The sequence below is a fragment of the Salvia miltiorrhiza genome, chromosome 3, assembly GCF_028751815.1.
Source record: "Salvia miltiorrhiza cultivar Shanhuang (shh) chromosome 3, IMPLAD_Smil_shh, whole genome shotgun sequence".
In the NCBI taxonomy this organism is placed as follows: domain Eukaryota; kingdom Viridiplantae; phylum Streptophyta; class Magnoliopsida; order Lamiales; family Lamiaceae; genus Salvia; species Salvia miltiorrhiza.
Window position 1 is genome coordinate 23,709,915 of NC_080389.1, and position 72,089 is coordinate 23,782,003.

The following is a 72,089-nucleotide window of genomic DNA, read 5'->3' on the forward strand; positions in this document are numbered from 1 at the left end:
CAAATCAGGTTTTTTCGGAGCAGCATTATTTACCATAGCCGAGTAAGATTTTCGATGGCCCTCATCAGCATTAGTTGCGACAGCAGTCGTGGCAAACTTCAGTCGATCTGTCGAACTTGTAGTTGCATCCTCGGTGGTGGCAGTAGAAACCCTAGAGGGTGAATTACCATGCACATTCTTTCCAAGCAAAGTAATCGCAGGGCCGTGCGCAAAATTGTTGGAGACTTGGGGATAAGGGACTGGAGATCCGTCGATCGGCGGTGTGTTGGCCGGAGCACCAGTCTCCGGCGTCGGCGCCATCAGAAAAGAAGGCGGCAGAATTAGGGCAACACTAGGGTTAGGGTTGCTTTCATCGCTCCTCCCGATCTACTCAAGGGACGGAGGGAGTATCAATTCTCGATTTTTTTTAATTGCTAAGATTTTAGATCCTACAATGAAAATTGCCGGTGTTTATCGCATGTTAGAAATTTATTATGGTACCTTTAGAGATATTTATGAGTCTAGATTAAGAAATAATGAAATGCTAGAATGGTACCTTCCCGCATTAGATGATATTAAACTTAGAATAGATAACACACTTAGAACTTTGTTTAATGACTATGAACAAAAATATATGCTTGCAAATCCCTCATACTCTTCAAGTGGCACTACTAGTTCACAAGGTCAAGCACAAGCATTACTTAAGAATTAAGATGACATGATATTAATTAAAAGAACACAAGTATTACTTAAGAATTAAGATGGCATAACAAAATATTATGTTAAAAATATATTAATTGTCATGTTTATAAAATATAAATTTTCAACACAAGTCATTTAATTTAAAAATATGACATAAAAGATATTACATGTTTATATTTTCGATTTCAACACATGTTTGTATTTTATATTGTAAGTTGAATTAAAATTTTGAAATTTCATCACAAATCATTTAATTTCATAAAATATAAATTTTCAACACAAGACATTTAATTTAAAAATATGACATAGAAAATATTACATATTTATATTTTCGATTTCAACACATGTTTATATTTTATATTGTAAGTTGAATTAAAATTTTGAAATTTCATCACAAATAATTTAATTTCATAAAATATAAATTTTCAACACAAGTCATTTAATTTAAAAATATTACATATTTATATTTTCGATTTCAACACATGTTTATATTTTATATTGTAAGTTGAATTAAAATTTTGAAATTTCATCACAAATCATTTAATTTCATAAAATATAAATTTTCAACACAAGTCATTTAATTTTAAAATATGACATAGAAAATATTACATATTCGATTTCAACACATGTTTATATTTTATATTGTAAGTTGAATTAAAATTTTGAAATTTCATCACAAATCATTTAATTTCATAAAATATAAATTTTCAACACAAGACATTTAATTTAAAAATATGACATAGAAAATATTACATATTTATATTTTCGATTTCAACACATGTTTATATTTTATATTGTAAGTTGAATTAAAATTTTGAAATTTCATCACAAATCATTTAATTTCATAAAATATAAATTTTCAACACAAGTCATTTAATTTAAAAATATTACATATTTATATTTTCGATTTCATTACATGTTTATATTTTATATTGTAAGTTGAATTAAAATTTTGAAATTTCATCACAAATCATTTAATTTCATAAAATATAAATTTTCAACACAAGTCATTTAATTTTAAAATATGACATAGAAAATATTACATATTTATATTTTCGATTTCAACACATGTTTATATTTTATATTGTAAGTTGAATTAAAATTTTGAAATTTCATCACAAATCATTTAATTTCATAAAATATAAATTTTCAACACAAGTCATTTATATTTTATAATTTAAGATTTAAGTTGAATTAAAATTTTGAAATTTCATCACAAATCATTTAATTTCATAAAAAAAGAATACAAAAAAAAATTGAAAAAAGGAAAAAGCCCGGAACCGCCGGTTTTCGACCCTGCCCGAAACCGCCAGTCCAGGGTCAGAAAACCGGGCCCGTTACATTTCATCCGGCCGGTTCAGGTTCACGCCATTTTCGACCCTGAATCGCCGGTTCAGGAACCGGCGGCACTGATAAACACTCATTTTGCATTGTTTTTAGGAGTGTTTAAGTGTTCAAAGTGCTAGAATTATGCTTGGTTGTGATATCATTTGGTTTAAGTTTCATATTCTTTTGTGATATTGCTTTTGGGTATGGTTTTGGTTATTTTGCTTTAGGTTTGAGTGTTTTGAAAGCTACATATGGATGTTGAAGATCCAAATATCAAGTTACAAGTGTTCCGGATGCGAAAATCGACGAAACGAGCTTGAAGAGCTCGAGAAAAGGAAGAAACGGAGTTGTCGGCGATCATCCGGCGACTCAGCCGGCGACCGCCGGCTGATGAAGGACAATTGGGCAGTGCTCGGCGACCGTCGCTCAGCCTGCCGAAAAATCGGTGTGGCTGGCCATCGGGCGGTGCCCGCCGCGTCCAGTGGAAATTTAGTGAAGAAGGCGGCGACCGCCGCCTGCCCGCCGTGGGGTCGCCGCTAGTCCGTGTTTTTGCATTTTTGTGCGTTTTCAAGTTCTTTTCGAGTTAAAACTCTGTAGTTTACCCTGGTACTATATATAGGTCTTCTTTGTACCTATTCAGGGTTCCCAGACTTAATATTTCAGTTTTCTAGCTTTTAGAATATTATTGCTTTCCAGTTTTCAAGGCTTGGATCAAGACTGAAGATTCAAGCCGCTAAAATCATTCTTTTTCGGTTTTTATACAATTTAGTTTTTATAATTGCATTCTTTTTAATTATGTTTATGTTTTATTTCAGTATGTCTGGCTAGTTTCGTTTAGCTGATTCTAGGGTTTATAAATAGTTGATTGAATTTATGTGATTTATTTGTTAATACCTTTGTGTCTTCCAGTTTATAATTCATAATTCCTGGTGCTTGATTTCTTGTGAATTATTTGGCCAATAGTTTGCATGTTTAGCTATTCGGTTTGAGATCTAGCGGAGATAACTGTTTAGCGGATTCAGGAATGTATGATATGATTTTAACCTTGAGACCTAGCGGAGATAGGTGGATCATAGGGAGCTATTCTTAGGAGCTATTGGGAGTTAGTAGATTTTCTTGAGACCTAACGAAGATAGATAATTTACTAATCTACGATCGTTGCTGCTCTAGCGAGAGTGATTGATTAATTAAGTGATCTCTCATCATAACTGGATTAAACTGGTAAATAGGATTAATAGATTTATTGCGTAGATTTAGTTAATGAATTTACTACCCTAGGATCAGTTGTCTGTTAATATTTGATTTTTCCTACGTGTTTAGATTTATCGTTATTTGCGTTTTAGTATAAGTTAATTAAACTTTCTTTGTTCTCATTTGCCTGTCTACTGTTTTAGTCTGTTTAGGAGATATCTAAAGTTATTTCGTTGTGTCAGTCCCTGTGGATACGATCTTCGATTGCTGTTTATACTACAATTACACCGTGTTAGTTGCGGTATTTCTATTGCTAATAAAATAGTGATCAACTTTTTGGCGCCGTTGCCGGGGACTGATTAGAAGTTACTTTAATATTTCCGATAGGACTTTATAGTACTTCAGGTTTTTATTTGTTTTTTTTTCTGTTCTTACTTTTAAAAGGTGTGTTTCTGTAGGTTGCGTATGAACACTAGATCTCACGGAAATCCTCTTTTTGAGTTGGACCCTGAAATGAACCAGACTTTGCGCAATCTTAAGAAGCAAAAGAATCAAGCTGAGCCGGATACGATGGTTACCCCTGAGCAAATTCAAATTCGAGCTTTGCAAGATCAAATGAAAAAGCTACTTGATGAAAAGGCGGCTGCAGAGGCTCAGAAGCCTCCGATTAATGAGGCATTCATACCGCAATATATTTACCAGGAACCTCCACGAGTGATTGTTAACAATTTTGAGCTGAAGACGGGGTTGTTTACAATGGTCCAACAGAGCCAATATGGTGGACATGCGACCGAAGACCCTAATGCGCACCTGGCGCATTTTCTGGAGCTATGCAGCACGGTAAAGATGAATGGAGTTCCCGATGACATTATCCGTCTTCGTCTTTTTCCTTTCTCACTGCGGGATAAGGCGAAGTCGTGGTATCATACGCTGCAGCTGGGAGAGAATACCATGTGGGAGAACTTAGCTCATGCGTTCCTACGCAAGTTTCATCCGTCTGGCCTTACTTTGAAATTGAAGATGGACATCGTGCAGTTTCAACAGTTTGAAGGAGAAAAGCTAGCGGAAACTTGGGAGTGTTACCAGGAAAAGCTCAGAAAGTGCCCGGGCCATGGATTTGATGAAGGCACACTCGTGATAATGTTCTACAATGCCTGCGGGGAGCGTACACGGATGCATATGGATACAGCTGCAGGTGGCTCTCTACTCCAGAAAAGCAACTATGACGCATGGAACATTATTGATAGTATGGCTTCTACGAGTTACCAATGGCCATCTAAAAGAATACAATTTAAGAAGGTTGCTGCTGCGTCCAGTTCTGATCCTATGGCAGCAATGGTTACTCAACAGGCAGCGATGGCTACACATTAGGCAGCGATGGCTACACAGCTGGCAGAGCTGACTACAAAAATTAGTGAATTGAATGTTGGACGTCCTGAGCAAGCTGTGACAGACCCTTCAAGCATGGAAGATATCAGTTATATTAATGGCAGAAACTATGGGAATTTCCAGCGAGGACAACCAGGAATGTATAACAGAGGTCAGCAATATCAGCAGGGCCAGCAGCAGTTCCAGCCAGGAGGACGCCCGCATCCGAATCTTTCTTATGGCAACCCAAATAATGATGTGCAACCTCCACCAGGATTTTCTGTTTCTAGTGGGGGAGTAATCAATGAGCCAAAGAAAGATTCAATGGAGGAGATGATGAAGCAAGTGTTGGTGAAGGTCACCGGGATGGAGGCAAACTCGGCAAACATGGGAACCAAAATGTTCAGCATGGAGCAAAATTTTTCAGCACTTTCTAAGCAGGTGCAGATGTTAGAAAATCAAGTTGGTCAGATTGCTAACCAAGCAGCTGCACAGCACAAGCCGTGCCACTTTCCTAGCAACACTGAAATTAATCCCAAAAATCAGTGTAATGCGATCCATCTTCGAAGCGGGACTGAGTACCAGAATTTTCCAGAGCTACAAAATGACAAGGGAAAAGACAAAGTAGTGGAGGACGACGATGATGACTTGGAAGAGCTTGCAGCGAAACAGCCGCCTCCCCCTAAGAAGGATTCGAGCTCTTCTGCTGTTAAGGAGCCTGTTCCTACCTCTTCGTTCCCTAGACCGGAGTACAAGCCTGTAGCTCCGTTTCCAGGGCGTTTGCTAAAGCCGAAGTTGGATGAGAAGATGAGCAAGTTTATGGAGATATTTTCAAAGTTACAAATCAATATTCCATTACTTGATGCGCTGAGAGATATGCCGGGGTATGCTAAGTTCCTCAAGGATGCAGTTTCCAATAAGAAAAAGTTGGGGAAATATGAGACGATCAATTTATCAGAGAAGTGCAGTGCGGTACTACAGAAAAAGCTGCCGTTGAAGCAGAAAGATCCCGGTAGCTTTACCATCGCTTGTGTGATTGGAGGACATAATTTCTCCCGTGCTCTTTGTGATTTAGGGGCTAGCATCAATTTGATGCCCCTATCTATTTTCAAACGATTGGAGATTGGAGAGATCAGGCCTACATCGATTGCTCTGCAGATGGCAGATCGTTCCCTTACTTATCCAAAGGGAATTGTGGAGGATGTTCTTGTGCAGGTGGAGCAGTTTATTTTCCTACGGACTTTGTGGTCTTGGACATGCCGGAGGACAAGAATACTCCATTGATTTTGGGGCGTCCATTCCTAGCTACCGGTCGTGCTCTTATTGATGTACAGGATGGAGATCTCACATTTAGAGTCAATGATGAAAAATTGACTCTATCTATCTATGACGCTATGAGAAAACCAGCCAAGCCGCAGCTGGATGAGTGCAACATGATTGAATCTATGATAGATTTTCCTGCAGCTGTAGACGATCCCTTGGAGGAGTGCATCACACGGTCCTTATATCCATACTCTGAGCTTGATGAGGCATGTGATGAGATTTTGGAGTACATTGCTGAGCTGGAGGCTGTAGAGAGTCATCCTATTGAGCCTATTCCGTTCCTGGATATTAACAAACTTGTTGATGGAGGAAGCAAGTCGGTGAAAAAAGAAAAAGAATTTCCTGCGCCAGCTGCAGCTGCACCCAAACTTGAGCTGAAACCGCTTCCTGAGCACTTGAAGTACCAATTTTTGGGTGAGAATGAAACTTTTCCTGTTATTGTATCTGCCTATTTATCTCCGTTGGAGTTGGAGAAGTTGATGCGAGTTTTGAGGAAATACAAGTCTGCTATAGGATGGTCTATTTCTGACATCAAAGGAATTAGTCCTTCTATTTGCATGCATCGTATTTTATTGGAGCAGGAATACAAGCCTAAGGTGCAGCCGCAGCGACGTTTAAATCCGGCCATGCAAGAAGTTGTGAGAAAGGAGGTGCTTAAGTGGTTGGATGCCGGCATTATTTATGCCATCTCTGATAGTGAGTGGGTGAGCCCAACTCAAGTTGTCTCTAAGAAGGGAGGCATGACTGTGGTAAAAGATGAAAGAGATGAGCTCATAGCTACAAGGCTAGTCACATGATGGCGCGTGTGCATTGATTATCGAGCTTTGAATGCAGCCACACGTAAGGATCACTTTCCTTTGCCTTTTATTGATCAGATGCTTGACCGATTGGCAGGATATGAGTACTACTGCTTTCTGGATGGGTACTCGGGCTACAATCAAATCATGATAGCCCCGGAGGATCAGCATAAGACCGCGTTTACTTGTCCCTATGGCATCTTTGCTTTTAGGAGGATTTCTTTTGGTCTTTGCAATGCTCCTGCCACTTTCCAGCGCTGCATGATGGCGATTTTCCATGGGTTGATTGAAAATATCATGGAGGTATTTATGGACGATTTCTCTGTCTTTGGATCTTCTTTTGATAATTGCTTGAAAAATTTGTCTCAAGTATTGCAGTGTTGTGAGGAGACGTCTCTAGTGCTTAATTGGGAGAAGTGCCACTTTATGGTTCGTGAGGGCATAGTGTTGGGGCATAAAGTTTCTGCCCAAGGTTTGGAAGTAGATCGTGCCAAGATCGTAGCCATTGAGAAGTTGCCTCCTCCTACATCTGTGAAGTCTGTGCGGAGTTTTCTTGGGCATGCAGGATTTTATAGGCGTTTTATCAAGAATTCTCCAAGCTATCCAAACCACTCTGTACTTTACTTGAGAAGGATGTGAAGTTTATCTTCACCGATGAGTGCCTCGTCTCCTTTGAGAAGTTGAAAGCAGCACTGATTTCTACGCCAGTGTTGATCACGCCGGATTGGAGTGCCCCGTTTGAGTTGATGTGCGATGCTAGTGATTGGGCCGTGGGAGCTGTATTGGGGCAAAAGAGAGATAAGATATTCAAGGTAATTTACTACGCTAGTAAAACTTTGGATTCTGCTCAGATGAACTACACTACTACGGAGAAGGAGCTGCTAGCTGTGGTGTACGCTTTTGATAAGTTCCGGCCTTATTTGATTGGAACTCATTCAATTGTCTACATTGATCATGCCGCCATTCGGTACTTGTTCACAAAGAAGGACTCCAAGCCTCGATTGATTCGTTGGATTTTGTTGCTCCAAGAATTTGATATGGAGATTCGTGATCGAAAGGGATGTGAGAATGTGGTAGCTGATCACTTGTCTCGTTTGGAGAAGCCGGTTGAGGGAGACGATCCAAAGATAGCCATAAATGAGTTGCTTCCTGATGAGCAGATTAGGGCTATGCTATTCAAGGATCCTTGGTTTGCCGATTATACCAATTACTTGGTGATTGGAGTTCTTCCCGAGGGAATGTCACATTATCAAAAGAAGAAGTTTTTCCATGACGTCAAGTTTTATTATTGGGAGGATCCTTACTTATACCGGAGGTGCGCCGATGGCTTTATTTGGCGGTGTGTTAGAGAGCATGAATGGCCAAAGATCATTGAGGAGTGTCATAGCTCACCTAGTGGAGGTCACTTTGCTGCCAACCGCACTGCCATGAAGATAAACCATAGTGGATTTTATTGGCCTTCAATTTTTCAAGATTGCCATGCTTTTGTGAAGTCGTGTGATCGTTGTCAACGCATGGGCAATATCACCAAGAAGGATGAGATGCCGCAGAATATCATTGTTGAGGTGGAGCTGTTTGATGTTTGGGGAATTGACTTCATGGGTCCTTTCCCTGCGTCCTGTGGTTTTTCCTATATTCCGCTTGCTGTGGAGTATGTTTCTAGATGGGTGGAGGCGATTCCCACTGCCACCAACGATTCCAAAGTAGTCATTAAATTCTTGCAAAAGAATATTTTGACTCGGTTCGGAGCACCGAGAGCGTTGCTTAGTGATGGGGGGTCGCACTTCAACAATAAATTGCTAGCAAGCGTTTTGACAAAGTATGGAGTAAAGCACAAGGTGACAACTCCATATCATCCTCAAGCGAATGGGCAGGCGGAGTTGGCTAATCGAGAGATCAAGCAAATTTTGGAGAAAAGTGTGGCCAACAAGAAGGATTGGGCGAAGCACCTAGATGATGCTCTTTGGGCGTATCGCACTGCCTACAAAACTCCGATTGGTATGTCTCCCCATCAACTTGTCTTCGGCAAGTCATGTCATTTACCTGTTGAGATTGAGCACAGGGCATATTGGGCGACGAGGAGAATCAATTTGGAGTTCAAGGAGGCTGGTCATACAAGGCGTGATTTGTTGACGGAGTTAGATGAATGGAGGAATGAGGCCTATGAGAGTTCCCGCATCTACAAAGAGAGAGCCAAGAAATTCGATGATTTGAACATTCGCACCAAGGAAATCAAGCCAGGAGATGAGGTACTTTTATACAATTCTAAATTGCGTTTGTTTCCTGGCAAGCTGCAATCAAGATGGACAGGGCCATATGTGGTGCATAAGAGCAATTGGAATGGGACGTATGAGTTGTTCGCTGCTGATGGCACTACTTTCACTGTCAATGTGTCGCAGCCCGATTCCCGACACTAGTGATAGTGGGGTACGAGTATCGATACGACTATTTTTAAAAGAATAAAAGATAAGAAGAATAGGTCGAACATCAAGCGGAAGCTTGCATCAAAGCATGCTAAGGAAAATCATCATAAATGAACCCAAGGGTAAAATCGTCAACGTCGTTATAACTTTTTAATTATCAGGAATTTCACGAACAAAAACAAAACGGGTATAGCTCATTTTTCATAAGGAATCATAAAATGCAGAGTATCGCAGCAAAAGGCGAATCGATTACATGTATGAAGACACATAACCGTGAGTAAATTGCTTGATTTCAAAAGAAAACAAAGTATCTCAATCCTCAAGACTCTATTAACATGAAGGCAATACGAAAACATAATTACATCGATTGAAACGTTTCCCCCACTAGCACCAGACCAATCTCGCTCCTCGCTTAGCCTGCACATTTAGAAATACATGCAGGGCATGAGTACATAATACTCAGTGAGCAAACGCCGAAAAACAAGAAATGTGCTCTTAGAGCTATAGGTTTGAAACTTGCCCCATCTCAGCAATACACAGGAATAAATTTAGCGTAAATTAACCTGTGTAAGCAGTTTTAATAATCATGATATCATAAAGAAACGACTGCAGTCAAAGATCTCAACATGTATGCACCACATCTACAACTCGTTATTATCAAAGGTACTGAGAAGTAGGCCTCCCTCTCAAGTACCGTGACCGGCCGACCCGAAGACGGCTCACAGTCACCTCTGTGCACAAAATCCCGCTTGTGGCAGGACCGAATTCGTCTCAGTAGAGGGTAACACACAAGTCATTATCAACAAAAATCGGCAAGTCAAATAGTTCTCAAATATCATTTATCTCAAAGCATTTGATAAATTCATAACATCATCAAAACAGTTTCGAAAGCTCGTATGATATATGTATACTCAAAATATTGCCCACCTGAAGTCCTTCGCTTATTCTGGAAAGAAATCAGGCAACTTACTTCTTCCTCTCGCTCGGGCCTTCATATGTCATCATCACATCGTCATCATCATCGAAGGTTCATGTGATAAAACAAACCTTAGTCAGAACTCAATTTCCAAATCCAATCTCTTCTTTACTTTAACTTCTCACTCAACGTCTATTTACCCGTTATAACTCAATCCCTAGGTATACTCGGCTTCTAAGGATTCACACGTCCAATTTTCGACTTAACTCTCAACTCGACTCAAACTCATAGCAAACAAGCACATAAACAAGTATAAACACTTAAGCATATTAAAAACACACATAGACAAGTCGAAAACAAGCTTTACTCTGCACTAACTCAACTTTAAAACCTCACCACACTCTGTACAGAACTCTCCTGGGGTCGTAACTTATACCAAAAGAAACCTCTTTGAGTCTAGTTTCATTTAAAAAAAGTAGGAACAAAAAATCCAAGTATTTTAGGAGATACGACTGTTTTACTACAGTCTACCATATTCGGCAGTTTTTAGCAATCGAAAAGTTTGATTTTTTAAAAATAGTAAACGTTGTCAAAACGATCTGAAATTTTGTGGTAACTTAGCTAAGACACTCAGGTATCAACCATAAAAATTTGGGTTCCAGAATGCTAAGGAAAGCTACTGGAAACGATGACTCTATTGGCTACTCACCGAACAATTCGGCAGAATGTAGCAGTTTTAGTTTTACATTTTATAAAAATAGCAAACGAAGTCCAAATGACTTGAAATTTTACCGGTATTCTCAAGACTCTCAAATATACTTACCATAAAATTTTCAGGGTGTTTGGGTATCAAGAACCCCTCGAAAACAGTGAGTCAGCGCGTCGTGAAAAACGACTCCGAAACATACACACAAACAAACATGCTCAACTCAACATTTAAACCATGCAAACTCATCAAAACTCATTTTAAGCACTTAAAGCACTTAAAAACATTCAAATACATCAAAATACTCGTAATATACACTCTCGACTCTTGTCTTTCATCATCAACTCAAATCTCATAGAAAACATTTCAACGAACGTATCTAACAAATTCCTTTTCAATATCATGCTCGAAATTTCTCAAATACTCAAATATGATCATTTACATCATATAACTCATTATTCACATATTTACTCTCTTTTTATCATATAAACTAGATTTTATAGAAAATCCATGTATCAACATAAAACTCTCAACAAACAAGGATAAAGTTCTCATAATGATCATAGAGCAATTAAACCTTATTTTATAAAGCATCAAACTCACATCATATAAAAACTCAAAATTTCATACAAACTAAAATAAGCCAAAATTTTATTTAGCCTACAATAGACTTAATCAAATATACAAAAACACTACTATCATGCTTAAAAACATACATCTCAAGCAAAACCACTTAAATAACACATAGACTAGAAAGTCCTAATTTTTACTAAACTAATTCTTTGAAATTTTTTTACAAACACACACAAATCTTTAATCAACTTATAGATCTTTCATTTTTAACCAATTAATCCCACATCAAAACCATCAATTCACAAATTAGTGCATGATTACACATATCCCTAATTTTATTAACCTAACTCACATCAAAATCATCCATCGACATCATATACCCAAATTACTCCATCAATCATCATCATATACATCTCATGAACTCATCTACATCATCAATTCATCATTTAACTCATTGACTCTATAGTTCCCCTTTTTGGGTAAACTAACTTCCATCAAAGTTTCACATCTCAAGACACATATTTCACAACATATATCAAACATCAATACACATCACATAACTCTCATTTTTCACCCCAAATCAAGAAAAGAAAAAGAAAATTTTTTGAAGGGATGGAGACCCTTTTTTTCGAAAATTATGGAAAATAGGGAGGGGTGATTTTCTTGCTTCATCTTTCAAGAATACACTCACACAACATCCTTCAAGCAAGAATTTAAAAAAAACATGGCCACTTACCCAAGTTCTCACCAAAATTCTCACTTTCTCACTCTACTTTGGAGCTTCTTCTTCAAGGATTTTCTTGATTATAAGTGGATAGAATAGGTTTATGGAGGATATTAGAGTGATTTGAAGTGTTTGGTAATATTTTAGGAAGCTTCGAAGGTTTCCATCAATGGAGGAAAATGGTGGAATTGATAAATGGAGAAGATGAGTGTGTGTTGGGAGAAAATGTGTGTGAGGGAGAGAGATGATGGCCGAAAATTGTAGTGAGGGAGAGAGAGGTTTGGCTTTGCAAGATTGAATTTGATCTTGTGATCTTTAAAGGAGATTTCCAAATCTTGGAGAATATTTGCAATTAATGGATGATCTCTCTCTCTCTAATCTCTCTCTAATCTCTACACTCTCCATAATATACTCTCAATCTCTACTCTCTCAAACTCTATACTTAGTCATTTAAGGCATATAACATATGGTAGTGAAATTAAAATAAAGTGTGAGAAGGGTGATTAAATAAAAATCACAATAACTATGGAAATGTCACTCATTAATAAAATACCATAGTATAATTATTCATGTGACCAAAATAATAATTATAGCACTATTATTAGTGCACTCACTCAATTATAATATTCCTCTTCGTAGGAAAAATAATTTAAAAAAAATATTATGCTTGGAAAAATTTCCATAAACCGACATCATTCGATTTCTCGGTAAAAATAAACCGCACTTGCTTTGAAAACTTAATCAAAATTCCAAGCGCTAAAGTCCTCAAATAAAAAAATATAATAATTTGCTCATAAAGACATACGTAACAAAAATCACATAATCAATTAGTCACGTAAGTTCACATAATATCACGTCAAAGCAGTCGGCAAACACAAACAAACTAGACGTCTCTCTGACCGACTCTTTTCATCAAGGTTCTCACTCTTTCTTCCTCGACTCTATGTCAAACTCATTATTCCTATTTTCTTAATAGGACAGTAAATCTCTGATAACTCGGTATCCGGTAATTCTTTTCCCGGTAGTCGGAAATAAAATAAAATCTCAACTCAATTCAATCAGTATCTCTAACTCAACTCATTTCTTAAATCTCTTCACTCTAACTCTATCATTGGTTTGTCCACTCATATCTCTATTAAAAAGACAATCTGTCTTATCTGGTCATAAAAAAAAAGTAGTCTCGCATCTCGACATCTCAGTACTCTCAATAGTGTTAAGACACTACCTCACAACATAAGGAAAAGTACGGGGTGTTACATCCTACCCTCCTTAAAAAAAATTTCGTCCCGAAATTTGAGTTATTCACCTTCGGGAAAAAGTTCTGGGTACTTCTCTTTCATCTTCTTTTCAAGTCCTCATGTTGATTCTTCTTGACCGTGATGTCTCCATTGGATTTTCGCCAAATGAATCGACTTGTTCCTCAATTGTTGGATCTTCCGGTCCAGAATAGCATCAGGTCTCTCTTCATAGCTCAAATCTGATTCCAGGGATACTTCTTCTTGATGGATGACGTGTTTCGAGACAAACACGTACCTGCTTAGTTAAGACACATGGAAAAACGTTATAGACGTTCGCGAAGCTCGGAGGCATCGCTAGTTTATAGGCTACAGGGCCTACTTTCTCTAGTACATCATAAGGTCCTATATATCTCGGTTTGAACTTTCCTTTAATAAAAATGATACACTCCCCAAGATAGGGAGAACTTAAAGAAACATTGTCTCTAACGTCAAAAGAATCTATCAACGATTACTCAATTGTTGGGTTTCCTTCTCTCGTTTTTGCCAATCAATGCTATAATTCATGGCTATGTGGTCCCACTTCTATTGTGGAAGTCTCTAATAGGTGTAATTTGTATAAGGTTGCCAAAGTGGCGCCTTCACGTGTTAACACGTCAAACATCTTTCTACGAAAGATGCCATCTCTTGCTTCATTCCTTCCCACCAAAACTTTATTTTCGAGTCTTGGTACATCTTCGTACTTCCTGGATGTGCGGTATAAGGGGTGTCATGAGCTTCACTCATGATTTCATTCTTCAGCTCTTCTTTATCAGGCACACACAGTCTCCTTTCAAACAAAATGGCATTACTATAAACTCATAGTGTCTTTATCTCGTATGAAATGTCATCTTCGGAATATCTTTCGATCGTATCTTCAGCTGATGGTATCCCGTTCTCAAGTCAATCTTCGAAAAAGTGCTCGCTCCTTATAGTTGATCGAACAGATCATCGATTCGAAGTAACGGATACTTATTCTTTAACGTCACTTTGTTCAACTCTCGATAGTCGATACACAACCTCAAGCTTCCATCCTTCTTCTTAACAAAAAGAACTGGTGCTCCCCATGGGAAAACACTAGGTCGAGTGAAATCCATGTCTAGAAGTTCTTGGAGTTGCAGCTTTAACTCTTGCAACTCTGTGAAGGCCATTCTGTACGGCGCTTTCGACGTCGGTGCGGCGCCAGGCTCTAAATCGATCGTAAACTCAAGCTGTCGATCTGGTGGTAATCCTGGTAAAGTTTCAGGAAAAACATCTTTGTACTCTCGCACGACGGGCATGTCATCAACGTTTGTCTTGGATCTCTCTCTCTGGTTCAGATATACAACGTACGCGGTTGTATCTTTTCTCTACAAAAGCTTTCTTGCTTGCAGTGCTGAGATGATCTGCGTCTTCTTCCATTTTCCCTCAATACCAATGAAGGAAGTAGGTTCTTGGCCAGGTGGCTGAAAAGATATCCGTCTCTCCTTGCATTGTATCTTCGCATGGTTCTCCTCTAACCAGTCAATTCCCAAAATTATATCCAAGTGCCACATAGGCATCAATCTCAGGTTTCTAGCCTCGAGCTTAATCGATTCTAACTTAAATTCTAAGTTAGGTCACATGGATGAAACCGTAGTAGTTCTGCCTATGGGTGTGGTTAGTCTTTAGAGGTTGTGGAGCGGGCTCCACGTTCAGTATCGAACAAAAATACTATGGGCGCACCTTTCATCTCGCCTATACCTGTCAAATTTCCTCGATTCTTGTCCGGTGCTTTCTGCTCAAGCGCGAACAGTCTCTGGTGATGCGGTTGATTCGCCTGCCGGGCTGGTGGTTGCCTTCTTGACTGACGTGGTCGATAGGCTGGCTATTGTCGCTGTGGTGGAAGTAGCGGTAAGATTCCATCCATTGCTTTGAGTTGCGGCCGGAACTGGTTCAGTCGTCCTCCGCTCCCACGATTCGGACATTGGTTAGAGTAGTGTCCAACTTTTCCGTAGGTGTAACAGGTATTCTGTCCCATTTTACACTCTCCCAAATGGAGTTTATTGCACTTCAGGCAAGGCAGTAATCCTCGCGGTCCTTGAAAACCTGCTGCTGGGGCAGCTGGGCCAACATAAGGTCGTTTATCTCTGTTCTGAAATTGCGGTGGCGCATTCTGACTCTGCCACGGCTTCTTGGGACCTTGACTTCGGTCATCCCATTTTCTCTTTCCTTCTTGCCCTCGTCTAGAAAAATGTGGATTGCACGTTTGAGTGCTCTAACTCGTTCGGGGTGCTGAAGCTTAAATCGCGTTCTCTAGCTGCATTGCCAAATCTATATCAAATGCTCTATTTAATGCTTCAGTACACATAACCGCACTCTGACTCGTTAAATCATCTCGTACCTCTTGTCTCAAACCTAATCGAAACAATTCTAACATCTTTTCGTTCATCTCTTCTCGATATGTGGCATACCGAACCAAGTCGCGAAACTGACGTTCGTATTCAGCTACGGTTTTATTGCCTTATCTCATATTATCAACTCTATTTCTTTCTTCAATCGGTTTTTCTTCCTCGACAAAAGTCTAAGGGAACATATATCAACCTTAGAACTAATTCTCATAACTTACAAATCATAAAACTCTTACTCAACATCATACTATTTTCTAAATTCTCATAACTCAACGTCAAAGACATATTTCATGTCTATCATCGCAACATCAGATCAAAACTCTACTCAAGCATAGAGACTTTGGTTATCGTCATATAAACACTTAAGAAAATTTTCTCTTTCGAGAACTCTTACTAATTACGGGGCATAACGAAAATAAAACATCCCCTAATACTACGACGATGCTACATCTATACTAGTCGTCATCTCAGTCTGCTATCGTGAAAACATTATCTGCTCTAATCTGTCATCTCGATCTCCTTGAATCTGCTATTTGCCTACTCTGGCTTAGCATCACTTCTTCTCATCCTCGAATTGGTTAGCTTTTTGCATACTTGGCTAATATAAGAAAATCCATAATCGAAAAGTTGTGCTCGTCCCGTAATAATATATTCTACGACTGCTCACATAAATCGTGTTTCTTCCAAACACTCTCTTTGTTATACTATCCTAGTCACCTAGACATTCCTAACTCTTGTCGGATGTGATAGGGAATAGGATGTGATGAAATGAAATAAGAAAAATGTCTGATCTTGAACAAGACGAGCTCAAGTAATGGAATGATTCCATAACAGCCAGTGCTATCTCAAGGATAATGAAGAAGTTACAATCAAAGGAAGATTAAAAGCTAGAACAGAAACTAGAATAAAAACTGAGATATGGTATGATGGAAGTGAATCAATACTGGAAATAGAAGCAACCCATTAAGTGGAAAATGATGGAAAATGAATAAATTGTCCACTGTTAAAGCAAGGGGTAAGGATTTCCAATACAAACGGCTCAGGCTCAAACACAGTGGATCTGGAAAAAATTTCTCAATAGCAAATAGTTCATCTCCCATAGGAGTTCAAATGGATGCAGAAAAATTCAAATACGACCAAGCGGAATAGGGACTTAATAAGTCTACTCTCATGACTACTCTAGCGATGAAAAACGCGGTCCCGGTGGAAGTACCTCTATTTCAAAGTACAATTGGTCAATAGTATCTATGCATCCCATAAGGTCTCCATAATACGTTCATCCTATTAGGGTCGTGTCTATAATTTGCGATGAAATCTCTAACTCTCTCCGTATCGTTTCAACGGTTGGTTTCTCTGCTCCTCTTCTTCATCTTCTTCTCGGTTTATGTTATTTCAGTTCCCTCTTCTTCTCGGAGGTATACTATAAAGGAAAAAAAAATATATATAACTATCGGCCCCGAAACTAGCCGTTCGTCAGTACGAAATACAAATTCTCTTTTTCTCACTTCACTTCTATATCTCATGTGCGATCTCAAAATTCTCAAAATTCTCGTCTACTCTATTTTTCGTCTATCATCGTTCGTAGTTCTCATCAATCTCTATTTCTCATTTATCATCAAGCATCAACATCATCATCATTCTCAAAGCTCTGATAAAGATAGTGAAACTCACTAATCATCTACATCTCTGTATATATATATATATATATATATATATAAGGAAAACTGCCTCTCTCTCGAGGTCTTTTACAAAAGTAGGATCCTATGTACAAAGGTCCTAACACTAAAATGATGCTTTAACTATACAAGCATCATAGGTACTAAGTACCTATAGATATATACTATCTACACATACACACTATGCTATGCTTCTCTACCTATATATATGTATATATATAACAACTATGCATCTATACATATGTACGCGTCTACTAGATACACGTGATCGCTAGTCGTCGTCTCCTGAAATCCTGCTCGTCGCATCGTCAACCTCCATATCCTCACTCGGCTCCATCTCCTCGCTCGGCTCCGACTCCTGACTCTCGTACTCGTCGATCAGTCGGTAGATGCTATCGTCGCTCGGCTCATCCTCGACATCGGTGTCCACCATCGGACCATAAATCGGCACCTCGGGGACAGGTTCCCATGTCTCGACTCCATCGGTAGTAGTATGACGCTGCAGTGGCTGGGTCCGTCCATAGCCGACCGTCATCTCCAGAGTCTCCTCATCGGGGTCCTCCTCGTCGCTGTCGAGCTGGGCTGGCCGAGATCCTCCCTCCTGGGCATCTCGGGACGGTGGGTAGAGAATTGGATGCATAAATAACTGAAACTCCAACGTTCTCGGCTCCGGTAAGGGAACGACCCTCGGATAAGGATCATAGGGCACTCGCTCAATCTGAGGCTCAGATGAAACTGGAATCGGATCAGCTGGGGGTGGAGGTGCAATCGGAAACAGCTCCTCGGGAAGTGGGGGCACAACAACTGCCTCATATCAGAATCCATCACCTCAAACATTTCCGTCATCATAACAATACACAACTCATTAGTGAATCAAACTCAGCTCTCAACAGGAAAGCAACAAGAAACAACATCAACCTCTTACCTCGTTAAGCCGGAGGAGATGGGGTGCTGGGGTTTCGTTTCGAACTAACTCTCAAACTAGCCTAAGAATTCAAATTAGACTAGTACTCAATTTTAAAGAGTAGAAGCAATCAAAGGTTCAACTCAGTCAAGCAATAGACTCAGAGCAGATGACCTGCTCTGATACCACCCTGTCGCAGCCCGATTCCCGACACTAGTGATAGTGGGGTACGAGTATCGATACGACTATTTTTAAAAGAATAAAAGATAAGAAGAATAGGTCGAACATCAAGCGGAAGCTTGCATCAAAGCATGCTAAGGAAAATCATCATAAATGAACCCAAGGGTAAAATCGTCAACGTCGTTATAACTTTTTAATTATCAGGAATTTCACGAACAAAAACAAAACGGGTATAGCTCATTTTTCATAAGGAATCATAAAATGCAGAGTATCGCAGCAAAAGGCGAATCGATTACATGTATGAAGACACATAACCGTGAGTAAATTGCTTGATTTCAAAAGAAAACAAAGTATCTCAATCCTCAAGACTCTATTAACATGAAGGCAATACGAAAACATAATTACATCGATTGAAACGTTTCCCCCACTAGCACCAGACCAATCTCGCTCCTCGCTTAGCCTGCACATTTAGAAATACATGCAGGGCATGAGTACATAATACTCAGTGAGCAAACGCCGAAAAACAAGAAATGTGCTCTTAGAGCTATAGGTTTGAAACTTGCCCCATCTCAGCAATACACAGGAATAAATTTAGCGTAAATTAACCTGTGTAAGCAGTTTTAATAATCATGATATCATAAAGAAACGACTGCAGTCAAAGATCTCAACATGTATGCACCACATCTACAACTCGTTATTATCAAAGGTACTGAGAAGTAGGCCTCCCTCTCAAGTACCGTGACCGGCCGACCCGAAGACGGCTCACAGTCACCTCTGTGCACAAAATCCCGCTTGTGGCAGGACCGAATTCGTCTCAGTAGAGGGTAACACACAAGTCATTATCAACAAAAATCGGCAAGTCAAACAGTTCTCAAATATCATTTATCTCAAAGCATTTGATAAATTCATAACATCATCAAAACAGTTTCGAAAGCTCGTATGATATATGTATACTCAAAATATTGCCCACCTGAAGTCCTTCGCTTATTCTGGAAAGAAATCAGGCAACTTACTTCTTCGTCTCGCTCGGGCCTTCATATGTCATCATCACATCGTCATCGTCATCGAAGGTTCATGTGATAAAACAAACCTTAGTCAGAACTCAATTTCCAAATCCAATCTCTTCTTTACTTTAACTTCTCACTCAACGTCTATTTACCCGTTATAACTCAATCCCTAGGTATACTCGGCTTCTAAGGATTCACACGTCCAATTTTTGACTTAACTCTCAACTCGACTCAAACTCATAGCAAACAAGCACATAAACAAGTATAAACACTTAAGCATATTAAAAACACACATAGACAAGTCGAAAACAAGCTTTACTCTGCACTAACTCAACTTTAAAACCTCACCAGACTCTGTACAGAACTCTCCTGGGGTCGTAACTTATAACAAAAGAAACCTCTTTGAGTCTAGTTTCATTTAAAAAAAGTAGGATCAAAAACTCCAAGTATTTTAGGAGATATGACTGTTTTACTACAGTCTACCATATTCGCAGTTTTTAGCAATCGAAAAGTTTGATTTTTTAAAAATAGTAAACGTTGTCAAAACGATCTGAAATTTTGTGGTAACTTAGCTAAGACACGCAGGTCTCAACCATAAAAATTTGGGTTCCAGAATGCTAAGGAAAGCTACTGGAAACGATGACTCTATTGGCTACTCACCGAACAATTCGGCAGAATGTAGCAGTTTTAGTTTTACATTTTATAAAAATAGCAAACGAAGTCCAAATGACTTGAAATTTTACCGGTATTCTCAAGACTCTCAAATATACTTACCATAAAATTTTCAGGGTGTTTGGGTATCAAGAACCCCTCGAAAACAGTGAGTCAGCGCGTCGTGAAAAACGACTCCGAAACATACACACAAACAAACATGCTCAACTCAACATTTAAACCATGCAAACTCATCAAAACTCATTTTAAGCACTTAAAGCACTTAAAAACATTCAAATACATCAAAATACTCGTAATATACACTCTCGACTCTTGTCTTTCATCATCAACTCAAATCTCATAGAAAACATTTCAACGAACGTATCTAACAAATTCCTTTTCAATATCATGCTCGAAATTTCTCAAATACTCAAATATGATCATTTACATCATATAACTCATTATTCACATATTTACTCTCTTTTTATCATATAAACTAGATTTTATAGAAAATCCATGTATCAACATAAAACTCTCAACAAACAAGGATAAAGTTCTCATAATGATCATAGAGCAATTAAACCTTATTTTATAAAGCATCAAACTCACATCATATAAAAACTCAAAATTTCATACAAACTAAAATAAGCCAAAATTTTATTTAGCCTACAATAGACTTAATCAAATATACAAAAACACTACTATCATGCTTAAAAACATACATCTCAAGCAAAACCACTTAAATAACACATAGACTAGAAAGTCCTAATTTTTACTAAACTAATTCTTTGAAATTTTTTTACAAACACACACAAATCTTTAATCAACTTATAGATCTTTCATTTTTAACCAATTAATCCCACATCAAAACCATCAATTCACAAATTAGTGCATGATTACACATATCCCTAATTTTATTAAACTAACTCACATCAAAATCATCCATCGACATCATATACCCAAATTACTCCATCAATCATCATCATATACATCTCATGAACTCATCTACATCATCAATTCATCATTTAACTCATTGACTCTATAGTTCCCCTTTTTGGGTAAACTAACTTCCATCAAAGTTTCACATCTCAAGACACATATTTCACAACATATATCAAACATCAATACACATCACATAACTCTCATTTTTCACCCCAAATCAAGAAAAGAAAAAGAAAATTTTTTGAAGGGATGGAGACCCTTTTTTTCGAAAATTATGGAAAATAGGGAGGGGTGATTTTCTTGCTTCATCTTTCAAGAATACACTCACACAACATCCTTCAAGCAAGAATTTAAAAAAAACATGGCCACTTACCCAAGTTCTCACCAAAATTCTCACTTTCTCACTCTACTTTGGAGCTTCTTCTTCAAGGATTTTCTTGATTATAAGTGGATAGAATAGGTTTATGGAGGATATTAGAGTGATTTGAAGTGTTTGGTAATATTTTAGGAAGCTTCGAAGGTTTCCATCAATGGAGGAAAATGGTGGAATTGATAAATGGAGAAGATGAGTGTGTGTTGGGAGAAAATGTGTGTGAGGGAGAGAGATGATGGCCGAAAATTGTAGTGAGGGAGAGAGAGGTTTGGCTTTGCAAGATTGAATTTGATCTTGTGATCTTTAAAGGAGATTTCCAAATCTTGGAGAATATTTGCAATTAATGGATGATCTCTCTCCCTCTAATCTCTCTCTAATCTCTACACTCTCCATAATATACTCTCAATCTCTACTCTCTCAAACTCTATACTTAGTCATTTAAGGCATATAACATATGGTAGTGAAATTAAAATAAAGTGTGAGAAGGGTGATTAAATAAAAATCACAATAACTATGGAAATGTCACTCATTAATAAAATACCATAGTATAATTATTCATGTGACCAAAATAATAATTATAGCACTATTATTAGTGCACTCACTCAATTATAATATTCCTCTTCGTAGGAAAAATAATTTAAAAAAAATATTATGCTTGGAAAAATTTCCATAAACCGACATCATTCGATTTCTCGGTAAAAATAAACCGCACTTGCTTTGAAAACTTAATCAAAATTCCAAGCGCTAAAGTCCTCAAATAAAAAAATATAATAATTTGCTCATAAAGACATACGTAACAAAAATCACATAATCAATTAGTCACGTAAGTTCACATAATATCACGTCAAAGCAGTCGGCAAACACAAACAAACTAGACGTCTCTCTGACCGACTCTTTTCATCAAGGTTCTCACTCTTTCTTCCTCGACTCTATGTCAAACTCATTATTCCTATTTTCTTAATAGGACAGTAAATCTCTGATAACTCGGTATCCGGTAATTCTTTTCCCGGTAGTCGGAAATAAAATAAAATCTCAACTCAATTCAATCAGTATCTCTAACTCAACTCATTTCTTAAATCTCTTCACTCTAACTCTATCATTGGTTTGTCCACTCATATCTCTATTAAAAAGACAATCTGTCTTATCTGGTCATAAAAAAAAAAAGTAGTCTCGCATCTCGACATCTCAGTACTCTCAATAGTGTTAAGACACTACCTCACAACATAAGGAAAAGTACGGGGTGTTACACAATGGTCATCGTCTCAAACCGTACTTCAAGTCTAACGTGGATCGTGGTCTTGAAGTTGTTGAATTCAATGACCCATGAGTTTGAGGTACCGTCAGCTATAGACGTTAATTTTAGCACTTTTTGGGAGGTAACCCAATTTTTTTTTGTTTTCTTTCTTTTAGCTTGTTTTTCTTTAGTTTAATAGTTCTTTTTCATTTTTCCTAGTTGTTTTTTTTAGTTTTTACCGTTTTTCTGTTCTTTAATTAAAAAAAAAATTCGCAGGGCCGGCGACCGCCGAGGTCAGGCAAATTTTTTCAAAGGAGCCGGCGACCGCCGCCCGGTCGCCGCGCGGTCGCCGTGCGTGCGGGAGGTAGGTTTTAAAGTAGTTTTTTCCCCCTTTTTCCTCATTCTTTCACATCTCTCACTCTCTCACTCCAAAACCCACGAAAATTACAACTTTTCTTCATCAAATCACTCCCAACTCACTTCAAATTCACCAAATTTCTTCCACACATCTCTTACCCACATCATAATCTTCCATTCCATCCGAATACTTTGAGTGTTCTTCCACTTAATCACCTACATTCAAGTGGAAGGTCTTTGTGTTGGGTTTGTAAATCTTCACTTATTTTTGCTAAAGATTCAAGGTAACTCACTTCTATCCTTTGCTTTTATTGTTATTCTTTCTAGTTTTACTAAGATTTTTGCTATTGTTCTAGCTTAGCTTGGTAATTTAGCTTGATTTTATGATATTGGAGTAGTTAGTGTAGTGCTTTATTTTGTGAAGTTTAGTTGTGGATTGAAGCATGCTAGTCACTAGTGGTTTACTTGTTCATCTTACTTATGTTTTTATTGATGCTAGCATATTACTTTGTTGGAGAGTTTAGCTTGAATTTGTGTTGGAAAGTAGGCTTTGCTCATGATATGTTTTGCTTTGCTTATTCATATGAATAGAGTTAGCTTGGAATGGTGAGATTTAAGGATTGAGTTGTGGATTAGGGGGATGGTTTTTAATGGAAGTTTTTGCTAAGTTAGGAGCTTCATTGCTTTATCTTTGTTGGTTTCTTGGCTATGAGAATGGCGCAGCAAGAGGCCGACCGACGCCAGGCAGAGTTTGAGGCTTATGCACGTGAGCAGTTCGGCCGCCAGCAGCAGTTTGAGGAGTATCAACGAGCTGAGATAGAGCGTCAGATGGCTATGCAGGAAGAGCTTTTACACGAGTACCGGCGGTTTCGTGATCCACCGGCCTCCTGATTGCGTTTCTGTAAGTATGCATCACATAACCTTTATCTATTTTTCCCTCCAAATTTATGTTCGAGCTTTTGCTCCTTAATAAGTTTGGGGGAGGGGGATGGAGATTGGTTATGTTTTGCATTATTTTTCTTGCTTTTTCTTGCTTTTATTCACTTGTCTTAGTTTGTTTTGCTCGTGTTTGGTCTGTTTTCGTAGCGTGTTGGAGTCTGGTTTGTTCTTTAGTTTGCTTGTTTTGTTATGTTTTAGTTGGTTGGTGCTTTGCTGCAATGCTTTTGAGTTGGTTATTACTCCATTAGATTTTTGGTGAGGGGCTTATGATGATTTCTTTGATAAAATTTCGTAGAATTCAATCTTCTTTGATAAGTTGAGCATAATTTGAACTAATTTGTATAATTTAGGGTGATTTTGACCTTGATTTTGGGACGTTGAATAAACCTGTGAGGATTTGAGCTATAACTGTTTATCATACACAGTTTATTCTTTGTTGTGAGTTTTGTCAGTGCATGTGGTGATCTTCTAGAACTTGCCATGGTTTCTGTGTCGAGGTTGCTGTTGTGCTCAGGATTAGGAGATGATTTTAGGCCTTCTTTTGTTAGCCACATTATTATCCCAAACACTGTCCTTGAAAAAATTTATCCTTTGTTATCCACTTTGAGTCTATTTAGCTTTTATTCTTTAGCTGGATGATAGGGGGTGATGTAGTATATGGGAATCTTTATGTGGTGAATATCATAGTGGTTCATGAAAAAGAAGGGATGATATTATGATACTATTTACTCTTATAAGCTCTAGAAAGGTTGTGGAAAGAAAAAAAAAAGAGAGAGAGAAGAAAAGAAAAAGAAAAAAAGAAAAAAAAAGTGTGAAGTCGAGTGTACTTTGAGATATTTGTTAGAAAATCGACTTTTTGTTTCTTGGAAATAAATGGAGAGCATAAAAGAGTGTTTAGTTCTGTTTTGTGATGACTAAATCCCTTGAGTTGTATGATTATGGTGGCATAGTTGGGAGGAAGATGGAATTTATTCCATACTTGATTTGTGAAGTTATAAGGTTGGTGTTCTTAATTATTTTGAGTCACTTAGCCTATATTTCCCTACCTTAACCAATGTCCCTACATTATAACCCAAAAATAAAGACTTTTTTGATCTTAGTCCTGGCACACTTTTAGCGATGGAGATTGTAGACGATTGGCAAGCCTATGGTAAGTGATCTGCATTGCATTGAATTCGATGAGAGTATACACGTCCCATTCTACACATTGAGAGTTGAGTGATACACATACATAGTGAGATTCAATCGTTTGAAATTCAAGGTTGATTTTGCTTTAAGTTGTGTTTAATTGGTGAACTTTGTGTTTACTTGTTGGAGATTTGAGAATTCTAACTTTCTACGTTTTTCTGAGGCCTCTGTGATCCAAATTTATGCCCATTCGTGTTTATTGAGTTTATTCTTTCCATTATTCGAGGACGAACAATGATGTAAGTTTGGGGGAGTTGATAAACACTCATTTTGCATTGTTTTTAGGAGTGTTTAAGTGTTCAAAGTGCTAGAATTATGCTTGGTTGTGATATCATTTGGTTTAAGTTTCATATTCTTTTGTGATATTGCTTTTGGGTATGGTTTGGGTTATTTTGCTTTAGGTTTGAGTGTTTTGAAAGCTACATATGGATGTTGAAGATCCAAATATCAAGTTACAAGTGTTCCGGATGCGAAAATCGACGAAACGAGCTTGAAGAGCTCGAGAAAAGGAAGAAACGGAGCTGCCGGCGATCATCCGGCGACCCAGCCGGCGACCGCCGGCTGATGAAGGAAAATTGGGCAGTGCTCGGCGACCCAGCCGGCGACCGCCGCTCAGCCCGCCGAGAAATCGGCGTGGCTGGCGATCGGGCGGCGCTCGCCGTGCGCCCGCCGCGTCCAGTGGAAATTTAGTGAAGAAGGCGGCGACCGCCGCCTGCCCGCCGTGGGGTCGCCGCTAGTCCGTGTTTTTGCGTTTTTATGCGTTTTTCAAGTTCTTTTCGAGTTAAAACTCTGTAGTTTACCCTGATACTATATATAGGTCTTCTTTGTACCTATTCAGGGTTCCCAGACTTAATATTTCAGTTTTCTAGCTTTTAGAATATTATTGCTTTCTAGTTTTCAAGGCTTGGATCAAGACTGAAGATTCAAGCCGCTACAATCATTCTTTTTCGGTTTTTATACAATTTAGTTTTTATAATTGAATTCTTTTTAATTATGTTTATGTTTTATTTCAGTATGTCTGGCTAGTTTCGTTTAGCTGATTCTAGGGTTTGTAAATAGTTGATTGAATTTATGTGATTTATTTGTTAATACCTTTGTGCTTTCCAGTTTATGATTCATAATTCCTGGTGCTTGATTTCTTGTGAATTATTTGGCCAATAGTTTGCATGTTTAGCTATTCGGTTTGAGACCTAGCGGAGATAACTGTTTAGCAGATTCAGGAATGTATGATACTCCCTCCGTCCCAGCTTTTTGTATCCACTTTTGTATTTATAACTAAAAGTGGATACAAAAAGCTGGGACGGAGGGAGTATGATTTTAACCTTGAGACCTAGCGGAGATAGGTGGATCATAGGGAGCTATTCTTAGGAGCTATTGGGAGTTAGTAGATTTTCTTGAGACCCAACGGAGATAGATAATTTACTAATCTACGATCGTTGCTGCTCTAGCGAGAGTGATTGATTAATTAAGTGATCTCTCGTCATAACTGGATTAAACTGGTACATAGGATTAATAGATTTATTGCGTAGATTTAGTTAATGAATTTACTACCCTAGGATCAGTTGTCTGTTAATATTTGATTTTTCCTACGTATTTAGATTTATCGTTATTTGCGTTTTAGTATAAGTTAATTAAACTTTCTTTGTTCTCGTTTGCCTGTCTACTGTTTTAGTCTGTTTAGGAGATAACTAAAGTTATTTCGTTGTGTCAGTCCCTTTGGATACGATCTTCGATTGCTGTTTATACTACAATTACACCATGTTAGTTGCGGTATTTCTATTGCTAATAAAATAGTGATCAGGCACCACTAGCGCCCCTATATATATATATATATATATAGAGAGAGAGAGAGAGAGAGGCAAATACTCGTTGAGATGAGAATTTTCAATTACAAATGGATACGGACATACTTTTACCATACGTAGATTTAGGATATGGACCTCAAACTTTAAAAATAAAGAAATTAGAGAGCTTATCCATTCGAAAATACAGGCATATTAATACATAACCTTTGATTTACACACAAGTTGCAGAGGGAGGACTTGCGAAACTTGCCAAAAGACGATAGATACGACGACGTTGCAGCTTTCTCAGCAAGTCCTACCACTCTTGAAGGGGAGGGCTCTGATCACAATCTGGTGGTACATGGCGGCGAGGGCCGCCCCGATGAACGGTCCAACCCAAAAGATCCACTGCCCAATCACAACATATACAGTTAAGTTGAGTGAATATATCAAAATATCTATTTTGCTATTCTAAAGGGGGGAAAAAATACTATTTTGGGGATTAAGATATTATTTTGCCATTAATTTAAATAATTCAGCCTTAAATTATATAACTTTGAAATTTCGTGATTATAAAATGTGGACAAAATGTGGTCAGTTTACAACTAATTAAAAAGTTTCATGAGTGTAAACTCTAGGCAATATAGGGTGGGTCAGGTCAATTCATGACTAAAAAGTATTTTGCTCGTGAATTGTGGATAAAATAGGATAAGTCAATTTATGATTAATAAACTTTGTGGTTGTGAATTATAAGTAAAATATGACCAGTTCACGATTAAAGAGTTTTCTCATTATAAATTATTATATAATATAACCAGTTCACGATTAAGAAGTGATTATTATTATTATTATTATTATTATTATTATTATTATTATTATTATTATTATTATTATTATTATTATCAATGTAGCTTTTTATCTTAATTAAAAATAGTAAAATAAATATTTTACTAGTTAACTCCAGTTGAGTTTGCTCAGAAAAATACTTGAGAAATTTGAGGCGTTTGAAGCCATGCCATATTGTAAAACTAGAATTCTTACATGATCGTGCCATGCATGAGCTCTGTTGTAAATGATGGCAGCTCCGAGGCTGCGGGCAGGGTTGATACTGGTTCCGGTGATCGGGATCGTCGCCAAATGCACCAGCAGCACAGCAAATCCAATCGGAAGAGGAGCCAAAATCTGCAAAATTAACCACATAATATAAGTACCAATGCAATTTAATTTTATAATTAATGATGATTATAAGTGGGAGAGGAAGACATGCATACGGGGACATGCGAGTCTCTGGACTTTCTCTTAGCGTCGGTGGCGGAGAAGACGGTGTAGACGAGGATGAAAGTGCCGATGATCTCAGCGCCAAGCCCGCTGCCCTTGGTGTAGCCGTGGTTGATGAAGTTGGCGCCGCCGTTGAGCGCTTGGTAGGGGGCCTTCATGTAGCCCTTCACCACGCCGGCTCCGCAGATGGCGCCCAGGCACTGCATCACCATGTAGAACACCGCCCGCGTCAGCGATAGCTTCCGAGCCAGGAACAAACCGAATGTCACCGCAGGATTGATGTGCCCTCCTGTTAATTCACAAATATACTTCACCCTCTTACCAACCAATCACGTAAACAAATATACCATCTTACATTCAATTCTAGTTTTGCACGTAAACTAAATATTCTAATTCTACATAATCTTTTAATTGTTCAGTATTACTTTTTGATGTATTAATACCATTGCAGCTGCGTTAGTAACAAATAAATGCCAACGCGACTATCTGAAATTAATGACGTAAACATCCAACTACTTTCTTTATTATATTAGTCAATATTTAAGTCATTAGACACTTCAATCGTCCACCTCAACAAGTTGGATCCCCGAATACGTGGCCTAACGTATAGCACTTTGAGGCTCCATAACTCAATACAACTCATCATGCATATGTGAGAGAGAGAGAGGTGACCTGAGATACCGGCAGTGCAGTAGACAAGAGCAAAGATCATGCCGCCGAAGGCCCAAGCAATGCCCTGAATACCGACGGAGGCGCACTTGGTGGGCGATCGGCCGACGCCCATTACAGTCAAGATAGTGACGTACAAGAACAAGAAAGTGGCTACGAACTCTGCGATTCCGGCTCGGTAGAATGACCATGATCTGAGCTCTCCGTGCTCATAAAGAGGGTGCGGTGCGTCGTCCTTGTAGATCTCCTTGTGCGTCTGAGCAGCTATGCCCAATGGCTGCTTCTCTATGAACCTAGTCGCCCCAACCTCAACATCTTCCTCTCTATTCTCCGCCATGTATAATCGCTGCCTTCAAGATTTTTTTGCTTCGATGATGTTGTGGTGTGTGGTTAATAGAGTCCGTGAGGTGTGTTTTATACTGAAGTTGTCGTTGTTGCTGTTTTTTCTTTTTATTTATTTTTAAGTTAGAGTTTATTTTAACATGAATAAATATCAATTTTGGTCACAAGCTTTTTCGTAAATCAACAAAAACATCCCGACATAACTATATGTAATTGCAAAAATATAACCCTTTAAAAATTATAGGTTTCTCCCAAAATTCTCTTGCAATTATTGGAGTGTATTTACAATTATCATTTAAAACCAATTGATTGTATTTCATTTTTGTAAATTTGAGGAAAATGCATATGAGTGAGTGGCCTGAGGCCCTGAGAGAATTGTGAGACGAGATTGTTTTTTCCTTGATTTTTTTGCTATTATTTGTTCTTATCTTTTAGTGTCATAAATAACATTATTATTTCGGGGTCATTATCATTGTTTTATTCTACTATTATTGATCGGCTGGTATTGAGTCATTTACGTCACCGAAGAATATTTTGGCAGCTCAGCAGCTATCAAATTCAAAAAGATTGACCCACATTTTTTTTGTATTATTAGAAATATATTGCTCTATTTATGGAGTGTTTGCGAATGTTCGTCGACATACATATATAATTGACGCGTCTTCATGCCCCTTTAACCTTCACAAAAGAAATGATTTATGTAAATATATTTATTTTTATACTTTTAGTTGCAGTCGGTAAGATATAGACTACATGTCTGAATGAATAGTTTGTAGATGGCAGATTTAATAGAAAAAATTTATGTGCATGCATGGTAATGGTGTGCCCACCATAATTAAATTTAGGGTTGTTACTTGTTAGGCCCCTGAAGTATACGCCCTTATAGTGTTTAGCTCTCCTTAATCACTGTGTGTGCAAATTACCCCTGAAGTTCAAAAGTTCGCACACTTAAACCCTTCCGTCCTAACGCCGTCACGAGATCCTTGACTAAAGAACAAGGGCATCTGAAATCATCACTTTTTGCGTTTTCCCTCGGGTCAACCATTAGTCAATTTTTATTTTTTTATTTTAATTTAAAATCTGGGGCCCATTGGTAATGATTTGCAATGACCCTTTAATTTGGGCATTTTTCAGAAACATAGAACCTTAATTCTCCGGTGAAAGAGATGGGCGGCGGAACAGGTTATTTTCCAGATTTAGGAAGACATTGCTAAAAATCCGATTGCCATCAACTCGATATGACGTAGCCGTTGCAGTATTTGGCGAGGAACACTTAGCATGCGGCGCCACGAAGAAAGTAGCTTTGATCTCACCATTCTGGAAAGATCGTGGATACCCATCAATGGAGTTGATCTGCTTGATATTGTTGGGGTTGAAATTTAGGATATTGACAAGATAACGACAGATGAAGGAATTGGTATTGCATGCCACAACTGCATTGGAGTTCCTCAACAAGTCTATCTCCCTCACAGAAGGCTCCAATCTCGGAACAATCATCATCGAGCTCAGCACAGCCGTGAAACTCGCTCCCACCACGAAAACCACACATATCCACACCGCTAGCACCACCTTAGACGCAGAGTCCTTAATGTTCTCTCCTACAACAAAACATACACGATTTATGGTAATTGAAAGTAAAGGGGTGAATTCAGTAGATTGAACTACTACTCACTCTGTGAGAAGGAGATTATGGTGACTGAGAGCCACATAATGGAGCAGATGGTTTCCACAATGGAGTTGTTGGTGAACTGGTCGTTGTCTGCCGCAAATTCGCTGAGCCACACGACGGCTCCGGTTGCCATGCTCACTCCGGCGAACTGCAGCCACATGTTCTTGGTTAAGGGACTTAAATGATTTTACGTTTTTTGCAGTATTTTTGTGTAGAACACCGATTAGCCAAATCGCACGAGTGTCCCAAACCCGACGCCGACAGCTGTAAAGTGGTGGTCTGCGAGACTTGCTCAGCCGCAATCGAGACGACGGGATCCGATGGAGATCGAGGACAAGAATAAGCTTCTGGAGAGTCACGAGAAGTCCGGCGACTGCGATCCGAGGAAGAAAATGAAGTCGGCGTGCCCCGTGCGGCGCTGCAAAGAGGTTCTGACGTTCTCCAACACTGCGACGTGCAAGACTTGTCGAGTTAAAATCTGCTTGAAGTATAGGTTTTCGGCCGATCACGCCTGCAACCAGCTGAGATCGTCATCAGCATCTTCTAACAAGCTTTTGGCTGCGATGACGGGGAAAGATTGCGAGAACAAGACTTCTATTTGCAGTTCGCAGCTTAGTGTTAAAGCCTATTGATTTCGAATTAAAAAAAAAAAAAAAATTGACTAACGGTTGACTGACGGCATTAGGACGGAAGGATTTAAGTGTGCGATTTTTTGAACTTTAGGGGGTAATTTGCACACACATTGAGTAAGGGGAGCTAAACGCGATAAGGGCGTATACTTCAGGAGCCTATCTGCACCTTAACCCTTAAATTTAATTATAATTTATTATTATATTTAGATATTGATTAAATATCTCGTACAATTAGATGCATCGAACTGTATTTGAACTGAACAAAAGTCTCCTGTGCGAATGTCTGCTCATGATCCCACAATTAACAATTAAATCATACCTAATTATTAATTAAATATTAATTGATCCTCATTACGGTTTATTGATCTTAGTTAAAAATTTATAATAATCATATTAATTTTTTAATTAATTAATTAAATGGATGGTCACCGCACTATACAAAAAAACGTACGATTACCGACGGCATTTTGCCATCGGTAATACGGCCGCCGGTGATAAAGGCTACCGACGGCGTTACCGGCGGCAAATCGCCGTCGCTAACCATCTGGTCGGTAACGCCATTACCGACGGCGATCGGCCGCCGCCGGCATTTCCGCCGTTAAATGCCGCCGTTGAACGGCGGAGAGTTGCCGGAAAATTACCGACGGCAAATGCCGTCGCTAATTAGCGGCGGCGAGATCGTCGTCGGTAATTTCCACCGGACGGTGGTGGCGCACTCGCCGGTCTTGGCCGATGTATTACCGACGGCAAAATGTCCTCGCTAATTTCCACCGGACGGTGGTGGCGCACTCGCGAATCTTAGATTAGTAATAATCAATGTTTAAATTTTCACTTGTATTTCAATATATATTTAATTTTAATGTTTTTGTATTATTATCTTTGATCAATTTATTAGATGATAAATAAAAAATAAATAAATAAATAAATAAAATAAAAAATAAAATAAAATTAATTACCGACGGCATTTGCCGTCGGTAATTAGCGGCGGAAAAATACCGTCGGTAATTTTGGCCGGACGGCGGTGGTGCTATCGCCGGATGTCACCGGCGGTGGTGATTAGCGGTGGTCGGTTGCCGCCGGTAAATACCGACGGCAATTGCCGTCGGTAATAAATAATATATATTTATATTAATATATATTTAAATTAGCGACGGCGTAACCGCCGCTAATTAGCGGCGGCCCGTTTTGCCGTCGGTAATGCGCCGGTAATAGTCAAAAGGCGGGTCGCCGTTTTTGCCGCCGCCGTGCCGTCGGTAATTGCCGGCGGCGGCGCCGCCGTCGGTAGTTTTCGTCGCTATTTACACGTTTTTTTGTAGTGCCGCTTTCCGCCCATGCAGATGTGATGCCCCGCTCTTTTAAATACATATTAGATTAAATATGTGCATTAGTTATAAAATTCTTTTAATTATTTATGGTGATTATTTTGTTCAGATAATAATATTTCAGCAAAAGTCTGTATAAGAGATACAGAGCTGCGATTTAATATTCAGTCATGAATGAAACCAATAATTAAATTTATTGGTTTAACTATACGTTTGAGACTTTGTTTTACCAGTTTATTGATTTAATCAATATTATTAGAAAATTTAGATTTATAACCGATTTTATAAATCGTGTTATTTAAATCAAATTGCTAGAATTATAACTTGAGATCATATGCATAATAATTTTATTATTTCGCATTATATGAGTTAAGGTATTAAGTCGCGAATTAATTCCGACTTTCACGTATTAAATCTCAAGATTGAGGATTTAATTTATGTAAATACGAGGAGTATTTATTAAACGAGAATTGGAGAATTATTACAGGAACTAGGAGAAACTAGATCACGGCACTACACGTATGTCTCGATTTTTCATCCAACACATCAATTCCTACACTATTTCCTACACTATTCCCTACACTATTCCCTATACTATTCCACCTTCACCTCCAATACACCATTACTGCAGAAGTTTTTCTAAAGATTGCAGATTTCTTCCTGTAGCATATCTGAACTCCATCACACCCCAAAGTTTCCTGTAGGAGAAGAAAATCACGCCAATATCCACAATTTTCAAAAGCTTCAGCACGCCGAGAAAGAAATTTCACGGCAAGATCACAATTGTCAAAGGATGCAAATTTCAACGATCAAATCTTCAAAAGTTGCAACTCCAGGTACCAAAATTTCCACCATTTTGATTCTGTTGTCTGCAGAAACTCCTCTATAAATTGAGGAGAGTTCTGCAGAAGGAAGAAGTGCAGCGAGAGGTGTGAGGCAAGAGAGAGTTTAGAAGATTTGTTTTTTTTACTTGCAAGAGCTCAAGTGAGCTCCCTTCGCCGGGCCTTTTCTTCGTCGACCGGCCACTAGGCTCTGAACCGAGAACGTGTACTCGTTCCTCCATCTTTAGGCTACCAAACCCAACAATCGAAAGGCCGAAACCTTCTCTATATTTTCCCGACCAAAGGCCACAATATCCTTCGGAGGCCAACGTCGAATTCCCGACTTAGCCACCGGCCAACTTACGGCCTTCGTTTCTCACTATCCTTACGACGAAAAAGGATCGAGAAACCACCGTTGTGTAGCCTGATCTATCTCGCACGAGGAAAACTAAGTCGTAGACCTTCGCGGCTAAACCCCATCGCGGAACGACGACCAGAAAAAACCCCGGCGAACAACTTCCATTAGTGCTCACTTGGACAAGGGTAAGTTGACGCCCTTATTTCGATGCATTCCCGTTTCTATTATATTATGAGAAATTTCTGGGGTATAGATGGGAGTGTGGTAAATATTCGTACAAAGTTTCATATCATTTGAACTTCGTTTACTACCCTTTTAAAATTCGAGAAGTCTACTGCCCGTATCTGCTAAAACTGTCGTGAGGCAGATGATTAGGTTAATTATTTCAGTAACCATATGTTGATATTTAGCTCTCAAATTTTTATTCTATGAAGATATATGTGTTAGCTATCTACATATAAAATTTGAGCTCATTCAGGTAACGTTTGCTATTTTTCAAAAATCTGGACTTTCAGTTGGCAGAAACTGCCGAATCTGGTAGGCGATGGGAAAATCGCTATATCTCTTAAACTACTTGGAGTTTTTCAACATACTTTTTTTTTAATTAAACTAGACTCAAAGAGGTTTCTATTGATATAAAATTAGACTCCATACGAGTTCGGAGTAAAAGCAGTTTATTAGTTGAAGTTGAATATATACAGTTTTGTTGAGATGGAAATGATTCAAAATAATTCCTATTAAGGATTTTAAAGTTTTATTGTTGATAAAATATCACTTTTAGTTTATAAATGAGCTATTGAGATATATAAATATTCTGAGAAAGATTTCATGAGAACTTGTTGGTAAAATTATATTAGATGGAATAGTTGATAAATGAAATATTAAAGATTTATTAATTAAATGGTTAAAATATTAAAATTATTAGATCTTCTCGAAAAATTCTTTTTATAGTTAACTCCTTTTATTATTTTAAAATATTTTTACAAATGTTCCTAAAATCTCACAATGAAATTTTCATCAGGAATTAATGTTTAGAATTTATTAATGACTTATTAGTTCTTTTAATAGTAGCAATATATATATATTGATTGGCATTATTAAATGGGGAAAAGGAAAATATTTTATAAATTATTCTTTATTTATAATGGATAAATAAAGGAATAATATAAAATGGGCTTTCCTACATCCTCAAAGGTACATGAAGTATTTCGATAAAAGAAGAACGATTGTATATGAGTTAGATACAGTCGTTTAAGGAAATATGGGTAGTTAGAGAAATGAGTGAATAGTGATTCACTGCATTTGTTGTTATCTTTCCTATTATTCACTCGAACACATGTTTCGTGTTATCAAAGGTTCAAATAAACAAAAGCGCCTGAGTAACCTATCGCGCTAAGGAAAGAGAATCATTGTCTTAAGTAGCAAAACACTGCAATCAGGTAGGCATTACTTTCATATATATCAAATGAATTTAACTGTTACGTTCAAGCAAGTTATTTCATGACAAAATCTTTGAATTGAAGTTATTTCAAGTATTGTCTTGCCATAAAATGTTTCAATTTCAGTATGATATCTATCTGATATGGTTTTGCCAGTTATCATGTAATCGAATTCGAGTCTTGAGCAGTTGATAGCTATCCTGCCTTGGCTAGTGTACACCAGTGACCGTGAGTCATCTAGCGGGTTGGCCGGTCAAGTGACCGTGAGAGGTGGCCACCTCTCCGGCACACAGATTCAGATATGATAGATTACAAAAGAACTTAGTCTGATCAGACGAACTTTAGAATCACAAATGAATTTAGTATGCTTAGGGCCTTTTAAAGTAAAAACCCTTGGTTATACTATTGAAATGGCATGACAATTTACAGTTATTATGTATGTATATGATTTTCGGCATATGTCTACTGAGTACCTTGTACTCAGCCCTGCATGTATTTCTAAATGTGCAGGTTGAGCAGTGATGAGTGATGATGGGGTGTCGTACGGAGCTTTGTCATATTTACTAAATAAACTCTTGGCGATACATGTCTTCATACATGTATCACGTTCTCATTTCCGCTGCGAACACTCAGTTATGATGCAGTTTATCCTATTATGTTGGATTGTCAAATCAAGTTATTGTATAAACACTTAAATCGGATACTCATGAACGATTACTCGTTATTATCTATATATATGTGTGACTTATTCTCATATGATGTCTAAATCTTAATTTAATTCATTTATAATTATTTATCACCCCTTTCTGTCCCCTCTCCTAATTTCCCTTCCCTAGTCACGGTTTCCTGGCTTACCTATCCTTAGTTAAGTCCGGTCGTGACAGCAGATAAATGGGGCCAGCTCCCTTATAAATATATATAACAAAATTTAATAAAAATTATTTAAAATATTTATAATGAAAAAAGAGTCACACATACATTTAGGATATTGTTAAGTAAATTTTGGGTAAATAGTATAGTTTACAAGGATAAAATTATACTCCATTCGTCCCACAAATCTTGACACGTATTTTTTTTGGGCCGTCTCACGAATCTTGGCACATTTCTAAATAAGGTCAAACTCTCCTGCTTTATCACTTTTATTATATTCTGTCTCCTACTTTACCAATTTTATACTTTATTAACTACACACTTAAAACACTAATCTACAATTTTTTAATTCCTGTATCGAAATCAAATGTGTCAATATTCATGAGACGGAGGGAGTAAAAATTATGTGTAATGCAATGTTTAAAAATAAAATACGCATAAATTTAAGAAACATACTAAAAAGAAAATGCATGCATAAATAAAAGCTAAAGCTCGGAGAAACCGAGAAAGTGTTGTATTTGAGAATAAAGTGATGAATAGATCAAATTAATGGCACAAAACTGTTCGTGCTATACTTCAAAAAATTCATGTTATATTTATTTTTTGAAAAAAAATATTTATAAATTAATATTAAAGTTATTTAATTTCTATGTGGTAAAAAATATACAATATTAAGTTGCGTGATTTGTTAGTAAAATTACAAAGTTTTGTGAAATTTAAAATCCACACATAAAATACTTATAATGAGTACATAACTTACATTATATAATGCCCTAGCTAGTTTTTAAAATTACATAAAATTAATAAATTCAACAAAAATACATAATTTAACTAAAGGTATATATAAAATACAAAATAAAAAGGAATCCGAAGATACAATTATTTGCCTAACAATAAGCACTACAAAAAAACCGCAAATTGCAGGCCAAAATCATCCGCGGCATATCGACGGCGAAAAAAACGGGTCGGATATAGGGTAAATACCAACGGCGAGACTCCTGCCTATACGTACCGACGGCAACTGCCGCCGGTGACAATCGCCGCTGCCAGTACACCAAATAAAAGTTTTAATTTTTTTTTGTTTAAAATATCGGAGGCTTTCGCCGTCGATAATTACCGGCGGCACATGGCGCCACCAGTATTTGTAGGCGGGTCGGGGAATACCGGGGGCAGGTAGGGCTGTAAACAAACCAAGCCGCTCGCGAACTATTCGGAGCTCGGCTCGAAAAAAGCTCGTTCAAGTTCGTTTAAAGAAGCTCGTAAAATAAACAAACCAAACTTGAGCTTAGTAGTATTCGGCTCGTTAGCTCGTGAACATGTTCGTCAAGTGATTCAGCTTGAAAAATATAAATTATTAGTAGACATAACTTATATTTATCCACTAAAATTAATAATAATTGTATTAAATCTCTAATTAATTTTATTTGTTATAATTAGGCTCGTGAGCCTCAAAGTATTCGGTAAGTAAAGTTCGGGATTCGATTCGATACTTAACAAACCAAATTTGAGCACATCACTATTCGGTTCGGCTCGATTCGATTACACCCCTAGGGGCAGGTGCCGCCGGTAAATTCTAGGTTCAAATTCGGGCAATTGCCCCCGTAGCAACACAAGCGCCGTAGCCCCCTCTCTCTTCTCTTCCTCGCCTCCGCCTTCGCCGCCGTACCCGCTCTCCGCCGCCGTTACCGCCGTCGCCGTCCGCCTCCGTCCAGGTAAGCCCCCTTTCTTCGTCTCTCTCTTTGACCCCCCCTCTCTCTCTCTCCCTCTCTCATTTCAGCCCCGCCCCTTGCCGCGCCACCGTCGCCTTCGCCACCGCTGCCGCTAAATTTACATATTCGATTTTAATTCGATTGTAGTCTTGTTTTTCGAGTAATATTAGTTCCAACATACTTTGACTTATGTGGAAGCAAGAACATTACGTGTGCGTGTGTTGACCTAACGGTAGGAGGTTAATGTTTAAAACTTGATGTCGTGGGTTCAAGTCCTCCGTCGCGCGGTCTTTAAATTTATTTATTTGTTTATGTAATTTATCAAAAAAAAAAACAAAAACATTAATTAAGAACCATCCATGGTCTAGTGGATAATTGGAAAAAGCAATTGGAAGTTACATCAAGTGATGCCAATAATTGTCACAACTTCACTTTGTACCCTTGAGAGCTTGTTTGAATTCTCCCTCAGTGAAGCGAGACACACTACTAATAAGGACATTTCCTACCATTCGTTCTGACGATGCTCGAATAGTACTAGGAAACCTAGAGACGGGTATTCCCTTGTCAGTCAGGAACGACAAGCTCGACCTACTCGAACCATTGACCGTCCCTTGATGGAGGGGGGCCGGGAACCCGATTCCACGGCTTTCACCGTATAAACCCCAAGCTTTGTGATAGTTAAGAGAAAATCCCCCATATTGCTCGTGCTGCTTCAATTCAGCAAATCTATGAGACAAACTCTTTTCTTGAGCCATCAACTTGCAAAATTCAACCCTAGATGCTGATGATGAGTGACTATCCATAAAGGGAAAGTGATCATTGATCAAATTGATACTATTTCTCTGATCTTGAAGATGAGATGTTCCAATCTTCGCACACACCTTCTTCTCTAAACGTCTTCCATTCTTCTTATTTGATTCAGAAGCTACCAACTCTCTCATCTCATCGCGCATCCGTGCAAACATGCTCTCCTGCGCGGCTGCAAGCTCACGAACAAGAGAATCCGCAAAGATCTTTAGATCCTTCGACATCTTCTTCTCGTTGACTCTGTGTAATTTCTTCTTCGTCGCCACTCTCTTCTTCTTGCTCGGTTTTAGCTTCTTTTCCTCATCAGCTTTCACATTCTTGGTGCCAATGCCACTAGGGATATGAAGCTTCTCATCAACATGGTCGTGGCTTCGTGTATCATCATCATTACATGCTTCGTCGTTTTCAAACAAGACCAAATCGGTGACTATCTTTTTTGATCCTTCATCGTCATCGCTTGAAGAGTCTTCATCAACGTTGCCCCTCCGCAGCTCCCATCGCCGGTGAAATCCTTCGTCTTGGTTCATTATCAACTGCATTAATCAAATACAACTCTGTTTCATTCAAAGGCTACTACTCAAACTTACTTCTTCCTCACCTGCTCTAGTCAAACTAGTATCAGATGCTGATGATGATATAAGGATTTAGAAATAAAGGAAAGAAGCAACACAACAAACGAATCATGAATTAATACTCGAAAATGGAAAATATGGTAAAATATCATCAATTGAGAAAGGCAAAATATATATAACCTTCTTTTTCACATCAATCACAAAACTAATTCGATTGTATTAGATTGTTTACCTACACACATTCTCATATCAAAACTCCAGCCCTCATCTCACAGAAGAAGGGTGAAAAAGGTAAAGCTAATTAATTGAAAAATAACACGATATATTCAATTCAATTAATAAAAAAAGAAACTTAACAATGCCTACAACTTCCATTTCATCAACCTTCTACGTCTGATTAGCATTAGAAAAACCCTAGATACAATCTTTGAACTAACAAAAACATTACAAGCAAAAGAGAAAAGAAAAAAACCTCTCACTAATCAACCATTTTAAAAGAATTAATCTAGAATAACAAGAAAATATCAGAGGAAAACAAGATATTTAACACAACCGTGAAAAAGGAAAACGAACATTCATGAAACAGTGGTCGCCATTACGTACGCAACGGAAAAAATATGATTCACACAAGAAATGAGTTTAACTTTTTTTTACCATTATTCTCTGGCTCCTCCCTATTTTATTGAGAAGATGAAGGCTCTCAATCTTCATTTATTTCAAGCATTTTCACTCAAGAAGGGAATGAAAAGATATGATTTTTAAGCTTGCTATATGTGGAGAGTGCTTATGGGTGCGACCGCGATTATATACTAGATTAGGGAAGAATACCATTTCAAAATCACAGCAATACTGGATTACATTTCTTTTCAGTTTCAATAAGGTTTCACATTCTTTCCTATTTTCTATTTTCTCCCTTTAATTTTTGTAAACTGTTTCCAGCATATATACTTGATTTCTTTTCTCCATTATCAGAATTCCTGAACCCCATCTGTGCAATCTCATCAAAATTGTCTTATATTACCTTCTATCTCCAAGAAAATTACCGATTTGATTGAAGGTTTGAGAGATATATTTACGTTGTTGCTGTTATTTTATTTTATACTACGGCCATGATATATTTTATTAAAATTTTAAATTATGTAAAAAATTTAAAATGTAATTATTTTTGAGATTGGTGACAAAAAGAATTATGCTAATTTAAATATTAGTATTTAATGTATAATAATAATAATAATAATAATAATAATAATAATAATAATAATAATGGTTTAATTAGTATAATATTAAATTTAATACATGTATTATAATAATTAAATATGTATAATGATAATTAAATTTGTAGATTGTAAGTCAGACAATTTAAGTTAATCTCAATTTGACTAAATAACATTAAACAATCGATATAGCAAAATTAATCGCCGTCAATTAATATAATAATTTTAGGCTCTTGAAAGTCCATATTATGTTATTATTAAAAGTTCATATTTAAATACTGCAAAATTAATTAAAAATCAGGAAAAATAAGAATAATATAAAAAACTATAACAACAAATATGTTTAACTTAATGATGAAATAAGGCGTATTATTAAAGAAAAGAAAAAGAAACCTAAACCCTTGAAAGCACAGAGAAGCATACTAAGGGTCGAGCCTCGTTAAAACCTCCATTGAGAAAACCCGCAAGGACAAAATCTCTAGGGAGTGAAAAGAGTACTCGTCTATACACAGCTAACAAAAAGCAAAGACAAAGAACGGGAGGAGTTGTCTCGAAAGCTCCGGCCTGATCATCGCCCTCAAACGAACCCGATCCAAAAAGAACAGACAAAAAACCATGAACAAAAAGTAAATGAAAACAAATCGGAGGGACAAAGAAACGAACACCAAAACCCATGGAGAGATACACAAGCCACCAAAGAAACAAAAATAAATCTATATTATATATTTATCTTACTAATAATAATAATAATAATAATAATAATAATAATAATAATAATAATAATAATAATAACAACAACAACAAATATATTTATCTTAATGATGAAATAAGGCGAATTAATTATTTATCTTAATAAATAATTCGTACAGTTAATTAAATAAATCTATATAATATATATTTTCAATTCTAATTTTTAGATATATAACTAATTTTTTATTTACAAATTCATATTAGAATTAATACAAATTTTCTTCTCCTTAATTTCCTTAAAAACTATAATTTAAAAATATTTAAATTTAAAATAATTCTAACTAAACAATCATGTAATTTTTTTTGAAAGGATCAAAATTGATATCTACTATATTTGTTCACCAACAAACAAAAATAAAATGAAAAAAGAGTATGATGTTTGAGTAAATCAGAGAAAACAAAAACTAATTTTGACACTTCAAGGGATTAACTTATTTGTTTCAAATTCATCTTTTATAATTTTTACATTAAATTATTATTTTATTTTTTTTTTGCAAAATTTAATTTAATATCCACATTTTTTTTATGAATCAAAGTTAACGATATTTTAAAATTAGTTAGAATAGAAAAAGAAAAAATAAGAGATTAAATTATTATTATTTTCTTACCGCCGCTGCGCTCCCATTCCCGCTGCTGCCGTCCATCCCTCTTCCGCCCACCTCTGCTCCTTTTTCCCGCTGTCACCGTGACCGCCGCTGCGCCTCCACTCCAGAACCGCCGCCTCCTCACCGGTTCTCCGCTGTCAGTCGACCGCTACTCTCCCAGTAACTGTTGCACCACCAACTGCGAATCAGACTTCAAATGTACAGATTCAGCCCCTAATTCTGATAAAATGGACAAGGCCCTGACAACAGCTTCATACTCGACTTCATTGTTGGACAAACGCTGCTCATATTTAATTGCAAATTGTAAATCATCATTGGTGGGGGACTGGATATAGATGCCCACCCCGCACCCGTTCTTTTGTGACAGAACCATCCACGAATGCCCTCCAGGGGCTCTGTTTCTCAGCCCTGGTAGTTTCTTGTATGAAGTTTGCCAGAGCCTGCGCTTTAATCGCAGTCTGTGGCTTGAAATCCAAATCATATTCACTTAACTCGATTGCCCATTTGACCATTCTCCCCAACAGATCTAGTCGCCCTAAGGTTTGCTTGAATGGCAATGACGTTCGCACAATGACTCTATGTGCCAGAAAGTACGGTCTTAGCCTTCGGGCTGTGACCAACACTATCAGCGCTGCTCTTTCCACCTCAGAGTAGTTCAGCTCTATCCCCTGCAGCATTTTACTAATGAAATATATTGGCATCTGTTGCCCCCGTTCTTCCCTAATGAACACTGATCCCAAAGATTCTGCTCCTACTCCGATATACAAGTATAAAGTTTTCCTAGCCCTTGGTTTCGTCAGCACTGGTAACCCCGCCAATTATTGTTTCAATTGTTCAAAACCCTATTGAATATTTTTAGTCCACTCGAACTTGATTCATTTCCTTAAGATTTTGTAAAAAGGTAGACTCCGGTCCGCCAGTCGTGAAATAAATCGTCCGAGTGCCGTGAGTCGCTCATTCAGCATTTATACCTCTTTAACATTTTAGGGTGGTGTCATGTTTATGATAGCCTGCACTTTGTCCTTTTTTACCTCAATGCTCTGCGGAGTCACTCGGTAACCCAGGAATTTTCCAGTCCTGACACCAAAGGTGCACTTCTTTAGATTCAGCATTAATCTATTCTGTCAGATGACCTTGAACACCTTCTCCAAGTCTGAAGGATGAGAAACGGCAGCCCTGCTCTGCACCATCATATCATCAACATATACTGACATGATGTACCCAATCTGATTTTGAAATATCGTATCCATCATGCGCTGATATGTAGCTCCAGCATTTTTTAGCCCAAAAGGCATCCTCGCAAAACCAAAAACTCCACAACACACCGTAAAGGCTGTCTTAGCTATATCTAACGGATGTATACTGATTTGATGATAACCCTGAAAGGCGTCCATCATGGACAATAATTCACACCCAGCCGTTGAATCAACTAGCTTATCAATGCGAGGCAGACTGTAGCAATCCTTTGGGCAAGCGGCATTCAAGTCCCTGTAATCAATACATATTCTCCACTCTTTCTCTTTTTTCTCGATCATGACAGCGTTGGATAACCACACCGGGTACTGTACTTCCACTATATGGCCTGCATGTAGCAAAGCCCTGACCTGCTCCCTGATGGTTGTGTCTTTCTCTGGTCCAAAGTGTCGTGTCTTTTGAATAACTGGTTTCTTTTTTTGGTCAACATTTAGGCGATGCTCCGCCAATGTTCGATCAATCCCTTTGAAGTCAGTTGTGGTGAAAGCAAATACATCAGCGTTGCGCCGCAAACATTCGATCATCTCCTTCTCCAGAGCTATAGGCATCTCTGTGCCCACGCGGATGGTAAAACCCATCTTTCCCAGGAATAATTCCACCAACATACACCTATCATCCGTTGAAATCAGTGGTTGCCTGTCCGGGGATCTCCCGATTTCTTCAATCTCAGCCCGTTCTGCTGTATTCTCATAACTACCTCCAGCTCTGGCGACCTTCTCTGCTGGCCCTCCTTGGAAACTTTATTGTGCCCTCTTGGCTCCGACCTGTGCTGTTAAACTCTTAACAAAGCATTCTTTCGATGTGACTTGATTTCCTGACACTTCTCCCACCCTGCCATTTTCCAACGAGAATTTCATCTTCAAGTGGTACATAGAGATCACAGCTTGGAAAAATTTGACTCAGCCTAAAACACCTTTAGATTGACTTGCAATAGGACAAGGACACTCTAGCGATGGTAAGTTGACCCTATGTCGTCTCTCATGGAAGATCTTAAAGGGCTCTTAATTGTATCACAAGAAAGCAGTAAAGGTTGGATTGAAAGCAGTAAAATTAACTAAAGCTTCGAATTTAAACTTAACTAGAAACTTAAACTTAAGAATTATCTAGGCAGAAAAAGAACCATTAACTAATGCTTGTAATTTAAACTTAACTAAAAACTTAATATTAAAATTAACTAGGCGGAATTGAATCATCAACTAGGCAGAAAAGAATTAAACTAATGCTTGTGCGAAAATTAACCATTAAAACCCTAGGCAGAATTAAGAGCACAAAGTAAAAGAATTAACTAGGCAACTTGAATTAAACGTTATGAGGCTAAGAATTTAAATAACTTAAATTAAAGGCTTCTAATCAAATTAACATAAACGAACTTTCATAATTGAAAGAAAAGCATAATTAAAGTAGAAGCAAGGAATTAACGTAAATAAAATAATACTGAAATCGTCGAGAAGCAAATATGTCACTTGATTACAACTCGAACGAAGAACTAACTAAAACTAAATTAAATCATATCTAGAACTCGAAACTAAAGAACTATGAAAAATAAGAATTAAACTAAAGATTGTTTTGATTGCCTAAGGTCTAAGCTATTCGTGATCGAAGGCTAGAAGATTGATTTTCATGAAGAACATTGAGCCCTATATATAGACTACCGATCAACCCTGAAAACCCTCAAAACGGCCCATCAAAATTGGGCTTAAAAGATAAACATCAAGCAACGTGCGTGCACAGGGGACTTCAGGATAACTTGCTCGGCAAGGCTTGGCAGATCTGGTAAGTGCTGGCAGCTCTGGCAATCATGGAAGCTCTGGCGGTCATGGCAGAGTTAGAAGTCATGGCAGAGCTGGAAGTCAGCTCTGGATAAGTAGTCAGCTCTAGAATTGTGTTGGCGTAGTCAGCTCTGCTTTGGCGGAGACTATTCCGCTCTAGGCACCAGTTTGCGCCTAAAAATGCAATTCTAATCCAAAATCTCCAGAATATCATACTTTCTCTAATTTTATAAATATCTCCTGTAAAGCATAAAACAGACTCATAAACGCACCAAATTCCAGAATAATTAACTCTAACGTGGCACAATCAAACCCCCAAAATACGAACAATTAAGCATAAATCAGAAGGCATTCAGCGCTGGCCATCCGATAATGATATTGTAACTCGGTTTTGGGAAGTCCACCACCAAGAACTTAAGGATGCGAGCTCTCGAGGCCCTTTCTTTTCCCTACATCATGGGTAGCTCTAAAGAGCCTAATGGCAAAATAGATTCCCCGGTAAATCCAAACAGTAGATTACCCGACGGTTTCAAGGTAGCGTCTAAAGCAATCGCTGTCAAATAGTCTTTATGGATTATATTTACAGCGCTGCCCAAATCAACGAATATACGGTGCACTATGCAATTTGCTATGTCCACAGAGAAAACTAGGGCATTGTCGTGCAGATGGACCAGCCCTGCGTGGTCCTCAGGCCCAAAAGAAATACTTGGCTCTTTTGCCACAGCGCTCCGGTCACTCATGACCTGACCCGATAGAATCCCAGCTCTGCATGAGCGGATGTGTTGCTTCCGTGCTCTATTGGACATGGGCCCATTCTTATCGCCAATAATCATATGTACTTGTCTTTTTTTCTCGCGGGGTGGAACAGCCCCACGATTATTCCCTTGATTTCCCCGTTCCCTTTCAGCCCTGGGATTATAAGCGTTGTCTTGTAGATGCGGGGGTGGTGTGTCGCAGCCCGCCTTAACTAAGGATAGTTAAGCCGAGTGATCTACGACTAGGGATGGGGTTAAAGAGTAAGGGGAAGAAAGGGGCGTCATTTGGAACCGTAAATCTTACTCAACTTAAGAAAACTCGTCGTATTTACTCATTAATACACATTTAAACAGTCTATGAAAGACAACATAAAAACTTAATAAATATCATTAATCGAGTCATACATCATATGAAACCATTCTTTTAAGACTCAAAGTATGACATAACATACTATAACATCAACAACATCTTGCAGCGGAAAGTAGCTAGGCATATGTATGAAGACATATTCTAGACAGGTTAACTATTTATCAACAACCCTGGAGACTCCGCTCATTGCAGCACCATCACCACATCAGCTCAACCTGCACATTTAGAAAACATATGCAGGGCTGAGTACAAAAGCACTCAGTGAACACATGCCAAACATCTCATTCTTATAAAGCTATAAATATTGTCATTGCCATTTCATATGCATAATACAAGGAATTTGTAGAAAGGCCTTGTATTAGCTAAACTCATTTTCATTTCCTCAAAGTTGTCTGCGCAGACTTTTCTCATCAGGTAAGTATCATATCTGTTATAACATCAAGTACTGAGAGGGAGGCCTCCCTCTGCAGCACTGTGATCGGCCAACCCGCTCGATGACTCACGACCACCTCAGTGTACACAAATCCTTACTAGTATCTACACTAGCATAGGACCGAATTCTTCATCTCAAGCAGATAGATAACATACCAAAACATCAAAAATTTGGCAATGCAATAACTTCAATATAACATCCTTCATATAATAACTCCCTTCATTTCATTTCATTTCATTTCATAAAGAACCATTCATCATTTGATCATTTTCATAAAATCGAAACTTAACAATTATATCATGTCATTCATTTCATTTCGTATAAGAGGCCTGTATGCAGGGGATCTCTATATACGTGTTTAAGAAAGCCCACCTCGTTGTGTCTCTGTATCAATGAGTAACGTCACTCTCTCCCTCAAGTCGTTACTTCCCAAAAGGACCTTCATCGTTATGAAGAATCAGTGAGAAGTTATTAAAGAAAACTCGATTAATAATCTAATCTCTTTTATGAAATATTAGTATCTCTAATGTTCATCTCTCTTTTGACTATGCTCAAATCCTAATTTCACTAAGAAATTATAATGATTATTTGATGATACATCAAAGTATTCACTAAAAATTTCGGCATGACCTATTCATACATAATGTCAGCCACGAGATTTCAACGCGTGAATCTCACTACGTGAACTCGTCTCTCGACTCAAAACTTAACATCTTGACATCTCTTCAACGCAAACCAACAATTCAAAATCATCAAAACTCTTTATCAGTAAACTATCATTTATACTCGAAACCAATTGTTCGAGTGTCAGATACCATCATTTATGTGCGTTAATCATAACTCTCACACTCACTCCATTTAGACACATAATCGATATTAACTCAAATAATAAATTATATCTTAACAATTTAACATGCTCATAATTCTCAATTAAATCTACAACTTAGTAATTAAATACTAAATTCCAACTTTAATTAATTAACATACTTCTCTAATTTATTTATCTCATTGAAACACAATATATCTAATTCATGCTATCTTCTCATACTTGGTCATTTTATATGCATTTCTCATGCAACTCAAAAAGCTCAATAACTTACTAATCATCATCTCATAAATACTCAAATAATTCATATAGTCTTACTAACATAACATTAACTCATATGCAGTGCTAGTTCACTTACATGACTTCACATACTCTACATATTTCAACTCAATAAATCATCGAATAATTAGAAAATTTGTATTTAATGGAAATAAATTCCCAAAATTTAAATACAAATATCTTTAATTATCCTAAACACATTGGCATGCTCAAATTAACTCAATTAAAATCGAGCATCGCTCGTCTCTGGCCTTATGACTCGCGGCCTTCATCAAATTTGAACCTCGGTGTTCAAATTAATCTAAGTAAATTATACGTGCAATATTTAATAAATATAAACACATATATAAACTCAAAACATTCAAATAAAAATCAAATATTCACATCCGGGCATCAAACCATTCGGTCCTCATGCTTCTCGTTTCTAACATTTCTCGAAAATTCCCAAATTAATCTAGAATGCTCATGTGATATCGTAGAACACATATACACAATAATATTCATCATGCAACGTCCCAAACTTCACGAATTTAAATAATCATACTTTAAAAACTTATACAATTTTCGTGCTTGGAAAAATATGAATTTAATATATAACGATCCTAGCATACCGCTAAGCACAAATATCAAGTCAAAACGATCAAACAAAAATCGAAAGACAAGCTAACGGACGAAAAGACGGGCTGCCCTCGTGGGTTTCATAGCTACGGTTCGTTCCCTTCTTACTCTCTTCATTAAACATGCTCGACATCTACCCAAGAACAACATACTAAAATTTCACGACGATCCGACGTCGTTTCAAAATAAAGTCGAGAATCGACGTTTTTCGATGTCGACGAAAATCGAAAAGAAAACCATCAAAACGTAGGTAGAGATCTTACCTACTTAGATACGTGTTCGAAAAGATGATCGGGGCTCGTCTTCTCGCTCAAAACGGAGCTCAAAAGCTCCAACTCCTCAACAATGGAGATATGCGTGAGTTGTGTGTGTGTTTAGTGTGTGTGAGATAATTAAAAATTAAAAGTGAGGGGTGTTGGCTGCTAACAGCCGTAAGTAAGTGAGGGGAAAGGGGTTTGGGCGGTTGGGGGGTGGTTAGGGGTAGGGTAGGTTAGATATTTAGTCGTTAAATATCTCGTTTCGTCTCGTCTCGTCTCGTCTTAACGACTAACTACCCATACTCTTCGTTACTCGCCCTCTCAACTCCTACTCACTTTCATTACACTCGTAATTCTATATAAATATAGAAAACGCATGCCCGTTCTCGAAATTCTGATAAACGAGCTCGGTTCGTTTATCGAGAAATCCCAATTTACTATTCACTCGTCGTCCAAAAATAAAAACTTTCATTATTGGACTCGTATCGAAAAACTAAGAATATTTCTCGACGATGTGCACGTAAGATTTTGAAAGTCGACAAAAAGACGAAATAGCAGTATTTTTACTATTCATTGTCAAAAAGTCAAAAATTTCAAAAACGTCTTAACGGACTCAGATTTCACTTCCGAGTTCACCGTTCTCATTCAAATAATTATCTCGAATTATTCAAATACTCAAACTCAATTACGGATATAAAATCCCACATCATCCAAACATCATCAAAAGAACATCTCAACATCTTTTAAAAAAAACAAGAAAACTTCATATAACTCCTCATCTCTGTACAAGTAATCAAACAAGGGATCTATACCCTAATTACTCAAACTCAAGCAACTAAACACGTCATAATAAGCCCGGGTATTACATGGTGTTTGTTTCACAAATCAATCAAACTTTCCGTATCTCACCAATATTTCCAATTGATTACGCAGATGTCCACAATATTCCGTAGGGTGTCCGTAGTGGTTGTGATATTGACACAACAACCCATTCGGTCCTGGCTTGGGAGCCCCACCCGCAAAATCCCACGGAGCCCTGAACCATGGTTCATTCTTGATTAAGTGGAAAATTTCCTCTTGGGGCTTATTCAGCGGAGTCTAATCAGTGAGGCGGTTGACATTGTTTACTCCTCTATAGGTTTGTTCGTTACAAGGTGACTGATACGCGGGATGCGCTTCCCCTAGCAGTACTCGGGGTGGCAGTCCCCGATATGGTGCTCTCCCTTGAGGGCGAGCCTCCGATGCTTCAGTTCTGTTTTCTGCTTTCTTAGGTTTACCTCCGCCGTACTCTATCTTTCGGGCAACCCTGGCTTCCTCGAGTTGTATGTATCCCGGGAACCGAGCTAAGATATCATCAAAGTCTCTTGGTTATTTTACTTGCAGATTGTCAAATAAAGCCCCAGGTCTTAGCCCCCGTACCGAAGCATAACCCTTAATCTGGGATTCAGCCTTGGGCACCTCTAAGGATGCTTTGGTAAACCGGGCAGCAAACTCCTTCAAAGTCTCAGTGGGTTCCTGTTTTAAGTCCATTAATGACATAGCAGTTTTCGCAGCGCATTTGAAACTAGCAAATTGACACATGAAAACATCGTGCAATTGCTCAAATGAATGGATAGAATCTAGCTCCAGAGCCCTGAACCACTGCTGGGCCATCCCTGTTAATGTGGTAGAGAAGATCCTACACTTGATTCCTGCTAAGTATTGTGCAGCGTGATCGTAGTTTCAAACCTGGCTACGTATACTTCCGAGTCATCCGATCCATCATATTCCATGTTGATGGGCTTATAGTGACGAGGCAATTGATCTGCCAAGATATAGTCCGAGAACGGACTTGACCCTCTTCTAGTAGCTTCAGGATAATACTGTTTACGGCGGCCCTCGCCCTTGGCCTCCCTGGTGCAGTGCTGACTAGAATATTTGTGCCTACTTTCACCAGCTCTGCTGGCATGCTTATTTTTCTCCCGGGGACTATCACGCTAGTCTTGGTAACTCGCAGCCCTGGAGCAAGTGGAATCCTCATATTGCCCTCTTTTTTGCGAAATAGCCCTACTTTTCTCGTTTTCTTTTTTTTCCAGCACTTCCTCCAATTCTTGAAGGTGTCGTTGCATAGCTCAGACCTTCTCTTGTAGTTGAGCTGGGTCTTCCAGCGCTGGACCCTTTTCCCTCCTTTCAGCGACAGGTCTAGTTTGACTAGAAGTATCCCCAACGTCCTCAATACCCTCCATATCCCCTGGGAACAAAGGTCCCACACAGCACAGTTCTCTAACTTTCTTAGCTTTATTCCCTTCAGCTCCCTTCGCGGGAATGACAACAGTGCTTTTTACCAGAGGTGGTGGATTTTCCGTTGGGAATCCCCTAGGAATATTTTGAGTCGGCAGCTCTGATGCACCCAGCCTTGTCGGTAGCCCTGAGTTCAGCGGTGGTGTGGACGTTCCCAATACCTGCCTCATGCAGGTGTAGCTCAGAAAGGACAACATCTATTCAGTCATAGTAACGTTAACCAGTCATGTTCCCTGTGCAGATGACCCTTGTTTAGTCGGAGTAATTTGCAGCCCTGGCAGTATGGGCCTAAGTGGACCAGTAGGCATGGAATCCTCAACCCTGAGTCCCTCATTTGTGACAGTGGCATTTGTGTCAGGAGCAGGAGCTCTGCCCTCTCCCGCGAAATCTCCCATCAGATTCTTAATGATATTTGTGTCCTCCATGACCTGTAGTGTCAAAGTTAGTGATCTCAAAGAAAAAATATCAAGCTAATTTCCTGAATAGCATATGTTTCCATCCGCAAAGAAGGTAGCCCATAAATATCACGAAGAAATCCCATAAAAAGGCCAATTTTCGTCCGATATAGAGCTCATGCAAGAGAAATTCCCCAAAATCCACCGCATCCAACGGATCTCTACTCCAAATATAGTAGCAGAAAACTGTATCCCCAGAATTCCATAGATCTGCCATCGAGAGAATCCCAATACCCCGTGAAACATAAAATCAAACAGAGATTAGCACAGCAATCCACATAGTAACGTAAAAGATACACCAGCACAAAAATCACGTAGAAAACATGCGCAACAACAAAGATCCCAGCGAACACCCCACCATAGATCAATTAAAACCACAGAGAACACACGCAAACAATTGTTTGTGCCCATTAGATCCGAATCCTCGGCAAAGATATGTAACTTCTGCCAAGAAATTCGGCTGAGCAGATTCCATGCACAACTATCTTCACGTCTAAAGCTTGATCCGCACTTCCCACAGACGGCGCCAGTTGGTGAGTTCAATAATTTCTCCTTTAGATTATGAGTGAAGGGGGTTCACCTGCAGTGTGTTGGTAAATCGGCAGAGATAGGACGAGAACAATTAAAGCAAGAGAAGAGAAGATTGTATTAAAGTTTGAATTGCATGTGTTACAATGGCCGGCGTTCTTCCTATTTATAGACATCTAATACAAGGGTAAAGTAGTAATTGTATAATTGAAAGTGACCCTGGCAGTTAGAGAGAATCTCTCCGAGGTCGTTATCAACCGTTGGGAGTTTCCCACCTTTTCCAGCGCTGCATCTATCTTCCAGCTCTGAGATGCCCTTCCTGCCTGTGTCAGCTCTGATCAAGTCCACAGCGTTGTTCCTTCCTTTTTTACGTTAGCCTTGTCGTGTATAGCATCTGAATTCTCCCGAAATGGCCCTGCTACTTCTATCCTTTATGTTTTCCCCGTATTGCACTATTCAGACCCTTCCCTCTGCCTTCGTTCCCAGTGCTGCCAACCCTGGTGCTATCAAACCTGCCTCATGCATATTTTACTCCTCATCAGGAGGAAGGTAATAGCTCCTGGTATGTAGGATTTAGTTATGAAGTGTTTGCCTATTTTCTGTTCGCATTGCAAAATCACAGGTCACTCAACGGATAAATGCCATAAATGCAAATCGGTGGTTGATGCTAGCTCTAAGCCTCCCACTGATGGAGTTGGATCGACTTGAGGTCAGCCTCATTGACACGCACCCGTCGTGCAGTACGATCAAAATACATGTGTATGCCCTAGACGGACAGTACACGCTCGTACGCTCACGACCAAAGATCAGTCTTAGTAGCAAGTATAGGGTCGAATCCCACAGGGAGTGAGGAACACTTTGTTCTCCAAAGACAAACTGAGGTGTCACAAGTCTCAATCTGTATAACCTACACAAAAAACTAAACGAAGATCAATAATAACAAGGGGTAAGGTTTTTGGTTAGGTCATAACTATTGTCGATATTCATATTGGTCATAGGCATACAGATGATCCATCCATAATCCATATAACCTCAAGGCGTGGCCCAAAGACATTGGGGCGTTTCAAGAGATCATACTTCACATTTAGGATGGTTGAGTCCATTGTAATCACTTGGTCCGAAGATCACGATTTTTCCTTGGTCACAAGGTTGTGCTTCACTCCTTCTTAGATAGTAGTCATACCCATTATCCACCAAGTATGACCCTCACCAACCTTCTCTCCTGAGGTCCACGGTTCCGCAACTTCAGGAAGTGTACCATCATGGGCTATTCATTTTCGGAACTGCGTCCAACCAATCATGTGATACCCTTACGGATGTGTAGTGCTTCCCTCGATCGATAACCATGGCTTTATGCCTCGTCACAGTTGATGGATACTCACTAGAGAAGCCCAATATCGAGGGAGGACAGTGTATCCCATCAATCCTTCGCTCGCCTTTCAGATCTACAATATCTTTTGTTGATGTTGTGCAGCCACTCGGTCATGGGCATACTGGTTGTCACGCCCAAGTGTGCCTGACCTTTGCTTGACATGGACAACCTTTTACCGAACGGAGATCACCCGTTAGGCCCCTATTGTCCATGGTTTGGCACAGACCCTTCTGGAACTACTAGACTCAACCGAAAGCACAAATGCCTCACACTAGTTTTACATATCGACAACAATTACTTCCACCCCTCAACCTTACCAAAAGAACTACTCACACATATTGATAAAAATGAATGCGAAATAACATAAACACAACATGTAGCAAAGACAAATACTTGAATATAGAAAAATACCTAAGGCAAGGGCTTTGATCTTGTTCCTTGCGACGAATTGAAAATACTAGAAAGTAATAAAGTGTTTGATCGGAATTAAAAGAACTGAAATGTAAATTATTTCTGGAATGCCACACTTCGACCGAAAAGTTAAAGTTCTAAACACAAGCAAAAGTTCAAAAGTCAAAAGTTCTTGATAGTTGGGGCTTCTTCTTCTTTTATACTGGCATCTGGTGGAGGGCTGGCCCTCTCTGCGCCGGCCTTCAAATCTTCATCAGGATCTTCTTTCCTTTTCTGGCTCCATCCTTGATTGATATGATTGAAGATCCGATTGATTCTTTCCTCCAGCCGTAGATTAGGTCAACTCTCTACTTTTCTGGATTCTTCTACCTCTTTCTCCTACCTTCCACGATCATCATTCACTTCTCCTTGCACATAGTTTTAAATTCTGGCGACGGTTGGTTTTTTCTGCTTGTAGTGGTCAGACGGATTGCTTCTTTTTGTTGGACTCATACCAGGTGGGTTGATTCGAATTTTCATCCCTCAAGTTAAACTTGAGAGATACTGCGCCTAGGCTCCATGCTGGTAAATATGACTTTGCAATTTGGGCTGGTAATGCCCATTCCGACCATATTTCCTTCATTTTCGCTCTACCGGACTGCTTTCCCAATACAACCTGGTTTCCTCTCGGAACGACCTGGTTCCCAATACCAAATGGCCCAAAAGTCGAAGACGCATCACACCTACATACTTTAACCATACTTGCCCTCATGTATGTAGGTGGATTCACAGAAGACACGGACAAAAAATAGATGAAAGGAAAGGAATAAAAACTTCAAAACACGAGACTTGCACAGATATCTAGTTCAGATCATACTAACATGCATCATTCAGCCTAGTCAAATCACAAAACGAAGAGTAATGAATATGCATAAAGTGTGTTGGGAATTTAATGAAATACCCTAATCCTAGTTTTGATGATACCAAAATCAATAGGTTTCAATTGTAATAGACTAGAACTGTTCGAACTCAAGTGTTAGAGTTCTTTCTCTAGTTTAGTTGCTGTTCTGAAGACTGAAGACTGAAGAACGAAGGACTGAAGACTGAAGACTGAAGATGCCGACTGATGTAACGATTAAGACAAAGTTAAATATTGATATTTGACTTATCAGTCGAAGGATCAGTTTCGACTGATTATTTAATGCGCGCCACGTGGATTCAGCGGACTGATACTAAAGTCAAGTATCAGTTAAACATTCTTCCTCGGACTGAACCTGCAACGTTCAAAGGAAGCCACGCACTCTAGAAGTACAGCCGCATTAAATGCAGAGATTTCAGGATCGTCCTTTCTCTGCAGAGGCCATTCCTTTTTCGGTGGTTACCTTTTCAGAGATGTCGCATCTCCTTCTCTTCAAAGTAGCCATTATCACCAAACAAGAAACCTCGAAGATTGAAGCCTCAGCCCAAGTTCAAATTACTCTCTAAGGAAGAAATCTCGAAGACCATCTCGGCCAACGGATCTATTCAAGATGTCTCCTATAAATTATGCCCGAGGATCACTTCAATCTTCACCGATTCAACGACATAAGCTGTAACGCTGCCGAATTCGTTACTCAGCAAAACCAAGCCTCCCCCAAGTTTGAATCGAAGAAGAAAATCTCAAAGCCCAAAAATCAGTCACTGCTGATTGCATACATTCTCTTAGAACTTAGGCAAATATTGTATATACAAAGCCTAGGTAAAACAGACTGCAAAGAACTTGTTCTTTGTGGTTTATTTGGCAAGTTTTCAAACCTCTCTTCAACGAACCAAATTGAATGTTTGTGTCGAAAAGGAGTTCAGACCAGTGTTCTGTCTTCGTGAGATCTTAGTGCCCAGTGTGCGCTAGGAGTGATAAATCCAACCCAATGTGTGGTACTCCTTCAGTCCTCTCGGTTTGTGTGTACCCGCAAGCATACGTTCAGGTTTGCTGTGCACCCGTAAGCACATGCATCGGTTTGCAGTGCACCCGTAAGCACTTGCCCAGTGAAGTTGTTGGTCTGATCAACCGACCGTGGATGTAGGAAGTGTTTTCCGAACTACGTAAAAATCTCTGTGTTATTTACAGCTATCAGTACTTACCTTCTTACTTGTGATCTTACCTACATAAATTGAAAACTGATTAATTGCAAAGAGAAACTTAACTGATTGACAACGTGATTAATATCACAGGCTATTTCGAAACAAAAGTTTTTCGCTGCGTGTGTTATCAATCTAACTGATCTATCTTCTGATAGTCAGTAAGATTCATAATATATCTATGTTATCAAACTCGACTGAAGCCTTACGTGTATCAGCTAAAGTCTTTGACTTAACTGATAACTCCTTACTAAAGAGTATTCAGTATCAGTCGTCATCCCTGTTTTGACAAAACTCTTTTCAGTAAACAGGTTGAGTCAGTTTGAATTTAAAGTTTCGTTTTTACTGAGAAAAATAGCCCATAGGTGTATTCCCCCTCCCCATACACTTATTCGAGACCCTCCGGACCTAACAAAGTGTGATAGCAGTTTCACTTTTACTCAAGTATATAGCTCAGTGTATGCACTCGTGCTATGCCGTACCAGTTCTCTTATGAATTTGATTGAAAACTACAAGTAAAGCAGACTAGCATAACTCATCAAAGGGACTTAAATTTGGTTGTAATGGGGCATACGGAGCAGAGGTGGGACATGTATAGGTAAGTAGGTTAATTCAGTATCACCCATACCCAACATTTTTACTCAGTAAGACCTCAACCAACATTTCACTCCCCTGTTTTCAGTAGGGACCAATCTTTTTCCTTTTATTTGGCAGCATTTTATATATCATCCATTTTTTTTTTGTGCCCAAATTTTCTTTTTCCTTCAAAATTCCTTGCTTATCATTTTATACACAACAACAATTCTCTCCTTTCAATGTAAATTTACCAATCGAAAAGGCTAAAGAAAGAATTGGTTGGCTCAAATGGGCTTACAAAGGGTTTAATCAAATTAAGCATCAAAGACAAATTTTGGGGCCCTATTCAAAGAAATCTGCCCTAATCAAACGAGTTAATGCTAGTAGTAGAAGTTCACAATCAAATTCCAAGGTCCCTAGCACAGCACAACCTCACCAAAAAACATGCATTTTTTACAAATATGGCTCTGATCTCACTGGTGGGTTATCTCTGTAAACTCACTACTGCTATCATGCATTTCACACTCTCCACCAAATCAAACCACACACCAAAATCAGCATGCATATTCTCATCACCATCAACTAGTCCAAGTAAAGACTTGACTCAAACATAGACTCAAAAGACACTAAAACATAAAATCAAAAGATAAAAACAAAATCTAATCTAAAAAGTTCAGGGGAAAAACCAGTCGTTTTGATCAGAGGGCTCGCCCTCCATATCTAGAGTTGCCAGTTCTCCACCCAACATCAACAGCTCATCCTTAATCTCCTTCAGCACTTCCATCAACGCGGCACCCTCGCCACTGGCAAGGCGAGGCGCTCCCTGCTCCTTCGCTGCTCTCGGTTCTGGCCTAACTGAGCTACCCTCCGGGTAGACTTAGCGGTAGCCACCACTTTCATCGGCTTCGATGATCCTCCAACGCACGAGGTGTCCAGTGTAAAGGAAGTGGGTCTCAACTACAGGCTCTTTCTTGGGGGATTCATAGTTGAAATCCGTGAGCTTCTTCGCGCGAATGGTCACTGAAACTGCAATGCTGCGTTGAACCCGAAGTTCACCATTCTCTTCTCTACCATACACCAGAGTGGGAACAACTCTTACTGCGTGACCACATTCGAGCCTTCGAGTCGGCCGTAGATGTTGTAGGCCAACCAACGATGGCAGATTTGTAGGGCAGGGTCGCAAATTTTGTGGACTTGCTGTTGTTCTTCATATACTTGGTTCCTGTTGAGATTTGAGACCAGTAGTGGTTAATCTGACTCCGCCATTCTGGTGGGGCTATGGTCTCAGCCTGCTTATACTCATCATCGTACACATCCTTATCCTCGATCACCCCTAGGTGAATGTTCAACTCATTTATGGAGAGTGGAAACATTCTTTCCCACAGTTGAAAGCGCAAGGTACCAAGGGTCTCGATAGCATAATTTCCCCTCGGTTCGAACTCCACCATGCTCATGAATTCCTCGGACAATTTCTTAAAAGCCAACACACTCCAACCTAACACCTTCTCCCATCCAATCCCCTTAAAATAACCTTTCACTCGCTCTTTTATCCCAAACTCATCCAAAACCTCAGTAAGCAAGAAATACCACGGAGTTATTTCTCAGTTTAGCAAGACAGCATACCTCAGGCTATCATTCGGTATGACCACCTCTATGGTGTTAGGACACACCAAACCTTTGAGCTTTACGGCCTTTATCTTTGAGCTTTACGGCCTTTATCTTTGAGGTAATTACGTTTGACACTGGCTTTGTAGGTGCAATGACATCTTCGAAGTTAGAGCTCTCCACTGTCTCAGTTTTCTCCGGATCTACCTCCGTTGGTATCTCCACCTCCTTGCCTATTCCTTTCTCGGCTACAATATGCTTCTTTTTTTTTGCTCTGTTCACCCTTGGTTCTGGTCTTACTGCCGGCCGTTGCCGGTTTGGCTTTGACGGGTAGCGGAGGCTTTGTAACGTCAAGCTTCCTCTTAACTCTTGGCCTCTTGCTCTGTGGCGTAGGGATCTCCACCTCCTCTTCTTGGATTGCCTCAGTACCTTCCTCTTCATATGCTTCTTCTTCCCTTGCTTTCTCCTCTTCTTCTCCTTCTTCTTCCTCCGTATCTTCGGAGGCGGTTCTTCCTTCTTGCATATATGTGTCAAGAGCTTGCGGTGGTGGTTGAACTTGAGCTGGTGGTGGTGGAGCTAGAATAGACTGTGCGGGAGTTGCCTTTGCTACTTTGCCCGAAGGGGCCTTCCTAGGCTTCTTCACAAGCGGAGTGGGCTCGGGCTCTTCTTCTTCCGGCTTCTCCGGTTGTTTTGGTCTTTAAAATATAGAATGCCCCGTAGATGAGCTCTAGGATTGAGGTAGGAGCAAGAAATGAACCACCACGAAAGGATGAGGGACCTTTTTCTCAGGTAAATCTTGTTTTTATAAATTGGAATTAGGAATCCAATTGATGGAAAACTCTGGATTAAGGTGATGGAGAAGACCTTCGATTTTTTTTCCATCGTACCACACAAGAACGACTTCCTGTGTTGCATTCCAATTGACTGACTCTATGGATTTTGATGGGAGGCGAAAAGAAAAGAAAGTGTTCAATCCGAAGCAAAACAAGATGTGTATGACCAAGTATGACCATATTTTCTACGGTATGGTCGTCATGCCCCACAGTAGGTGGACACAAATGAAATGATGATAGAGAAATTTTGCTCCGGCCTAAGGTACGAGATAAGAACGACACTCGCTAACTATACTAAGTTTACGTAGTCTTAATTGCTCAGCAAAGCTCTGGACGTCGAGGTAGTTATGCCCGAGAATCGCCCGACACAAACTCAAACTTAGGGAACAAATGATCAGGGAGGAAGGTAATGGAAAGATAACAACAATTACAACAGAGACTACTATGACAGTCGAAATGACAAGAGGCCTTGGTAGGAAACTGTTGGATTTGTATACTGAAAGCAAGAACGTTTTATGCTTGTATACAATGTTTCCTAAGTTCACTATCTAATCTCCTATCTGATTGTGTTCATGATTGCATATGTATGTTCTTTATCTCTATATAAGTAGATTATATGGTGTGTTGTAGATCACAGAAGACCATATAATTGGAATAACCTTAAGAGATATAATATGATCACAGCCGAAATAACTCTAGGACAAGTTATTGGTTTAGGCTGCAGTATAGATGGAAGTAGTTTGTCTTGGCTACTTGTCTATACTGGTACGTCATTACGTATTGATAGGACCAACAGTGAGATGTATTCTTCTATCTGACATAAGTGAAGAATCAAGATCTCGGTGACTCATAAGATCTTAATACTAATAAGTATTCAGATATATATGTTAATTCGTATATCACTTTGACTTACTATGGGTGAAAGTTATATACTAACTCGAGTACTCTGTATCTTGGGAGATAGCGGTTAATATATGATATTTGATTATCTGTATTAGTACCCGTATCCGGTATAGGATAATGACATCCCCTTAAGGAGCTCAATAAGGTTTATTGCGCTAAACCCTGCAGGTTGATTAAGTTCAGGCGTAATAATAAAGTTTGAGTGGTACTGCTTAAGGAATTATAAAGAGATTAATTAATTTAAGCTGTCAGAGCTCTAATTAATTAATGGATGTCGGATATTTTAAATACGGAGATTTAATAAGTCTAAATACAAGCCCCCGACTCATCACCGGCAATAAAGGGGTAAGTCAGTATCGGTTCTCTAGTGGAATGAACTGATATTTATAAATTAATTATGGTCTGGGCTGACCATAGATAAATTAATTTATTTGAGGCCCATCTTTATTCCTTGTATCTGGTCCCTGGACTGGCCCAAAGTCTCCTAACCCTAGAAGGAGAGAAAAACGCCTCCTACACTAATTCTGTGCCTACACGTATTTTATTCTATATAAAAATACAGCTGTCAGCTCTCAGGAAAACAGACTAATAAAAATTAGGGTTTTGAGAGCTGTGGGAGGCACAGGAAAACGTGTGGAGGATTCTCTCTTGGGACTTTCATAGATCGTTGTCCATCCAACGGTGAAAGCTGAGCGGGATACAGTTCAGAAGATCTGAGCTGGAGTCAGATTTTCGCAGGAAACCAAGTTCTGGCAGTCTCCGTAAAACGGCCATAACTTCCTCCACAGAACTCCGATTCAGACGAATCAGGCGGCCACGCAAAGCTCTCTCGAAGACGAAGAAGTCGTATTTCTGGGCGAAATACGATTTGAGGACGTTTGAGGCTTCAAACGAAGGCTTGAAGCTGACTGGTCTGTTCAGATACGAATCTGCGAATTCTTCTGAATTCTTCAGGTATTTCTGAACTCCAACGTGCAGCTGTTAAATTCATAGGAGCATGTTAGGATTAATCGTTGTATGATAAATTAATAATAACCAAGAAACGATCATCGGGCAAAGCGGAACGTTAATTCAGTTTAATATTCCTTCAATTGGTATCAAAGCCCAGGATTAATTTCTTGGCTCTATTATTAATTTATGTACGATTAATAATGTGCGTTGTTTTTACTGCTGTTGTTCTTCGTGGACTGTTGATTTGTGGGATACGTCGTTTTGACGTTGTAATCGTTTTTCACCGCGAGATAAATCCGTGGTTAGATTAGGATTTCAAAATTGTATTTGGTTTTCCTTTGTAATCTGTAAAACTGAAGAACGAAACGAGAATGACGACGAATCAACGACGAAGAACGGTGTAAGGAGACACGACGGGTACGGTGCGGCACGGGCTGCCGGCGCCGAGGGCAGCGCGCGCACGAGCGCTTGTGCGCCGCGCGCCGCGCGCGCCTGGTCAGGCTGCCGGGCTGCCGCGTGCTGCTGTCATCGAGATTACCAGGTGAGGCAAGGCGAGGCGAGGCGGGCTGGGCAGGGCGTGCGACGGGGAAGCAGCCGGTGGGGGCGGTGTGCGCCCGGGGCTGCGCCTGCGCGCCCGTCGGGCGGCACGCTGCCGCTGCTGTTACCGCATGCTGGAGCTGCTGTCGCCGTCCGCTGCTGTTGCTGGATGCACCGGAGGCCGAGCCAGGCAAGGGCTGCCGCGCCGGGCAGCTGCTGCTCGCACAGGAGGCTGTCGCCGAGGGCTGCTGCCGGCTGTTGCTGCTGCTGGAAGCGCCGTGCGCTGCCGGCGGGCTGCTGCAGCGTTGGGGGCGGCTGTGCGGCGGAGGGCGGGCTGCCAAGAGAGGCGGCGGCGCCTAGGGGGTCCCAATCCCTAGGTGGCCGAGTTTTCCAAACCCTAGGGGGCCCAAACCCTAATTTCAAAGACGGGCCTGATGAAGCTGTTCGGGCCATTTTTAAGTTTTTGGGTTTTTCTTTTCTGTTTTAAATGTAATAGAATAGATGTTGGGATTCCACGAATGGGGCACGAAGAATTTTAATTCTTTATTTCTGTTCGTTGCATGTCGTGGTGTTAATCCCTTATGCTCCTTACCTGCTTTTGTTCGTCTCTGCTTGTTAATATGCTTTATTAACTGCGCTTAGACAAGCATGATAGTAGGTTTATCGTTTTCTTAAGCATGTTTTAGAATTCTGCGAGCATGTTTTACGTGTTGCGTTCTAGAAGAGCATGTTTAGGATTATGTGTTGAGCATGATCAAAAACCTTTTGAAAGAAAACGACTAAGTTGTATTAATAATTTTATAGATGATTAAAAATTATTAAGATTTTCACAAGCGGTCTCTAGACAAAGTGATTGGCGATGTGAGTAAACGTCCACACAACGTGGCTTACTTCATATTTGATTTCACAAGTTTGTTAAGTTGAAATTTCTATTAAAAATATTTAAATCCATTTAAGTAGTGGGAGTTATGCGGTAAACGTCCACCCCTCGTGGCTTACTCGTATGATTTCCATAAGTACTTTAGAGGATGGATTTTAAATAAGATAACTAAGAAATTAAATTGAATGCAGCATGGTCCGAGTGAGTATGTCAATTTCGAGAATTTAATTTTCAAGGTTAAATTGTGGTTATTACTTAATAATTTTTATTCTTAAAATTATGTAGACCTCCACATGCGGTCTCTAGACAAAGTGATTAGCAATGTGAGTAAACGTCCACCCAACGTGGCTTACTTCATATTTGTTTTTCATAAGTTTGTCAGAAGAGGTTTCTATAAAAAATATTTAAACCATTGAAGTAGTGGGAGTTATGCAGTAAACGTCCACCCAACGTGGCTTACTTGTGTAATTTTCACAAGTACTTTGGAGAATGGAATTAAATAAGATAACCAAGAAAATTAAATTGAAAGCGGCATGGTCCGAGTGAGTATGCTAATTTTGAGAATTTAATTTTCAAGGTTAAAATGTGGTCATTGCTTAGATATCATATCAAGTACAATGTACAACTCCCAAAGGAGTCCCTTCTTGATAATGATATGGTCTAGTTAAGGTGCCAACTATTAATTTCCTTTGTCAAAAGGTTAAGTTGACATGGATGGAAATTAAATGACTAGGTAAATAGTCTGGTTGAGGAGTTCGTGTGTAAATGTCCACCCAACGTGGCTTGCACATGGGATTCTTTGAGCGGTTGGAGGTTTCATTAATATTGTTTTATCAAAAGGTTACAATATTATTGTTACGAATTATGTGCTTTATGTTCGTTACTTTCAGATATGTCTATGTCTCTTATTGTTTTTATTCTTACACAAAGTCTTTTAACCGGTCCACATATATAAAATGGAAACGCAGTTTTGGATTTTTATCTTTATCACAAATTAACACAAGTTTTCTTTGTGTTGCTTACTACTCCACGTTCTTATGGTCCGAACAATGAGTCAACTGATGAGAAAAAGGAATTACATAAAAGGTGGCATAAGACGAATAATGTGGCTATATGCTATATTATGAGTATAATGACACAAACCTTGTAGCTTCAACATCAGGGCATGGACGATGCTATTAGCATCATGCTGAATCTCAAGAAAGTGTTTGGAGAGTCGGACTGAGCTGCTCATTTAAATTTGATGAGAGTAATCTTGTTATTTTTATGAGTGAGCACAGCTCAGTGCACGAGCATGTCATGCATTTTTTTTTTGACGGACTTGACTTGCTCAGTGGGAGTATCGACGGTGAGGCAAAAGTCGATATTATCCTGAACTCTCTTCCCAAGTCTTTTAATTAAGAACTTCCGCCTCAACGCTGTTATGAGCAAGAAAGATAATACTCTTTTTGAGTTGTTGAATGCTCTAGTTACAGCTAAGGAAGTTGTGGGAAAAAGATGTGCAAACACTTGTTATTGCCAAAGGATGGCCATCTTCTTCGTCAAAAGACGGGAAGAAGAAGGATCCAAGGGGCAAGAAAGACAAGGGAAATAGTGGGAGTAGTGGTGTGATAAGATTGAGTATTAGAGAATTTTTCTTTTAATACTCAAGGCAAAAGGTTAAGGTACTTCACTTGCTATAGTAACTGAAACATGTCAGCTCGTTTTCTACTCAGTTGTGAGTATTGGATAATGAGAGAAACTGATAATGATTGTTGCACCTTGCATGGCTTTTAGGCTGACAAGGAAGCTGAAAAGTGATGAGATGATTGTCTTCATATGCAACGTGACTAGAGTCGCAGTTGTTGCAATTGGAGACTTGTCTTTAAGTTCTAAAGACATAGTTTAAGTTTTTGAGAGTTCCTTATCATGTTTCAAAATTTTGAATAGATGGATTACACGTCATTTTTGATAGTGGTGTTTATATCATAAGAAATGACAAAGTTGTCTATTCTGGTATTTTTTGAACATCTCTCTTCATACTATAACTTGTCTATAAAGTACCTTTATATTGCATTTACATCATCGAACAAAAGAAAGAGAAAAATTAAGGCTAATCTCTCTTGAGGATCATACACATATATTGATACCCTAGTTTAGGTCACATCTATCTTAACAGGATCCAAAGGCTCGTGTCTAAATAGTACATTGGATTCAATCCAGGTTGTACCTTTTGGAACCTGCGAATCCTGTATAGAGGAAAAGATGGAGACCGGGTCATTCATGGCAAAGGGGATAAAGGGCCAATAATGTGTTAGGAATGATCTTTTCTGATTCATTGTCAGTGTTTGGGATTCCAACCCAGTTTACTACACCGTGTAATCCCTATATAAGATGGTGTGGTGGAGAGAAGAAATAGGTCACTCTTGGAAAAATATGTCCGATGATGAGTTATGCATCTTTGCAATTAGTCCTAAAAAATCAGAAGGTGGTTATTAGCAATGACACACGATTCTTAGTAGTGGACTATGGTAATAATCACTAATCCAAGTCAGATAGTGTGCTTCAAGAAATTGAAGACATTAGACATGCGATTCCATCACCCAAGCCAAGTGTGCAAGAGTTTTGTACCACAAGTCACTGCGCGCACTGTTGACACACATGTGCCACCACAGATCCATTGTAATGGGAGGGTTGTGGGACAACCCGATCGATTTATGTTCTTGGGAAGATCTTTGGATTCAGTCCCTGGTAGTGAACATAAGAGAATCGACCCAGATATCTACTTGGAATTAGTGGAAGATGAGAATGTAGATTCCTGGCACGCCTCAATGGAGCAATCCATTAAGAATATGGGTGTATACTAGAAAATCTTGCTACCAGGAGGCAGTAAAGCCTTAGGTTGAAAGTGAGTATACAAGATAATGACAGGCCCGAATGAGCAAGGTCGTAGCTTCCGAAGCTAGACTGGTGGCGAAAGGTTATGCCCAGTGTAAGGGTATAGGTTATGTTGATATTTTCGTCAGTGCCATGCTCAGAACATTCGGATCATTTTACCCATAGCAGCTCACTTAAACCATCGAGGCCTGGCAAATGGATGTCATATACATTACCTTGGAAAAGGTAAGGACATCCATGTGCAACAACCTGAAGGTTACGTGAGGGAGGGAGAGAAGCATCTCGTGTCAATCGCTCTCGTGTCATCGGTGATGTGGTTTATCTTACATTTTATGTAGATAATATCCTCCTAATTGGCGACAATATGGAGCTGTTGTCAAGACATAAAGTAATGGTTATCCGAACAGTTTCAGATGGAAGACTAAGGAGGTACAATATACATATTTGTGATCAAGGTTATAAGGGATCACTAGAAAAAGATGTTGGGCTTATCTCGAGTGTCTTACACTGATACTGAGAATACTCGTTTTAGTATGAATACCGCCAAGAAAGGATTGCTACCTTTTAGATATGGCGTTCCTTGATCTAAAGACTATGTCTTAAGATGCCTATTGAGGTTGAGGAAACGAAGGCAATTTTCTACATTTCCGCAGTAGATAGCTTCATGTATGGATTGCTATGTACGAGATCTTATATTTGCTATGCAGTTAGCATGGTTGTAAGATATCAGTATAGTTCTAGTTAAGACTGAATTGTGGTAAATTATATTCTCAAGTCCTTGACTAGAGAATAAGGGTAGTTTACCAGTTAGACAATTTAGTTCCCTTTTTGGATTATACGGTTTCGGATTTCCAGGCTGACCGGAACAAAGAATAATTACCTCGAGCTATGTGTTTTCCTTGGGAGGTAAAACCTTTTGGTTTGACCACTACCTCCAGGGTCTAAGAGTGATTCCTAGTTTGCGTGAGAGCATCACCTTCGTGGTACCTCAAGTGCAGTTGCAAACTCTAAGGAATCCAAGAACCACAAGGGGTCAAACACATGGAGAGTAAGTACCAAGTTATACGATTATTCGTAAATCGAGGTTATGTGCTCAAAGAATAAATTCTCACATATTGGAGAAACCTACTGATCTTTTCACAAAAGGCTTATCGCAAATGGTCATTGAAAGATGGGAATGCGATTGATGCCAGATTGATGCCACCCACTTAGGAAACTTTAAGTATAAGTGGGAGAAGTGTTAGGTGATTGGTAAATAGACGCATTGTATACTAAAAGTTTGCTTTAGTATAAGTGGGAGATTGTTGGATTTGTATACTGAAAGCAAGAACGTTTTATGCTTGTATACAATGTTTCCTAAGTTCACTATCTAATCTCCTATCTGATTGTGTTCATGATTGCATATGTATGTTCTTTATCTCTATATAAGTAGATTATATGGTGTGTTGTAGATCACAGAAGACCACATAATTGGAATAACCTTAAGAGATATAATATGATCACAGCCGAAATAACTCTAGGACAAGTTATTGGTTTAGGCTGCAGTATAGATGGAAGTAGTTTGTCTTGGCTACTTGTCTATACTGGTACGTCATTACGTATTGATAGGACCAACAGTGAGATGTATTCTTCTATCTGACATAAGTGAAGAATCAAGATCTCGGTGACTCATAAGATCTTAATACTAATAAGTATTCAGATATATATGTTAATTCGTATATCACTTTGACTTACTATGGGTGAAAGTTATATACTAACTCGAGTACTCTGTATCTTGGGTGATAGCGGTTAATATATGATATTTGATTATCTGTATTAGTACCCGTATCCGGTATAGGATAATGACATCCCCTTAAGGAGCTCAATAAGGTTTATTGCGCTAAACCCTGCAGGTTGATTAAGTTCAGGCGTAATAATAAAGTTTGAGTGGTACTGCTTAAGGATTTATAAAGAGATTAATTAATTTAAGCTGTCAGAGCTCTAATTAATTAATGGATGTCGGATATTTTAAATACGGAGATTTAATAAGTCTAAATACAAGCCCCCGACTCATCACCGGCAATAAAGGGGTAAGTCAGTATCGGTTCTCTAGTGGAATGAACTGATATTTATAAATTAATTATGGTCTGGGCTGACCATAGATAAATTAATTTATTTGAAGCCCATCTTTATTCCTTGTATCTGGTCCCTGGACTGGCCCAAAGTCTCCTAGCCCTAGAAGGAGAGAAAAACGCCTCCTACACTAATTCTGTGCCTACACGTATTTTATTCTATATAAAAATACAGCTGTCAGCTCTGAGGAAAACAGACTAATAAAAATTAGGGTTTTGAGAGCTGTGGGAGGCGCAGGAAAACGTGTGGAGGATTCTCTCTTGGGACTTTCATAGATCGTTGTCCATCCAACGGTGAAAGCTGAGCGGGATACAGTTCAGAAGATCTGAGCTGGAGTCAGATTTTCGCAGGAAACCAAGTTCTGGCAGTCTCCGTAAAACGGCCATAACTTCCTCCACAGAACTCTGATTCAGACGAATCAGGCGGCCACGCAAAGCTCTCTCGAAGACGAAGAAGTCGTATTTCTGGGCGAAATACGATTTGAGGACGTTTGAGGCTTCAAACGAAGGCTTGAAGCTGACTGGTCTGTTCAGATACGAATCTGCGAATTCTTCTGAATTCTTCAGGTATTTCTGAACTCCAACGTGCAGCTGTTAAATTCATAGGAGCATGTTAGGATTAATCGTTGTATGATAAATTAATAATAACCAAGAAACGATCATCGGGCAAAGCGGAACGTTAATTCAGTTTAATATTCCTTCAGAAACATAGTACCCAAAGACAAGGGTAAGGACGTCAAACAAACGTAGGACCTGCCAAGGATAACCATGGCCAGCTTGGGGCATCCCCGTGCCCGAAGTGCTCCAAGTCATATTATGGTGTATGTTTGGATGGTAGTAACACCTGCTTTAAATATGGTCAGAAGGGCCATTTTGCTAAAGATTGTCGAGTGAGGTCACAATGAGGAATGTGAAGGTCAAATCAACCGGGTCAAGCACAACCACTAAGGGTCATTCAGGGCCAACAACTACTATATCCACTACAACCCCCTTAAATTAGAACATATGCACTGCACAAGAATAAACAAGGAAGAAACCAAGGAAAACCTTATAAGTATGGGCACGCTACTCAATACGCCTGTAATACTTCGATTCGACACGGGTACCTTACATTCTTTCATTGCAAGTATATGCGTAGATACCCTAAAACTCAGACTCAAAAAAGGTAATCATGACATGAGAATTTCTTCGCCCATATGAGGTACGACGGTAGTGACACATGCTTGCTCAAAGCTAGAGTTAAGCACAGGAGAAAATAAGGTCGTAGCAAACAACTTCCATGATAGAGAGAGAGGTGTGCGTGTGTTGGCCAAGCGGTAAGGGGTTAATACCTGAGGCCAAAGGTCTTGGGTTCGAGTTCCCTGTGGCGCGGTCTTTAAATTTCTTTATTTAATACTGTCAATTTCTCAAAAAGAAAGAAAGAGAGGTCAGAGGGAGCTGGTGGCGGCGGCTTGTCGCCGCTGCTCCTCCAGTGAGCTTCTATAGCGGTGGAGCTTCTGAGAGAGAGAGAGAGACGAAATGTAAGGGAATGAATGGCTATGAAGGCAGGAAGAAGGAATTTAGGGGTTAAGTTTGGATATTCGGCTGGTCTCTTTGGCTAAGAGTTAGTGTTGAGCTATCTTCTTAAAAAAAAAAAGAATTGGGCCGATATTTTTTTTAGTTAAGAAAATGAGCTGCTATTTGCAATAAGTTGGGCTCTTATTATTTTAAATTGGGCTGCCCCCCTTTTATTAAATCTGGGCTGCGGTTTTTTAAATGTTTGGGCTCTGTTTTTATTTTTACGGGCTGCCCCATTTTAATTAATCGGATTATTAATTAGACTAATTAATTATTTTAAAGATGATTAGCATAATAATATTATATTATTATTATGTGCATATTTTAAGTAAATTACTTATCATACGTTGCAAGCATAACATGAAATTGCATTTGCATTTGCATTATGCAATAAAAAGAATTATGATTTTAATTTGTTTTCATAAATCCAATTATTAAAGAAAATAGAGTAAGGATATTGTTGGTGTCCTTGCGTGATGATTTGTTTTCATAAATCCAATTATTAATAATTAGACGAAATTATTAAAGAAAATTAAGTTTTCAAATATTTATTATTAAATTTGAAAGTCCGGCGTGATGAATCATATAATGTTAAGCACTACAATACGACTTAAGTTTAGATTCAGGAGACATATTAAGAATAGATTTCTTGTAGGCTTTGTGGATCAGGAGGATTAGCGCTGCTACTCCCGTTCAGAGTTACTATTAAACGACAGGCTTTGCCTAATCAGGTGGGATACTTTCCAAATGTATGATTGAGTTATTAAGCTCTAAATGTTTCAATGAAATGCAAACTGTTTATCCAATAAAATATTTTTGTGCATTCTGCTCTATTTAAGGTTCGCAGAGTTAATCAATTAAGGTTCTTTTATGATCTAACACATTGTTTGGGAATCGTGTACATATGCTAGCTGACCTAGTGGGTTGATCTCCATTGGGCACTACCAGAGGCGTTATAAGGGTGCTCGGCTGAATGTGTTCCAGAGCATGTGAAATATAAGGGTTTGGATTTGTATACTGAAAGCAAGAACCTTTTATGCTTGTATACAATGATTCCTATGTTCACTATTTTAATCTCCTATCTGTTTGTGTTCATGATTGCATATGTATGTTCTCTATCTCTATATAAGTAGATTATATGGTGTGTTGTAGATCACAGAAGACCATATAATTGGAATAACCTTAAGAGATATAATATGATCACAACCGAGATGACCTTAATTAGGACGAGTCATCGGTTTAGGCTGCGGTATAGATGGAAGTAGTTTGTCTTGACTACTTGTCTATACTGGTACGTCATAACGTATTGATAGGACCACAGTGAGATGTATTCTTCTATCTGACTTAAGTGAAGAATCAAGATCTCGGTGACTTAATAAAATCTTAATACTAATAAGATTTCAGATATATATGTTAATTCGTGTATCACTTTGATTTACTATGAGTGAGAGTTATATAGTAACTTGAGTACTCTATATCTTGGGTGATAGCGGTTAATATATGATATTTGATTATCTGTATTAGTACCCGTATCCGACATAGGATAATGACATCCCCTTAAGGAACTCAATAAGGTTTATTGTGCTAAACCCTGCAGGTTGATCAAGTTCAGGCGCAATAATAAGGTTTGAGTGGTACTGCTTAAGGATTACAAAGAGATTAATTTATTTAAGCTGTCAGAGCTCTAATTAATTAATGGATGTTGGATATTTTAAATACGGGGATTTAATAAGTCTAAATACAAGCCCCGACTCATCACCGGCAATAAAGGGGTAAGCCAATATTGGTTCTCTAGTGGAATGAACTAATATTTATAAATTAATTATGGTCTGGGCTGACCATGGATAATTAATTTATTTGAGGCCCATTTTTATTCGTTGTATCAGGTCCCTGGACTGGCCCAAAGTCTCCTAGCCCTAGAAGAAGAGAAAAAACGCCTCACACAGATTATTAGGCGCCTACACGTATTTTATTCATTATAAAATACAGCTGTCAGCTCTCAGAAAAATACACTGATAAAATATTAGGGTTTTGGAGAGCTGTGGGGCGCAGGAAACGTGAGGAGCATTATTTCTCTCTTGGGACTTTCACAGTTCGTTGTCCATCCAACGGTGAAAGCTGAGCGGGATACAGTTCAGAAGATCAGAACTGGAGTCTTTTGATTCGATCATCGACAGCCTCTACATACACTTTTCAAGTAAGTATTCCTAACACCAACGTGCAGCTGTTAAATTCATAGGAGCATGTTAGGATTAATCATTGTATGATAAATTAATAATAATCCAAGAAACGATCATCGGGCAAACGGAGCATTAATTCAGTTTAATATTCCTTCAATTGGTATCAGAGCCCGGGATTAATTTCTTGGCTCTATTATTAATTTATGTACGATTAATAATGTGCGTTGTTTTTACTGCTGTTGTTCTTCGTGGTCTGTTGATTCGTGGGATACGTCATTTTGACGTTGTAATCATTTTTCACCTCGAGAAAATCCGTGGTTAGATTAGGATATCAAATTGTATTTTTTTTCTTTTGTAATCTATAAAACTGAGGAACGAGACGAGGACGGCGACGAAGCAACAACGGATGAACGGAGTTTGGAGTTGGAATACCGGAGGCGTGCTGGGTGCGGAGCGAGCAAGGCTTCCGGCATCGAGGGCAGCGCGCGCACGAGTACTTGCGTGCTGTGCGCCGCGCACCTGGTTAGGCACCGTGCAGGCTGTTGCTGCTCTCGCTGAGGGTGCATGCCGAGGCTGCTGCTGCTGTGCGGGTTAGGCGAGCAAGGAGAAGGCGGGCGGCAGGGGCTGCGCGCGCCCAGCGGGCGACGCGCTGCCGCTACTGCTGCCTACGCCGGGACCTGCCGCTGCTGGTGCTGGTGCTGCCGACCTGCTGCTGCTGCTCGCGGAGGAGGGCTGCTGCCGCGCGCCGGGGGTGGCTGTCAAGGGAAGATGGCGGCGGCAGCTAGGGTTTCCAAACCCTAGCTGCGTGTTTCAAACCCTAGGGGGCCCAAACCCTAATTTCCAAAGACGGGCCTGATGAAGCTGTTCGGGCCAAGTGTTTAGTTTTTGGGCTTTTCTTTTCTATTTTGAATGTAATAGATTAGAATTATGGGGTTCCACGAATGGGTCACGAAGAATTTAATTCTTTTATTCTGTTCTTTGCATGTCGTGGTGTTTATCCCTTATGCTCTTTACCTGCTTTTCTTTGTCTTTGCTTGTTAATATGTGTTTATTAACTGCGCTTAGACAAGCATGTTAGTGGGTTTATCGTTTTCTTAAGCATGTTTTTAGAATTCTGCGAGCATGTTTTACATGTTGCGTTCTAGATGAGCATGTTTAGGATTATGTGCTTGAGCATGAACAAACCTTTTGAATAAAAAAGACTAAGCAGTTTTAATAATTTTTAAACCTTTTAAAAATTATTATAAGACCTCCACATGCGGTCTCAAGACAAAGTGATTGAGAATATGAGTAAACGTCCACACGAACGTGGCTTACTTCGTATTTGATGTCACAAGTTTGTTAAGTTGAGATTTCTATTAAAAATATTTAAATCCATTTAAGTAGTGGGAGTTATGCGGTAAACGTCA

At 39.0% G+C, this 72,089-nt stretch overlaps 3 protein-coding genes and 2 long non-coding RNA genes across 5 annotated transcripts; 1 reads left to right on the forward strand and 4 right to left on the reverse strand.

The window, feature by feature from the left end:
* Nucleotides 1–9,283: 9,283 nt before the first annotated feature.
* On the reverse strand, nt 9,284–12,750 carry LOC131015670 (uncharacterized). The gene is made up of 3 exons (XR_009098647.1): nt 12,044–12,750; nt 10,040–10,101; nt 9,284–9,529 (listed from the first exon to the last, which is right to left on the reverse strand). It is a non-coding gene; the product is annotated as an uncharacterized LOC131015670 (long non-coding RNA).
* Nucleotides 12,751–18,652: 5,902 nt separating this feature from the next.
* On the reverse strand, nt 18,653–21,730 carry LOC131015669 (uncharacterized). Its single transcript, XR_009098646.1, has 3 exons — nt 21,408–21,730; nt 19,405–19,466; nt 18,653–18,894 (listed from the first exon to the last, which is right to left on the reverse strand). It is a non-coding gene; the product is annotated as an uncharacterized LOC131015669 (long non-coding RNA).
* A 5,251-nt stretch (nt 21,731–26,981) lies between these two features.
* On the reverse strand, nt 26,982–29,592 carry LOC131015668 (probable aquaporin PIP1-4). The gene is made up of 4 exons (XM_057944089.1): nt 28,860–29,592; nt 28,181–28,476; nt 27,951–28,091; nt 26,982–27,317 (listed from the first exon to the last, which is right to left on the reverse strand). The coding sequence occupies exons 1-4, from the start codon at nt 29,191–29,193 to the stop codon at nt 27,216–27,218; spliced, it is 873 nt and encodes a 290-aa protein (XP_057800072.1). The 5' UTR covers nt 29,194–29,592; the 3' UTR covers nt 26,982–27,215.
* Nucleotides 29,593–31,187: 1,595 nt separating this feature from the next.
* Nucleotides 31,188–31,499, forward strand: LOC131018547 (zinc finger AN1 domain-containing stress-associated protein 12-like). The gene has a single exon (XM_057947262.1). It carries the CDS (start codon nt 31,188–31,190, stop codon nt 31,497–31,499), a length of 312 nt encoding a protein of 103 aa, XP_057803245.1.
* Nucleotides 31,500–38,401: 6,902 nt separating this feature from the next.
* On the reverse strand, nt 38,402–40,202 carry LOC131015671 (uncharacterized). The gene is made up of 2 exons (XM_057944090.1): nt 40,052–40,202; nt 38,402–39,358 (listed from the first exon to the last, which is right to left on the reverse strand). The coding sequence occupies exons 1-2, from the start codon at nt 40,106–40,108 to the stop codon at nt 38,447–38,449; spliced, it is 969 nt and encodes a 322-aa protein (XP_057800073.1). The 5' UTR covers nt 40,109–40,202; the 3' UTR covers nt 38,402–38,446.
* Nucleotides 40,203–72,089: the final 31,887 nt, after the last annotated feature.

Excerpts from the sequence above, each read along its gene's own strand:
- LOC131018547 (XM_057947262.1), top strand. The coding sequence starts at position 31,188 with ATGGAGATCGAGGACAAGAATAAGCTTCTGGAGAGTCACGAGAAGTCC.
- LOC131015671 (XM_057944090.1), bottom strand. The coding sequence starts at position 40,108 with ATGAAGATTGAGAGCCTTCATCTTCTCAATAAAATAGGGAGGAGCCAG. Across the intron at positions 39,359-40,051 it reads GGAGGAGCCAGAGAATAATG|TTGATAATGAACCAAGACGA; the intron begins GTAAAAAAAAGT and ends TGATTAATGCAG.
- LOC131015668 (XM_057944089.1), bottom strand. The coding sequence starts at position 29,193 with ATGGCGGAGAATAGAGAGGAAGATGTTGAGGTTGGGGCGACTAGGTTC. Across the intron at positions 28,477-28,859 it reads CTGCACTGCCGGTATCTCAG|GAGGGCACATCAATCCTGCG; the intron begins GTCACCTCTCTC and ends GTGAATTAACAG. Across the intron at positions 28,092-28,180 it reads CCAGAGACTCGCATGTCCCC|ATTTTGGCTCCTCTTCCGAT; the intron begins GTATGCATGTCT and ends TTAATTTTGCAG.